This window comes from Oncorhynchus kisutch, linkage group LG17, assembly GCF_002021735.2.
Source record: "Oncorhynchus kisutch isolate 150728-3 linkage group LG17, Okis_V2, whole genome shotgun sequence".
Classification (NCBI taxonomy): Eukaryota; Metazoa; Chordata; class Actinopteri; order Salmoniformes; family Salmonidae; genus Oncorhynchus; species Oncorhynchus kisutch.
Genome location: NC_034190.2, coordinates 38,240,257 through 38,312,345, shown reverse-complemented (window position 1 = coordinate 38,312,345; position 72,089 = coordinate 38,240,257). Strand labels below are relative to the sequence as shown.

Genomic DNA, 72,089 nt, shown 5'->3' with positions numbered 1-72,089 from the left:
TTCAGAATGGATTAAATGTCTTATTTCTCACTACCCCATAATGACAAAGTGAAAACACGTTTTTAGAAATTGACAAAATTCTTGAAAATTAAATATCTGATTTACATAAATATTCAGACCCCTTTGTAAGAAGAACCATTGGCTGTGATTACAGCTTTGAGCTGTCTTGGGTATGTCTCTCAGCTTTGCACATCTGGATTTGGTGATTCTTCTCCCATTTCTTCCTGGCAGATTTTCTAGAGCTCTGTTAAGTTAGATGCGGAGTGGCAGTGAACAGCAATCTTCATGTCTTCCCACAGATTTTCAATAGGATTCATGTCTGGACTTTGGCTGGGCCATTCAAGGACTTTCACATTTTTGTTCTCAAGCCATTCCAGCATTGCTTTGGCTGTATGTTTGGGGTCGTTGTCCTGTTGGAATGTAAATCTTTGCCCCAGTCGAATGTTTGAACACTGAAGCAGGTTCTCATCAATGATTTGCTTGTATTTGGCTCTGTTCATTGTTCCCGCTATCCTTACAAGTCTCCCTGCCCCTGAAAAGCATCCCCATAGCCTGATGATACTGCCACCACCATGGTGTTAGACGGGTGATGAGCTGTGCCTGGGTTTCTCCAGACATGGCGCTTTGCATTCAGGCCAAATAGTTAAATGTTTGTCTCATCGGACCACAGAATATTTTGCCTTCTGTTTTTCATGTGCCTTTTCACAAACTTCAGTTGTACTGTAATGTGCCTTTTTTTCTCAGGAGTGGCTTCCGTCTGGCGTCTCCAATAAAGTCCAGATTGATTGAAGTGCTGTCGAGACTGTTGTCCTTCTGGCATATTCTCCCATCTCAGCTAAGGAACTCTGTAGCTATGTCAGTGGGCTTTGGGTTCTTGGTCACCTCCCTGACCAAGGTCCTTCTTGCCCGGTGGCTCAGTTTGGTTGCACGGTCAGCTCTAGGCAGAATCTGGATAGTTCCATATTTTTTCAAATTTCCCAATGATGGAGGCCACTGTGCTCTTGGAAACTTTCAATACTCTAAATACCCTTCCCTATATGTATATGCCTGATCACAATTCTATCTTGGAGATCTAGGGACAGTTTCTTGGACTTCATGCTATAGTTTCTGCTCTGACATGCACTGTCAACTGTGAGACCTTATAGAGACAGGTGTGTTTCTTTCTAAATCATGTCCAAACAATTGAATTGGTCACAGGTGGACTCCAATCTAGTGGCATCTCGGGGATGATCAAAGGAAATTGAATGCACCGGAGCTCAATTTGGAGCGTCATAGCAAAGGGGTGTTAATACTTATGTCGATTTGATTTCTGTAATTTCATTTTCAATAAATGTGCAAAATTTATATATTTCATCCATTTTTAAATAACAGAACAAAATGTGGAATAAGTCTAGGGTTATGAATATTTTCTGAAAGCACTGTTATCTAATTTTCTGTTTTTCTCCCCAATACTCCAGGCTCCATAGATAGTAATTGGGTGGTGGGGGCCACACTAGAGAAGAAGCTACTTCCTCTGCCTCTTTCTTTGGTCCTGGGGTCCTTCCTCAACCACAAGAAGAACAAGTTCCAATGTGGTTTTGGCATCACCATCGGTTAGACTTACCAGAGTGGGGGAAAGCCTATAGGCAATCTTCACAGAAAGGACAGACCAAGCCTGGACTCACCACTGAGTCTCACATCACTTCAATTTGTCCCCATCTGACTACTAAGAAGTTCATTGTTGTTGGTTCCAAAGGTTAATTTTTCCTAAATAATGTGTTAAAATATACACTATATATACAGAAGTATGTGGACACCCCTTGAAATTAGTGGATTTGGTTATTTCAGCCATACCCGTTGCTGACAGGTGTATAAAATCGAGCACACCGCCATGTAATCTCCATAGACAAACATTGGCAGTAGAATGGCCTTACTGAAGAGCCCAGTAACTTTTTCAATGTGGCACTGTCATAAGATACTACATTTACAACAAGTCAGTTTGTCACCTTTCTATCCTGCTAGAGCTGTTATTGTAAAGTGGAAACGTCTAATAGCAACAATGGCTCAGCCATGAAGTGGTAGACCACACAAGCTCACAGAACAGAACTGCCGAGTGCTGAAGCGTGTATAAATCGTCTGTCCTCGATCGCAACACTCTGGAAGCAAAGTCAGCACAATAACTGTTTGTCGGGAGCTTCATGAATCCCATTGAACACTTTTGGGATGAATTGGAATGCCGACTGCGAGCCAGGCCTAATTGCCCAACCTCACCTAATGCTGTTGTGGCTGAATGCTGTGGGGACTTGCTTCCAATGTTCCAACATCTAGTGGAAAGCCTTCCCAGAACAGTGGAGGCTGTTATAGCGCCACGGGGGGACCAACTCCATATCAATGCCCATGATTTTGGAATGAGATGTTCAACGAGCAGGTGTCCACATAGTTTTGTCCATGTAGTATATAATCATTGAAAGGTTAAACAAAGATATGTAAATAAGGTGCATCTTTAGGACTAAAATAATCGAATTATCAAAATTGGGGTTAAAATGCATGGGTCAGAGATTGAAGACAATGTGGTGATGAGATTGGACAATGGCCATATACTTCAGAGACTAACGTATTGAGACCAACATAGCAGACAGCAGTAAAAGAGGACTCCGTAAAACACTTGCTGTTAGGAAACTATCAAATTATAGTACTTTTGTTTTTAGGTCTGTGCCGGTCCAGTTTTGTTTTGGTCGGTTTGTTTTTATTTATTTTGTGTTGTATGGTCTATCTGCTTCTTTTCACTTTTTGTTTGTTTTTTTAGGTTGGGGAGGCAGAGGGCAGGAAAATCTTTTTCATAATCGTATATATTACCTGTATATATCTATTGGGAAAAGGATAAATGCCATTTCTTACAAAATACAGAGAGAATTGGTTTTGTTTCTTATTGCTTCAAATTCTCTGCTCATAGTTGACAGCCTCAATTGTTGAGAATAAGCTGAATGCTGTTCATGAGTTTAATTGATTTAAATCACACATAATACTGACAAATATGCTGATATGTAGGAAAGTTTGCTTGAAGAAATTGAGACCCTTTTCAATAGGGCAACAGTAGATGTGATTATTCTATTGATGATAGAATCCTGCACAGCTTCTGTAATATAGTCCTGAGTCACATGTAGATATTGGTCGAGGTGGAGAGTCCGATAACTGATCATGTGAAACAACAATAGTGGTACATACATTTACACTGAACAAAAATATAGGTGCAACATGGAAAGTGTTGGTCCCATATTTCATGAGCTGAAATAAAAGATCCCAGAAATGTTCCATACGCACAAAAAACGTATTTCTCTCAATTTGTGCACAAATTTGTTTATATCCCTGTTGGTGAGCATTTCTTCTTTACCAAAATAATCCATCCACCTGACAGTTGTGGTATATCAAGAAGCTGGTTAAACAACATGATCATTACACAGGCACACCTTGTGCTGGGGACACTAAAAGGCCACTCTAAAATGTGCAGTTTTGTCACAACATAATGCCACAGATGTCTCAAGTTTTGAGTAGGCATGCTGACGGCAGGAATGTCAACTAGAGCATTTCCTGTTAATATCACTACCATAGGCTGCCTCAATGTCATTACAGATAATTTTTCTGTACGTCCAACCGCCTTCACAACTGCAGACCACATGTATGTGGTTGAGCGGTTTGCTGATGTCAATATTATGAGCAGAGTGCCCTGGGATGGCGGTGGGGCAGGCATAAGCTACGGACAACGGACATAATAGCATTTTATCGCTGGCAATTTGAATGCACAGAGATACCGTGACGAGATCCTGAGGCCCATTGTCGGGCCATTCATCTTCCGCCAACACCATGTTTCAGCGTGATTATGCATGGTCTCAAGGATCTGTACACATTTCCTGGAAGCTGAAAATGTCCCAGTTCTTCCATGGCCTGCATACCCACCAGACATATCACCCGTTGAGCATGTTTGGGATGCTCTGGATCAAGTTGTACGACAGTGTGTTACAGTTCCTGCCAATATCCAGCAAATTCGCAAAGTGATTAAAAAGAAGTGGGACTTCATTCCACAGGCAAATGGTCACATCAGATACTGACTGGATTTCTGACCCACGCCCCTACTTTTTTATTTAAGGGATCTGTGACTAACAGATTCATGTGTTCCCAGTCATGGGAAATCTATAGATTACAGCCTCATGAATTTATTTCAATTGACTGATTTCCTTATATGAACTTTAACTCAATAAAATCTTAAATTGTTGTGTTCATTTTTTTTGTTCAGGGTTAAATTTGATACAACATATGATACTATTTTTAAGTTGATTGTTATTGCATTAGGCTTAGTATTTAACTGTTGAAACAGAGATGTGTGTTTGTTTATGTATGAGACAAACAATACTCTGTCAGTATACTGTACATATTGCCCCTTTTGGACTTTGATGGAAAATTATTGATCAGTACGCAGTTCTAGTAGAACAAGTCAAATCAGTCTGATTACTGGCACTTCTTGGTGACAGGTGGGTCGTCAGATCCTCTCCATATGGGGCTAGATTCTGCTGGAGCTCCTGTGTTCTCTGAGTCAGGGAAATCATGATATTCTGGAACTCCTCCAGGTTCTGGTCACTTCTGCTTCAGCTAGGGGCTCGGCTTGCACCTTCTACATACTCTTCTCCAGGCTTCCCTTCAGCTCCTCACTCTTCAGTGGAAGAGTGGCCTTCAGCCAGTGCTCAGTTCCTTCTCCAGGCTTCCCTTCAGCTCCTCACTCTTCAGGAGAAGAGTGGCCATCAGCTAGTGCTCAGTTCCTTCTCCAGGTGAGCCTTCAGTTGTTTGGCCTCCTGGGAAAGCTTTGCCAGCAGGTCCTGAGTCAGAGGAGTCACCTGGCCACAGTGTACTGGTTCACAGCATAGGCACTCCCAGGGACCGAGAGAAAGGTCAGTATAGAGGCCAAGTCACAAGGTTAACAAACAAGTAGATTGTTACTCAACAGTTATCAAACTCCAATATATTGTGTTATTTTCTACATATTGAGACTAACTTGACTGTGTGGCACCACTGTCGGATCTACTTAGGCTGGTCCTGCCACAGAACATAAGTTTTGCACCCTGTAGGAGAGACCGAAGATTATAAAATGTTCAGTCTAGACTTGAGGGTATTTGAGATTATACATTTACTCCTTTCATTGATATTACCTTACTGTTACATTTAGTATTATCAATTTGCTTCATTTTAAAAATACAAACACTAGTCACATGTTGAAGAATGAAAACATATTTTTCACTCACCAGTGAAAACAGCAAGCGCAAGCAGCACTAGGACCTTCATGACTGGCTGTTAATGGAGAAAAAGAAAAATTGGTGAAGAAAACATCCAACTATGTTTCTCATCCCAGATATTGTAGCCAGTGTGATAAAAAAAAGATAACTGGAAGCAGCTAGTGTCTTCCCAGCTAACAGTTCGAGGGAGAGAACGTTTGTGCAATGTTCCCCTAATGTTTTGAGTGTCCAGTTAATTAGGGGAACATTCTATGTAACAAAAACCTTATGAGAACCTTTTGTGTTAGTTAGAACATTAGAACATGCCCTTAATGTCAAGCAGATGGTCTCCTGAGGGATCTCCTCCCAGACCTGGACTAAAGCATCCGCCAACCCCTGGACAGTCTGTGGTGCAACATGGCGTTGGTGGATGGAGCGAGACATGATGTCCCAGATGTGCTCAATTGGATTCAGGTCTGGGGAACGGGCAGGCCAGTCCATAGCATCAATGCCTTCCTCTTACAGGAACTGCTGACACACTCCAGCTACATGAGGTCTAGCATTGTCTTGCATTAGGAGGAACCCAGGGCCAACCGCACCAACATATGGTCTCACAAGGGGTCTGAGGATCTCATCTCGGTACCTAATGGCAGTCAAGCTACCTCTGGCGAGCACATGGAGGGCTGTGCGGCCCCCCAAAGAAATGCCACCCCACACCAAGACTGACCCACCGCCAAACGGTCATGCTGGAGGATGTTGCAGGCAGCAGAACGTTCTCCACGGTGTCTCCAGACTCTGTCACGTCTGTCGCGTGCTCAGTGTGAACCTGCTTTCATCTGTGAAGAGCACAGGGCACCAGTGGCGAATTTGCCAATCTTTGTGTTCTCTGGCAAATGCCAAACGTCCTGCACGGTGTTGGGCTGTAAGCACAACCACCACCTGTGGATGTCGGGCCCTCATACCATTTGAGCAGACACATGTACATTTGTGGCCTGCTGGAGGTCATTTCGCAGGGCTCTGGCAGTGCTCCGCCTGCTCCTCCTTGCACAAAGGCGGAGGTAGCGGTCCTGCTGCTGGGTTGTTGCCCTCCTACGGCCTCCTCCACGTCTCCTGGTGTACTGGTCTGTCTCCTGGTAGCGCCTCCATGCTCTGGACACTAAGCTGACAGACACAGCAAACCTTCTTGCCACAGCTCGCATTGATGTGTCATCCTGGATGAGCTGCACTACCTGAGGCACTTTTGTGAGTTGTAGACTCCGTCTCATGCTACCACTAGAGTGAAAGCACCGCCAGCATTCAAAAGTGACCAAAACATCAGCCAGGAAGCATAGGAACTGAGAAGTGGTCTGTGGTCACCACCTGCAGAACCACTCCTTTATTGGGGGTGTCTTGCTACAGTGCCTTGCGAAAGTATTCGGCCCCCTTGAACTTTGCGACCTTTTGCCACATTTCAGGCTTCAAACAAAGATATAAAACTTGTGGGACACAATCATGAAGTGGAACGACATTTATTGGATATTTCAAACTTTAACAAATCAAAAACTGAAGAATTGGGCGTGCAAAATTATTCAGCCCCTTTACTTTCAGTGCAGCAAACTCTCTCCAGAAGTTCCGTGAGGATCTCTGAATGATCCAATGTTGACCTAAATGACTAATGATGATAAATACAATCCACCTGTGTGTAATCAAGTCTCCGTATAAATGCACCTGCACTGTGACAGTCTCAGAGGTCCGCAGAGAGCATCATGAAGAACAAGGAACACACCAGGCAGGTCCGAGATACTGTTGTGAAGAAGTTTAAAGCCGGATTTGGATACAAAAAGATTTTCCAAGCTTTAAACATCCCAAGGAGCACTGTGCAAGCGATAATATTGAAATGGAAGGAGTATCAGACCACTGCAAATCTGGCCTTTATGGAAGAGTGGCAAGAAGAAAGCCATTTCTTAAAGATATCCATAAAAAGTGTCGTTTAAAGTTTGCCACAAGCCACCTGGGAGACACACCAAACATGTGGAAGAAGGTGCTCTGGTCAGATGAAACCAAAATTGAACTTTTTGGCAACAATGCAAAATGTTATGTTTGGCGTAAAAGCAACACAGCTCATCACCCTAAACACACCATTCCCACTGTCAAACATGGTGGTGGCAGCATCATGGTTTGGGCCTGCTTTTCTTCAGCAGGGACAGGGAAGATGGTTAAAATTGATGGGAAGATGGATGGAGCTAAATACAGGACCATTCTGGAAGAAAACCTGATGGAGTCTGCAAAAGACCTGAGACTGGGACGGAGATTTGTCTTCCAACAAGACAATGATCCAAAACATAAAGCAAAATCTACAATGGAATGGTTCAAAAATAAACATATCCAGGTGTTAGAATGGCCAAGTCAAAGTCCAGACCTGAATCCAATCGAGAATCTGTAGAAAGAACTGAAAACTGCTGTTCACAAATGCTCTCCATCCAACCTGACTGAGCTCGAGCTGTTTTGCAAGGAGGAATGGGAAAAGTCAGTCTCTCGATGTGCAAAACTGATAGAGACATACCCCAAGCGACTTACAGCTGTAATCGCAGCAAAAGGTGGCGCTACAAAGTAGTATTAACTTAAGGGGGCTGAATAATTTTACACGCCCAATTTTTCAGTTTTTGATTTGTTAAAAAAGTTTGAAATATCCAATAAATGTCGTTCCACTTCATGATTGTGTCCCACTTGTTGTTGATTCTTCACAAAAAAAATACAGTTTTATATCTTTATGTTTGAAGCCTGAAATGTGGCAAAAGGTCGCAAAGTTCAAGGGGGCCGAATACTTTCGCAAGGCACTGTAATTGCCTATCATTTCCACCTGTTGTCTATTCCATTTGCACAACAGCATGTGAAATGTATTGTCAATCAGTGTTGCTTCCTAAGTGGACAGTTTGATTTCACAGAATTGTGATTGACTTGGAGTTACATTGTGTTGTTTAAGTGTTCCCTTTTATTTTTTTGAGCAGTGTATATGCAGTTTACATATACTTAGGTTGGAGTCAACCACTCCACACATTTCTTGTTAACAAACTATAGTTTTGGCAAGTCGGTTAGGACATCTACTTTGTGCACGACACAAGTCATTTTTAAAAACAATTGTTCACAGACAGATTATTTCACTTATAATTCACTGTATCACAATTCCAGTGGGTCAGATGTTTACATACACTAAGTTGACTGTGCCTTTAAACAGCTTGGCTTTAGAAGCTTCTGATAGGCTAACTGACATAATTTGAGTCAGTTGGAGGTGTACCTGTGGATGTATTTCAAGGCCTACCTTCAAACTCAGTGCCTCTTTGCTTGACATCATGGGTAAATCAAATAGAAATCAAAGACCTCAGAAAAAAATTTTTTGACCTCCACAAGTCTGGTTCATACATGGGAGCAATTTCCAAACTCCTGAAGGTACCATGTTCATCTGTACAAACAATAGTACGCAAGTATAAACACCATGGGACCACGCAGCCGTCATATCGCTCAGGAAGGAGACGCATTCTCTCTCCTGGAGATGAACGTACTTTGGTGTGAAAAGTGCAAATCAATCCCAGAACAACAGCAAAGGACCTTGTGAAGATGCTGGAGGAAACAGTAACAAAAGTATCTATATCCACAGTAGAACGAGTCCTATATCGACATAACCTGAAAGGCAGCTCAGCAAGGAAGAAGCCACTGCTCCAAAACTGCCATAAAAAAAGACAGACTACGGTTTGCACATGGGGACAAACATTGTACTTTTTGGAGAAATGTCCTCTGGTCTGATGAAACAAAAATAGAACTGTTTGGCCATAATGACCATTGTTATGTTTGGAGGAAAAAGGGGGAGGCTTGCAAGCAGAAGAACACCATCCCAACCGTGAAGCACGGGGGTGGCAGCATCATGTTGTGGGGGTGTTTGCTGCAGGAGGGACTAGTGCATTTCACAAAATAGATGGAATCATGAAGCTGGAAAACTATGTGGATATATTGAAGCAACATCTCAAGACATCAGTTAAAGTTAAAGCTTGGTCGCAAATGGGTCTTCCAAATGGATAATGACCCCAAGCATACTTCCAAAGTTGTGGCAAAATGGCTTAAGGACATCAAAGTCAAGGTATTGGAGTGGCCATCACAAAGCCCTGACCTCAAGCCTATAGAAAATTTGTGGGCAGAACTGAAAAGCGTGTACGAGCAAGGAGGCCTACAAACCTGACTCAGTTACACCAGCTCTGTAAGGAGGAATGTGCCAAAATTCACCCAATTTATTGTGGGAAGCTTGTGGAAGGCTACCTGAAACACTTGACCCAAGTTAAACAATTTAAAGGCAATGCTACCAAATACCCACTGAGAATGTGACTAAATAAATAAAAGCTGAAATAAATCACTCTCTACTATTATTTCAAATTCTTAAAATAAAGTGGGGATCCTAACTGACCTAAAACAGGGAATTTTTACTGGGATCAAATGTCAGGAATTGTGAAAAACTGAGTTTCAATGTATTTGGCTAAGGTGTATGTAAACTTCTGACTTCAACTGTATATATTAGTTCTCAGAACATCGTAATCACATTCTGGGTAAGTTGTATTTGACATTAAGAGAAGGTTCTGTTGGAAAAACTTTAGTTAATGACCTAATGAGACTCTTAAGGGAATGTTCTCTAAAATTGTGTGAATATTTGTTGTTAACTGCATTACCTGTTTGAGAGCGCTTGTGTCTTGTCCTTGTATCTGGTATTACTGTGTACGGTGCCTTCAGAAAGTATTCTGAAAAATTTGCTTTATAAGTTGCATGGACTCATTCTCAAATTTGGACTCATCAGAACAATGGATAGATTTACACCGGTCTAATGTCCATTGCTCATGTTTCTTGGCCCAGGTTTGGTCTTTTCTTATTATTGGTGTCCTTTAGTAATGGTTTCTTTGCAACAATTCGACCATAAAGGCCTGATTCACACAGTCTCTTCTGAACAGTTGATGTTGAGATGTGTCGAACTCTGTGAAGCGTTTATTTGAGCTGCAATTTCTGAGGCTGGTAACTCTAATGAACTTATCCTCTGCAGCAGAGGTAATCTGGGTCTTCCTTTTCTGTGGCGGTCCTCATGAGAGCCAGTTTCAGTTTCGCTTGATGGTTTTTGTGACTGCTCTTTAATTAAGAAACTTTCAAAGTTATTGAAATGTTTCATATTGACTGACCTTCATGTCTTAAAGTAATGATGGACTGTTGTTTATCTTTGCTTATTTGAGCTGTTCTTGTTATAATATGGACTTGGTCTTTTACCAAATAGAGCTATCTTCTGTATACCAGCCCTACCTTGTCACAACACAACTGATTGGCTCAAATGCATTAAGAAGGAAAGAAATTCCACAAATTAACTTTTAACAAGGCACACCTGTTAATTGAAATGCATTTTAGGTGACTACCTCATGAAGCTGGTTGAGATTATGCCATGGGTGGCTACTTTGAAGAATCTCAAATATAAAATATATTTTGAGTTATTTAACACTTTTTTAGTTACTACATCAAATCAAATGTATTTATATAGCCCTTCGTACATCAGCTGATATCTCAAAGTGCTGTACAGAAACCCAGCCTAAAACCCCAAACAGCAAGCAATGCAGGTGTAGAAGCACAGTGGCTAGGAAAAACTCCCTAGAAAGGCCAAAACCTAGGAAGAAACCTAGAGAGGAACCAGGCTATGTGGGGTGGCCAGTCCTCTTCTGGCTGTGCCGGGTGGAGATTATAACAGAACATGGCCAAGATGTTCAAATGTTCATAAATGACCAGCATGGTCCAATAATAATGAGGCAGAACAGTTGAAACTGGAGCAACAGCACGGCCAGGTGGACTGGGGACAGCAAGGGGTCATCATGTCAGGTAGTCCTGAGGCATGGTCCTAGGGCTCAGGTCCTCCGAGAGAGAGAGAGAGAGAGAAAGAAAAAGAGAAAGAGAGAATTAGAGAGAGCACACTTAAATTCACACAGGACACCGAATAGGACAGGAGAAGTACTCCAGATATAACAAACTGACCCTAGCCCCCGACACATAAACTACTGCAGCATAAATACTGGAGGCTGAGACAGGAGGGGTCAGGAGACACTGTGGCCCCATCCGAGGACACCCCCGGACAGGGCCAAACAGGAAGGATATAACCCCACCCACTTTGCCAAGTGAACCACTTTGATCACTACATGATCCCATATGTGTCATTTCATAGTTTTATAGAAAATAGTAAAAATAAAGAAAAGCCCTTGAATGAGTAGGAATGTCCAAACCTTTGACTGGTACTGTATACAGTTGAAAATTGAATTTAATCAGAAGCCACTGCCAGATTTCTGGATTGGGCTGCGCTCAGAGTATCCTGCCTTGGCAAATCGCGCTGTTGAGACACTGATGCCCTTTGCAACCATGTACCTATGTGAGAGTGGATTCTTGGCCCTCACTAGCATGAAAACTAAATACAGGCACAGACTGTGTGTGTAAAATGATTTAAGACTCTCTCCAATACAACCCAACAATGCAGAGTTATGTGCATCCTTTCAAGCACACCCTTCTCATTAACCTGTGGTGAGTTATTCACAATTTTCGATGAACAATGTTAGAATTGCGTAAATTCGAATCTGGTATCAGGATAAATATAACAATGAGTCACCGATTATATACTATGTATTTTTTATTAGCTAAGTAATAAATGGCAAATGCAACTTTCGTATATACGGGCTCACTGTAATCCCACGCAGGGCAGAACAGGGAACTGACAAGATGTATGTAAACAGTGTTCTTATACTGTGATAGACATTGTTCCAACCCGTCTGTTGGCCTATCACAGTAGAGGCTGGGTGTGGTTTAAACTTGCTCAGCTTATTGCAGGCGCTCAGGCGGGTCCCCGCCTCTTGGCGCTTCTTGGAGTCCTCCCTCAGTCGATGTATAGATTCTTACTGTTCTGGTATCACCCCCTAGTTATAACAATTGCTCAGTTCATGTGTTTAAAGTATTTTTCCATCTCAGTTAAACCTCGTGATGACCACCCCTCCCTATCACAACTTTGTAAGATACAGCAAGTCACACCATGTGCTCAATATTGTTACATACAAAGGACAAAGCATCTGCTGGGCTGTTATCTACAGTTTTGCAACATGCAGGTCACACCATGTTACTCAGTTCTTGTTACACACAAACAGGCAAGTAGCAAGCAGTTGTTTAATCTCATAATGATGCTCCAGTGCACAAATGCAGACACCTCACTCACACAAACCAACATCAGATAATATTTAATCATATATATATGGTAAGGACTATAATGTAAAACACAGGATCCCACAACAAATAATGTTTTATATGTAAGATGGCTAAATAAAGAGCAAAATTATTGATTATTATTATTTGTCCAATAAGAGCTCTCTGTCACTTCCCACGAGCCGGGTTGTGACAAAAACTCACACTCATTCTTATGTTTAATAAATGGATCGTATAGTGTGTTTGCGGCAGGCTTACAATGATGGCAAAAAAAAAACATTTGAGTGCGCTGACCCTGGTGCTAGAGGGGGTACGCAGCTGGAGGTTGAATGATTGAAGGGGTACAGGACTATACAAGTTTGGGAACCAATGGTCTAGGAGAACGAGGACAGGGGCATAGCCTTGGTCGGACGCCATTAAAAGGTAAATTACAACCTTCACGAGTGCAGTCTTAGTGCTATGATGGGGTCTAAAACCAGACTGAAGCATTTTGTATACATTATTTGGCTTCAGGGAGGCAGTGAGTTTCTGCGCCACAGCTTTTTCTAACATTTTTGTGAGGAATGGGAGATTCGATATAGGCCGATAGTTTTTATTTTAGCAACAAGATTATGTACTATATGTACAAATTAAAATATACTAATAGCACAAACTCCATCAATGCCACGCCCCTTCTGAATCCCTCGATGTTCTTGGAGTTTGTGCTATTAGTACAAATAAACATAGCTAGCTATTTTACAGTGAACGAGAGGTAAGTTATCGGATAAGAAATGACCAATCTAATGTTTTCTGTATTTCAGCCGCATAATTCTAGACTTTTATTTGATTCAGTTATGTGTATTGCGTTATCATCTTGTATACTGGAAGTGATCTTTATTCGCCCTGGCCAACATTGTTGGTGGTTCCCGGAAGCATGTTTTAGCTAGCTGTTAAAAAATCTACTCGCTGTTGTTACATTTATGTAAAAAGATAATCAAGAATATCAATCGTGTAAGCACATGGACATACTTTTTAGCTAATTGTTTATTTATTTAATTATTTAAGTGGTGGGCTATGAGTGACAGACTAACTCAATCGGCCATGATTCCGTGAACTGATACCGGAACTGACCGTGTTGTCATTTGTAATATAATGAATCAACTTAATTATGTTGAATTCTGCAATAAACTTAAGAAAAAACTATTTACAGTGAACTATTGTTCTGCATATAATGTATAATAATAGAAGAAACAATTGTATTTAGCATTTTAATTAGACCTGTGATAGTGTAGCTAGTTAATTTATTGGCATGTCCAACAGAAAAATTACTGGTCTGCACAACCATTCGAATGATCAGAGAGAAAAATGTGAAAATATTTTGAGCCTTAGTAGTTGCCAGTGAAACATTGTCGACAGTATGTTGAGATGTTATTCACACTGCTTTGGGGCACCATTATGTGCTTCTAGGTTAACCCTCTAAAAAAAGTTCCAGATTGAAACATTTAAGACCTGATTACAACTCTCTCTTTCTGAGAGTGGCTATATTCAACATAGTTTACTATCTTACTTGACGATCAGGTAAAACACAGAATGACTGTTGTAGCCTAAGTTTGTGCACTGGGACAGCATCAGTGGCCTAGACTGGGAAGCCTTACTGTCCCAAGTCTACAGGGGCAATAGGGATGTGACCCGACAATAGCGCAACCAATAACACTCTATGAGGCAGTAATTACACATTTTGTAAAACATCTTTGATCTGCTGTAATGGTTTCCTGACACAAGAACAAGCCAATTGATTAGAATATATAATGGATTATCAAAAATTGCTCTCTGCTAGACTGAAAAATGATTTGATGTTTGATGATTTTGAACACACACAAAAATTGCGTAGTTCCTGCGTTTTGCCTTTGTAGGGCAGAAGTGGGAGCTTAATAATAATATATTACTATCAATATATCAAAACTATATAATAAAATATAGGCCTACAACCCCTCAAGTATGCTCATAAAAAAACAAATGCATTAGGTATGCCTTAGGAACTAATGCATTAGGTCCTGACCCCTCCTGTCGAAGCCTCCAGTAGTTTATGTGTCGGGGGGCTAGGGTTAGTCTGTTATATCTGGAGTATTTTTCCTGTCTTGTCCTGTGTGTATTTAAGTATGCTCTCTCTAATTCTTTCTTTCTCTCTCTCTCTCTAAGGACCATGCCTCAGGACTACCTGGCATGATGACTCCTTGCTGTCTCCAGTCCACCTGGCCGTGCTGCTGCTCCAGTTTCAACTGTTCTGCCTGCGGCTATGGAACCCTGACCTGTTCACCTGACATGCTACCTGTCCCAGACCTGCTGTTTTAGACTCTCTAGGGATAGCAGGAGCGGTAGAGATCCTCTCAATGATCGGCTATGAAAAGTCAACTGACATTTACTCCTGAGGTGCTGACCTGTTGCACCCTCGACAACCACTGTGATTATTCTTATTTGACCATGCTGGTCATTTATGAACATTTGAATATCTTGGCCATGTTCTGTTATAATCTCCACCCGGCCACCCCTCATAGCCTGGTTCCTCTCTAGGTTTCCTCCTAGGTTTTGGCCTTTCTAGGGAGTTTTTCCTAGCCACCGTGCTTCTACACCTGCATTGTTTGGGGTTTTAGGCTGAGTTGCTGTACTGCACTGAGATATCAGCTGATGTAAGAAGGGCTATATAAATTAGATTTTTGGTAAAACGAACATCCTAAGTCTTTCTGTTGAGCACTTTGGCATTCCAAGACAATTGCTAAAAGTACTTCTACAGTCATTAGATGTACTGTACAGATTTCCAGTTTCTGTCTGTTTCTCTGCTCTGTCATGACCTCCAGAGTCAGGCCAATAACTAACTCCAATAACTGAATCAGCATTCTTTATCAGTTTATTGATCTTGTTCCTTGGGTAGACAATTTAATATTCAAAATAACCCTCTGCTTCCTAACCTCATTCTGGAATGATGATTCACATAATATGACATGATGGTATGTGTATGATATTAAACAATTAGCCTTTTGTGTTCATATTGACAGATTATGAAGATGTACATTGTCCTCATTTCAGAAATGCTGGGATCAACAAAACAAACATGTCCAAGCTGCTACCCAAACCCTTGAGGTGAGATCTAAAAAATTAGACCTCTTTGGGGTCCCACAGCCCTACAAAGAAAGAAAATAATGAAGGCTTAGAAAAATAGGTGAAAAAAAACGATAACAAGGGGTTCCAGGACTGACGCTGAATTCGTCCGACTGTGGATATTGCATACCTCCATGTGAGTGAAAATATTTTCATCACAAGCATATCTGTTAATATTTTGTTGAGGCAGAATGTAGAAACTTTTTACACTCATGAGCAAGGAGACTTTCCTATGAAATTGTACAGAAATAATGACTATTAATGACTTGTCTAGTTTCTAGCTTCTTAGTCTAGTTTCTGGGGAAAAAGAAGAATACAGGGAGGGGAGGGTTAAAGCCCAGGTCCTCACCCCCTCTAGGGGAGGAGACAATGGCTCACACTGCCCTTAGATCTGCCTCCTGGGGGAATTCAGGCATGAAGGCTATCTGTGTCCTGCATACTTGATTGATATAAACTGAGTATATAAATAAACACCTGCTTTTTCCAAGACATAGTTCTTGCCAAGGTAGCAGCTTCCTGGGGTCCATAAAAAAGTAAACATTAAAATACATTTTACAATACATTAAGTGTGTGCCCTCAGGTAACTACTCTACTAGAACACAATCCAGGTGTACGTGTATATAGCGTGCAGTGGCGATATTAGCATGTAAATCTTGGTGGGGCAAAAAAAAGTGAGATACATGCCAGAAAAGCCACTACACAACACTAAACATTACATGAATTGCACTATAACGGTGACAAACGGTGCCCACAAACTGTTAGGGCCTACATAAAGCTGTCCCCACAGCAGAATCCCAACAGCAGCCCCAACACCTTACCACTGCTACACCTGCCTATCAGCGGAGCCTTGTCTGGTAGAGAAACAGTTAATTCAGCCTCATTTACTGCCTTTAAAAAAACATAGCTGATATGGCTGACTTGCTTAAACAAATGTGGTTTCTAATGACAATTGAGATGTTCAAACTATTGCATAAGGGAACGGATAAGAGACAATCCGTCATTTCGATTTAGACATTAATGAGCGAGCTAGGATGGACGTAGTCAATATAACTATTTGTTCAGCACGTTTTAAATGTGCAGCGACAGAATTCAGAACATGGGCCGTTCTTACAGTGTTCTCTCTATACACCAAGTCAGAACCGTAGGATAAATAAAGTGGGCGTATAAGCAGACAATGGAAGCACTTACAATATTCAAAGATGACGTTTCTCAAAAACAGGTTATAGGCTAATATGCATGTCAATCTCTCCTGGCTGAAAGTGGAAGAGAGATTGACTTCAACACTACTTTTATTTATGAGAGGTATTGACATGTTGAATGCACCGAGCTGTCTGTCTAAACTACTGGCACACAGCTCGGACACCCATGCATACCCCACAAGACATGCCACAAGAGGTCTTTTCACAGTCCCCAAGTCCAGAACAGACTATGGGAGACACAAAGTACTACATGGAACTCTAATCCACATCAAGTAACTGATGAAAGCAGTAAAAATTTGGTTTTAAAAAACAGATAAAAAAACCCACCTTAAAACAGCTAAGACTGTGAAGCAACACAAACATTGGCACAGACACGTGCATACACACACACACGCAGGTGTGGCAGCAGCTAATGGAGAACCATAATAAATACAACTACAAATACATTTTTGGACTCACCTTGTTGTGCTGAGCTCAATTGAACAGGAAGGCACGGCAGTTCGTTGTGGACAAATCTTGACATCAAAGTCTGGCATTCTCTGGATTTATGGTGCTTTCAAGACAGCTGGGGGGAGGTTGAATCATGACGACAGTGATCTTCAGGTTGTAGCTCTAGAAAGAGGCCCGAGTTCCCGATTTACAATTCAGAGTTGGATGAATGTTCAAATGTATTTTCCCAGTCATAGCTCGTTTTTCCTTAGTTCCCAGTTGTCTTGAACTCACAAAAGTCCAATTTTGCAGTTCCAAGTTAACAGTTGTTTTGAGTGCGGCACAAATCATGCTTCATTGACAGCATAGCCAATGTTGAAAGTTTATCATTTTAAACTAGGAAAAGAGACCCCTTAATCTTAGACTTAGGACCACACAGCCACTCCACTGAATAACAGGCTAGTGATTGCTTTGCAATGCTTGCAGTTAGCCACTGACTCCTTCCAAACCGCTCACTGTTTGCTATTTCCAATGGCCGATTTCCAATGGCTGTTTATGTCCAATGGCCGATGAGCACCAATATATTTTATCTATTATTTCTCTTCTACATTGGAGCCTGTTTATGGTAGAGAAATTACCATTCAATTATCTGGCAACAGCTCTGGTGGACATTCCTGTAGTCAGCGCTGAGGCCAATAAAAGGCCACTCTAAAATATGTAGTTTTGTCACACAACACAATGTGTAATTGATTGGTGTTTAATCAGTTTTTTGATCTGCCACACCTGTCAGATGGATGGATTATGTTGGCAAAGGAGAAATGCTAATTAACAGGGATGTAAATAAAAATGTGTGCACAAAATTTGAGAGAAACCAGATTTTTGTGCTTATGTCAGCTCATGAAACATGGGAACACTTTACATGTTGCGTTTATATTTTTGTTCAGTGTATTTCATGATCATGGATATATGGCATGATGGTCATCATAAGCATTCCATCCAATTGGCAACAGATTTTCATGATAATATTCTCAAATCTGCATTAAAAAAAAAACATGCACATTTTCCCACCAAAGGCATTTCCATCACAGAGATAGAGGACTTGGGACCCAAAGCCCATTTTAGCATGGGCAGTGATATTGAGGACTTTTGAAGTTGACAACTGGGTGGGACTTCCTACAGGGTAAGGAAGGATCACATAATTCCATCCAAGTAAATCATCAAACCTTGGCTTTATGCCTGTTCAAACAACATATTATAGGTGGCAGTATGCAACCTTTGTTTGTTTACCAATTCATAGCAGAATAACTATATTTATGGTACTGATGGTTTTGTCACAAAAACAAATATATATATATATTGTAAGAGCCATTTTGGCCTGTTTATGAGTTGTGTTGTCTGTCAAGGGTTATTTTTGGCTTATGTACACTAGAGGACATATGTCGGGGTCATGTGCATATAGGTAGCACGAAGGGTTAGCACAGGTGAGAGGAGAGCACATACAGTTGTTACCGTATCACTTTTATAGCTTATAGAATGCATCTCTCTGCACCTTTTGTATAGTGTGTTTTGGAGCGATTTATATACGCAATGGGAACTTCACCCCAAAAGAGTAATGTTTGGAAAGCTGATTTTAGTGGATGTGTTATGGACAGCTCTCTCCTGTGCCAGTGGCAGTTCATAGGGAATCACCACTACAACAGTAAGAACTTAACTCTCGTTGGAAATTGGACTGATGGATTATTGCATGCAGCATGTCGGATTATTGGAATCATTAGTTTGCCTATAACAACGAACAAGGACTGAATCCATAGAATCCGATTTCCAATCTCTGCTGCCTAATTCATTGAAGTGTGAAGATTAATGATATAGTGACACTGTTGAAGGAGCACAGCGCATTGGAGTGATTTATATTCATGGTTGCATATCAAAATATATATTATTGTGATAGCCTATTAAGGGAATATGGCTGAAAATAATTGTACCACTGCGGATAGCGTTGAGTATGGAGGCAACATGGCGCTAGTGAAGGAGCAGTTATCAAAAAAGTTTACTATAATAACTTTGGTAGGTAATATGATAAGATATACATAACAGCAACATTTCCTTTGATAATTGGCAGCCAAGCATCGATCGTCAGGTTACCACTATTTTAAATAAACTGGTAATATATATTTGACATTTGCATCAAGCACATCACCGTCCATCACTTAACCACCATGAAGTTCATCAATGATTTAATCTGCCTAAAAACAATGCTTTTCCACGTCATAAGAGTAGTACAACATAGTTTATCATTGCAAAAAAAAAAAAAAGGTCCCACCATGTAAAACGACCAAACGTCTGGTGTCCACCAGACCTGTCGTGATTATTTTTTATTGCATGACTTCCCTTGCATAAATGGAAACGTGCTTGGAGACGTGCTAGGAAACGTGCTTACTGTGGAGAAACTCGGCACAAAAGTCAGTCAAGATACTCCTGATGTAATGTCAACTTTTATTGTCAGACTACTGTAAATCAAAGTAAAGTAAAAAGCGAAACACATTTTGCATTGATAAATGAGACAGTGACATCTAAAGAATGAAAGCTTACCAGAACAGAATCAATAACTAATATTTTTCATCACATCTTTGTGTTTACAATTACATTTCAAACATTTGCATACTCATGTTGTACGTGCACACAGTGCCTAAATATTCAATGAGTAATGCTTACTGAATGTCCAATGAAATCTTTGACATTTAAAAATGACCGACTTTCTATAACGTGCCAAACCACCTTCCAGAAATCAAAGATGTTTAAGTAATCACCATTCCCAAACTATTGACTGTTTGGAAAGCAGATCTAACCGTTTCCCCAAAGGATGCAATTAGTGTGCGTTATCAAATGTGCAATATATCCCATGTTAAACATAATAAAAAGAGAGACACTCATGGTGTCTGTGTACATAAAGGTCTTACAAAAATAGAACAAAGAAAACTTTGCCAACAGCAGCAGGACAGATTTGAACAGTGGTGTAAAGTACTTAAGTAGTACTTTAAAGTATTTTTATGTGATCTGTACTTTACGATTTATATTTTTGACAACTTTTACTTACTTTTACCCTGACACCCCAAAGTACTAAATCACATTTTGAATGCTTAGCAGGACAGGAAAATGGTCCAATTCACACACTTATCAAGAGAACACGTGGTCATCCTTCTGCCTCTGATCTGGCAAGCTAACTAACACAAATGTATCATTTGTAAATAATGTCAGTGTTGGAGAGTGCCCCTGGCTCTCCTACATTTTTAAAACAAGAAAATGGTACAGTCTGCTTTGCTTAATATAAGGAATTTGAAATTATGTACACTTTTACTTTTGATACTTAAGTATATTTAGAACCAAATACTTTTACTCAAGTAGTATTTTCCTGGGTGACTTTCACTTGAGTAACTTTCTATTAAAAGGTATCTATCATTTTACACAAGTATGACAATTGGGTACTTTTTCCACCACTGGATATGAATAACTGTTTAAAGTATGACAAGTTTGTAATCTATTCAAAAGGCACATTCTTGCAGTAGTGTACAAAACATTAAGAACACCTGCTCTTTCCATGACAGACTGAGCAGTTGAAAGCTATGATCCCTTATTGATGTCACTTGTTAAAACCATTTCAGTCAGTGTAGATGAAGGGGAAGAGACAGGTTAAAGAAGAAATGTTAAGCCTTGATACAATTGAGACATGGATTGTGTATGTGTGCCATTCAGACGGTGAATGGGCAAGACAAAAGATTGAAGTGCCTTTGAACAGGTTATTGAACAGGGTATGGTAGTAGGTGCTAGGAGCTGCTGGGTGTTTTTCACAGGTAGGAGGGGGTGGGGGGGCAATTCAATATTAGGAAGGTGTTCTTTATGTTTTGGACAATCAGTGTAAATATGAATATATAAAAAATTTAAATAAACAAAGTTTAATATCAACGTTAAATGGATAATCCACTCCAGGAGTGACACTCCTGTCAATTTGGTAATGGTTTGTTAATCCCTATTTCCAAAAAGACTATCATATTTCAGAACGCCTTTAAAAAATATCCAATATGCAGAAATTGCTTTGCCATTTCCTGGTAGAAATTTGTTTTAGATTTCGCATAATTGAAGTTTGTGACAAAACAAGCAAGTGTAGAAAATTATTGTACCATCCAAACCGCTTTTTAGTAACAAAAAGGTATTGTATTTTCAGCTGTTTGAAGTTGGTGTAAAAGAAAACTAAAGTAAAAGACCAAAAACAAAAATTAAGAACGTGAAGTATAGAAATTCCGCACATAGAACATATCTTTATTTATTTTTTACTTTATTTAACTAGTCATGTCAGTTAAGAACAAATTCTTATTTACAATGACGGCCTACCGGGGAACAGTGGGTTAACTGCCTTGTTCAGGGGCAGAACAACATATTTATCTTGTCAGCTCAGGGATTTGATCCAGCAACCTTTCAGTTACTGGCCCAACGCTCTAACTATTAGGCTACCTGCCGCCACAGGTAAACACTAGGATATCTACCACTTCTTAGACTTGCGTTCAAGTACACAGTGCACCGTCAGATCAATATCCTTTCCTCCAACTACGTACCAATGGACTTTAGCAGCACAGGTCCATTGTGTTGCATTCACAACCTCACTGTTTTGAGCAAGACAAAATCTCTACCAGGTTGAACATGGTGAGAATGTAACTCTAAAATTGATAGTGCAGTGTTTGAGATTTTACAGCTAAATAGCTACTTCACATGCTGATATTGACTTTAGTAATATTGTGTATAGCTATGTTTTCTAGCAAGCTAGCCAGCCAGCCCTCCTGTCTGGAGAGAAGTGTTGTTGACTTAAGCTCCAAAAAATTTCAGCAACAATTTTCAAGTTGCTTCCTACCTTAACATAATGACGAAAATACATATTGCCGTTATTTAACAATGAAAATCATGGGAATTAGTGGTTTGGAGTGAATTATTAATTTAACCATTGCTATAGTTGGTGGTTAACTCTGAAACTTATTTAGTACTCATCAAAAACAATGATATACAGTCCATTCGACAAGTATTCAGTCCTTGACTTTTTCCACATTTATTTTAAAATGGATTAAACAAAACATTTCTCAATGTACACACAATACCCCATAATGACAAAGCGAAACAGGTTTTTAGAAATGTAATAAAAAAAAGCTATATTTTCATAAGTATTCAGACCCTTTGCTATGAGACTCAAAATTGAGCTCAGGTGCATTCTGTTTCAATTGCTCATCTTTGAGATCTTTCTACAACTTGGAGTCCACCTGTAGTAAATTCAATTGATTGGACATGATTTGGAAAGGCACACACCTGTCTATATTAGGTCCCACAGTTGACAATGCGTGTCCGAGGGAAAACCAAGCCACGAGGTCAAAGAAATTGTCCATAGAGCTCCGAGACAGGATTGTGTCGAGGCACAGATCTGGGAAAGGACACCAAAAAATGTCTGCAGCATTGAAAGTCCCGAAGAACACAGTGGCCTCCATCATTCTTAAATGGAAGAAGTTTGGAACCACCAAGACTTTTCCTAGAGCTGGCCACCCGGCCAAACTGAGCAATCGGGGGAGAAGGGCCTTGGTCAGGGAGGTGACCAAGAACCCGATGGTCACTCTGACAGAGCTCATGAGTTCCTCTGTGGAGATGGGAGAACCTTCCAGAAGAACAAACATCTCTGCAGCACTCCACCAATCAGGCCTTTATGGTTGAGTGGCCAGACGGAAGCCACTCCTCAGTAAAAGGCACATGACAGCCCATTTGGAGTTTGCCAAAAGGCACCTCAAGCTTCTCTTGTCTGATGAAACCATGATTGAACTCTTTGGCCTGAATGACAAGAATCACATCTGGAGGAAATCTGGCACCATCCATATGGTGAAGCATGGCAGTGGCAGCGTCATGCTGTGGGGATGTTTTTCAGTGGAAGGGACTGGGAGACTAGTCAGGATCAAGGGAAAGATGATCAGAGCAAAGTACAGAGAGATCCTTGATGAAAACCTGATCCAGAACGCTCAGGACCTTATATTTGGAAGAACCTTCACCCCAACAGGACGACCCTAAGCACACAGCCAAGACAACACAGGAGTGGCTTTGGGACAAGTCTCTGAATATCCTTGAGTGACCCAGCCAGAGCCCAGACTTGAACCCGATAGAACATCTCTGGAGAGACCTAAAAATAGCTGTGCAGCGATGCTCCCCACCCAACCTGACAGAGTATGAGAGGATCTGCAAAGAAAAATGGGAGAAACTCCCCAAATACAGGTGTGCCAAGCTTGTAGCGTCATACCCAAGAAGACTCAAGGCTGTAATCACTGCCAAAGGTGCTTCAACAAAGTACTGAGTAAAAGGTCTGAATACTTGTAAAATGTGATATTTCATATATTTTTTTAAACATTTGCAAAAATACATTTTAGAATAAGGCTGTAACGTAACAAAATTTGGAAAAAGTAAAATCGGTCTGAATACTTTCTGATGCAAATGTCCATTAGTGGAAAAAAATATATTGATTTTCACTTCACCCCCCTGGCATGATGTAAGTAATGCTCATGTAGCTCTGAGACGTCACTAAATCTTACCCAACAATCAGCACACTCAAAGCCAATCCGCTGTTTTTTGGCCCTTGATATCACAAATGTTGTTGAGGCTCTAAAGAAAGCATCATCATTACCCTTAGACTTTTTCCATCTTTGAGGTGGTACATTCTGATGACCTTTATCCAAGGGACATGGTGGTTCATGAGTCGGCATGTGTGGGGTGTTTGTTTTTGGCATACATTGAGTAGGTTCATAAATAAGGACACATGAGGGGCATGAGCACTGAGGTAGATCCGAGTTGTTTGCCTCACAATTATTGCTAGGGCTGGTTTGCCCTTCATGTTCAAGGGACACAGTGTTACAGGGCGAGGATAAGCTAAAGTTTAGAATCTCTTGGGGCTCTTCTTCTGTGTCCGAAACAATGACCGGTGGCTGTGAGGATATTTTAGGGACGACATAGAGACGATCAGGGTGAGGATACCTATACATGTTCCTTTTCTTTGACAGAAGAAGACTAGGTACTGTCGTAGGGGATAGAGGGGTGATTCTCGCTCTTGGTTTGTTTGAGAGCTTGGAGGTCAGGGAAGCAGAAACTACATTTGTTGAACTGCTATATGTTTTCTTCCCCCCTATAAGATGGCAAACCTGATGGGCTTGGAGCAAGTCTGTGGTTGTAAATCTGGCATTACATTTTCTACAGTGATAGGGAAATCGAAGTGGTTCCAATGGCCCTTCAGGGAGAGGGATAACAGGGCGGGCTTTATGAGCCTTCAAGTGATTCTTTAAGGCTAGGTAACTAGGAAATGGGAGCTTGCAAGGGAGACAATAGTGCGAGCTAGCAGCTCTGTGTAACAGACGATGTCTCTCCAAATTTCTGAAACTGGTGAAACCCTTTTCACACGTGTCACATTTCAGGCTTTCACATGGCTGGTGATTTTCGCACAGATGGGTATTTAAGTCTTCTTCCGTGATATAGGTTTTGGGACATAACGGACAAACATAGGGTCTCTGCGCTGCATGTTCCTGCATGTGCTCCCTATAGGAGCCTAAGAAGCGAAACTCTAAATTGCACTGAGTGCATGAGAAGCTACAGCGTTTTTCTCTGTGTCGTCCCTGATGCAACCAGAGCTTATTCCACCGGTTAAAGGATTTTCCACATTGTCCACGGGGATATCTGTCACAAGGAGCATGGGTCTGAAAACGAGAGTGAAAACCTGAAGGCTGTTGAACCACACGTACTGAATTACAGCTCATTACAGAGGGGGACAATATGGCAGAACTTGCACACATGGAGTTTGAGGGAGAAGGTCGATTTATCTCTAACCCATTACCTGGGATCTGGCAAGCAGGTTTGGGGTTTTGTGGAAGCACATCTGAGGAATACTCCTCCATAGTTTCCAGAGGTGGCAGGGGCTCAGACTCCTTGCATTTAGGATGTTGGTCATCAGTAGATAACATTTCCTGATTAGCATTGTACAGAAAATCAGTCACATGCATTGGATTTTGCAGAGATTGGGGTTCATGCCAGACCTCTGACAAGGACGAATTGCATGCCCTCTCCTCTCCACTTGATTTGCAGCACACTTTACAATGAACACATAATTCAGGAACCTCATACCGTTGTCCACAGATCTCACAAAGGTTTGGCTTGTTATTAGTGTGCGTTTGCAGATGAAGAATGTACTGACACCAGCGACGATTAAGTTGTTTGCAAATCTGACATTTAAAGTACATTGGGGTATTAATCTGCCCATCAGCCCTTTGCTCCACCAGGAACCCCTCAATGTCAACCTTGCTTCCATCCCCTTCATCTCTAGCCTCAAAACACACTTTGGAGACTTGATGTGTGCGCAAGGATGAGAAGTCGCTAAAGGCCTGACCACAGTGGTTACAGAAGAAAGGCATCTCTCCTGAGTGCATATGAGAGTGGGTTTTGAGCTCCCTAAGCAGAACAAAGCCTTTTCCACACACAGAGCAAGCATACGGTTTAACAGGCCAGTGTGTTTTTTCATGTGCATTGAAACTTGAGAATGTGATAAACATCTTGCCACAGACTTTGCAGGTGAAACGCCTCACTCCACTGTGTGTTTGTAGGTGCAGCTTCAATGTGGCCTTACTGAAAAAATATTTTAAACAAGTGGAGCATCTAAGGAATTTCCTGCCGTTAAGAGTTACTGGGGACTCTATGTAATCAGTGTAAGGATGAATCTGGATTTCTTTGTCTCTTCTTGTTTTATTAATCAAACTGAACCTCTTGGTACCCTTCATGTGGATCTTGAAATGATCAATCAAGTCATCTTTATTTGGAGACTGAGTGATGCAACATGGGCATTGAATGGGCCCATGTTGTTTGTGGATGTTTGAGTGTGATTTGAGTTTGGAGAGATGAGCAAAGCTCTTGCCGCACTTCTGGCAACTGTAAGGCTTCACACCTGTGTGAATGCGCTTGTGAATTGTGTATGCGGTTATGTGACGGAATGAGCGACTGCAGAAATGGCATGACATAGGTTTCCTTGTCTTAAGATTGTGTAGGAGTACACTTGAATGCTGCAATTTAGCACGAGCTGTTAGGGGTTGATCGCCACAGTTGATCTCCTTCTCCACACAAACTCGATTGTAGTTCGTTACTGCTTTCACATGTGCTCTACATTCTCTCTCTTGTTCAACACTTTCCAATGTGTCATTTTCTGTTAACGAATTACAGAGGCTAGAGTTGAATGAGAGTCCAGTGTTGTCAATGGAAGACTGAACAAACACCTCAAGCGTACCCCCGCAGTTCACTTTGGAGAGAGGTCGTTTGGATTTCACTTTTGTAGCCCATCCAGTTTTATTTCTCCTGCGTCTCTTCTTCACGCCAGTCACTTTATGAGGTAATTTTGTGAGAGGGGTTGTTAATGGGGTAGACTCAACTTGCTGGATTCCTTGTGTCGCCCCTGCATCAACAGAGAAAATAGTTTCCGAAGTTTCGATTTCTTGCACTGAAATACTGCGGGAATTAGTCACAATTGGGAAGAAAATGTTGCTGGACACATTGGTGATCTCCCATATGTCGTCTTGCTGTTGTTTAAGAACAAGGTCTTCATTCTTCATTGCCACGGATGCTCTAGTGTGCCTTCTTGAAGTTGTTGACATTGGGTTGAATTTGTGCATTTTCCCTCCCGTAGAAATTCCTATTGATTTGCAGCTCTGTGTCTTGTTCACGGAAGGTTTTCTGCTAGTGTTTGACTTCTGCTGTTCACATGACCGCTGTTTTGCCATTCTCATCAAGGTACTTTTCTTGAATGGCCGACCTCGTTTCTTTTTCAGTGCTGCTATGGTGGTCTGTAAATCTAGCCACACCATCTCTTTTACCACTGATGTGGCCACGGTCTGTTCTTCTGTAATTGTCTTGGATTTGATCTTACCCTTGTTCTTCACCCTCTGAGTCCCTAGTAAGGATGAGTCCAGTATTTCAGATCTATCACTAAGATCATCTTTAAGATTTAGAACGTTTATATCTGCATTAACAAAATCAGCACTGCTGCTGTCAACTTTTCGTTTTCTGTGTTTTTCTGATATATTGCTGAGACACAGAGACATTTCTTCTGTGGACATATTCATGCATTGCTGGTCACTGGGGATGTTGGGGGTGGAAGCAATTTTTTGCACTCTTTTACCCTTGGCAATACGACCACCTTTTTTATGTTTGGGAATTACAGCACTGATTGGGTCTATTGCAATAGATATAGAGTCCCCTGCATCATCTATAGGGACTTGTAAAACTAATTTGTCATCTGCTAATGCGTTGCCATCTTTCACCTTCACATTGTCTGTTTGGAGAATTTTGCCTTTCTTCCCTTTGCCGTTCTTTTCTTTTCCCCTATTTTCTAGACTTTTCTCTTCCTCAATTAGTTCCTCTTTTACAAATGCTGATAAGAATTGAACACACACTTTGTCGTCATCTGTGATATTCTTATCAATACCCGTTCTTTTTGGTCTCTGAGACTTTTTCTTCTTCGGAGGCCTCCCTATTTTATGCGGCCTTTTATCTGTACAAAGAGAACTCACTAATTCAGTAATCTGTCCTTGTGCTGCAGTTGAGGACACGGTTGTTGATACAGGACTGGTAGGTTGATTAGTGAGATGTGATGCAACTGATAAAATTGCTTGATCTTGTATCAAGTCAGTTGTGATATGTGAATTCGATTTGGAGGGCCTTCTGGAATGTCTGACATTGGATATTGGATGGTTTGATCCAGTATTTCCATTACTCGCTTTGGAGCCTTTAGGAGTATCAAGAATATTCTGAACCTGGTCCACATGTGTGAAAGGGGTAGCCATTTCAGAATATCTATATTCCACTCCAAGAGATGGTTTTGAACTTAGTGGGGTTGGAGTTTCAGTGATCTTTGAGCTTTGTTTGGACAGTATTTTCCTTTTCCTGCATGTTTTTGGCTTATTTGTCATTTCCATTTCTGGCATGATATGCTCTATTCCTGATTCTGTCTTTGCCGCCGACACTAGCAAAGAAACTTGTTGTGAATCATTGTGGTCATGCTGTCTTAGCTGGCTATCTGAAGTAGTAGATTCTACTTGTTCTGGTTTGGAAACACTGCTGTCCTCTTCTTTTAGCTTCTTTCTTGGCCCCTTACGTTGATGTGGTTTGTGGGCCGCTGTTTCCAAATGATCACCGGTCACTGATATCACTGCTTCCTTTTCATGCTTTCCAACACATTTATTGGTTTTTACATCTCCCTTTCCTCCTCTCTCTGCTTGGGTAAAGTGGGAAGGCATTTCAAGACATCCATTTTCTGCTCCAATAGAAGGATCTGAAGTTATTACAGCAGCTTTCTTAGCATGTTTAAATAGTTTCCCTTTACTGCATGCTTTTGACTTCATTTTTGTTGACATTTTGGGTTTGGCATGTTTCAAGCCTGATTTTGTCAGCAAATAATATTGAGGTAACGTACAATGGTTCTGCTGTTCCAACAGGTTATCCGAGGTGAGAAATGCTGTTTGTTCCAATGCAGAAATATTACTGGTCTCTTCTTTAAACTTTTTTTGTTGTCCATTAGGTTTGAGTGGTTTGTGGAGATCCTCAATCAGGGAGTCTATCACTGCTTCCACTTGTCTTATTCGATCAGGACATCCATGTTCCACTACAAGAGATGGATCCACAGTTGATGTAGAAACATTGCTGGCCTCTTCTTGTAACTTTTTTTGTTGATCCTTATGTTTAAGCAGTTTGTGGAGATTCTCATTCACTGAGTCAATCAATGCTTCCTCTTCTCTCCATTGATCCATTTCAGGACTTTTATGTTCCACTCCAAGGGAAGGATCCTGTGCTTTTTCAGCTTTTTGTGAAGATCTTTTTCTTTCTTGACAAATATTGGAATTCTTCTTAACTGTTGACACATGCATTGTGTCAGATGTAGGAACTGAAGTTTGCATAGCTGCTTTCTTAGAATTTTTTGAATAGCTTTTGCAGGTAAGTTTGTCATTCATTAATGTTTTTGACTTATTTTTTGTTGATGTTTTGGGTATTGCATGTTTCAAGCCTGATTTTGTCTCTCCACATGACATAAAAGAAGATTGAGGTAATGTACTATTGTTATGCTGTTCCAACAGGTTATCCGAGGCAGAAAAGGTGGTTGGTTTTAATGGAGCAACATTACTGGCGTCTTTTTTGTGGAGATCCTCCATCACGGACTCTATCACTGCTTCCATTTGTCTTATATGATCCACTTGTGGCACATCAGGAGTTCTGTGTTCCACTCCAAGTGAAGGATTCAGAGTTAATGCAAGAACATTGCTAGCCTTTTCTTTGAACGTTTTTCTATGACTCACATGTTTCAGTGGTTTGTGGAGATCCTCAATTACTGACTCTATCACTGCTTCCACTTGTCTCATTTGATCCACATGTGGCACATCATGACATCTATGTTCCACTCCAAGGGAAGGATCCAGAGATGGCACCTGTGCTTTCTCAACTTTCGGTGAAGTTTTTTTTATTTCCTTACACGTCTTTGGATTTTTCTTCCTAACCGTTCTAGGTGTCAGGTATAATGTGTCAGATTGTGTCTTAATCTTTGATGGCAGTAAAGGCGTTGCACTGTGACTTTGCACCTGGCAATCTGAAACAGGAAGGACAGTTTCATCAGATAATGGGACAGCTGCCTTTTCTGTACCTTTTTTATTTTTAACCTCACGCTTCCGTGTGTTCTGGGATTGTGGCACAGTTGGGGCTGAAGTCTTGGAATACACCTCATCCCTATTAGTTTGGGTATGTATATCTCCCTGAGGAATTCCATTTGTACACAGCAATTCTGATACACCACGAGTTCCAGGTACCCGTTTGTATTTTCTTTTGGATCCAATGTCTTTCTTTGCTTCTTTACCATTCCCTGTAGAGACAATCTCAGCAAGGGTCTTGGAAACTACTGCAAATATTGGAGGATGTGGGACTGCAGTGGTCATGTGTTTGTTAACTTTTGTGTTTTTCTTCGGGGGTTTTCCGCATCTGTGGCTTTCCTGTTGAGGGAAAATCTCTGCACTACATAAAAGAATTGGAGAGACCGTTGAGGACATAAGAGTTGTGTCCTCTGATTTGAGTTCAATGAGATTGGATGGAACTGATAAAACTGATTGGGCGAGCGTGTGTGTGAGGACTTGCATCTTTTGAACAGTTTTTGGGGTAGTTTTACATGTTCTGTTGGATCTTCTTGAGGGGCTTGTAGGTGAATTTGATGCCAAGGTTTGTGTGTCAGTCTTTTCCTTCTTTACTTTTGACTTTAGGGGGTGATATGCAGGGAATTTTGGAACACACTCTTTAGTCATGCCACTATTCTCTGGATCATTAGTTCTGCCTTCCTGTGCTATCGCTACCAGCTTATCCATTTTAAACAACCTATTTTTCTTGAATGGTCGACCAGCTTTCCGCTTCAATTTGAGCACATCCTCAATACTCTTTAGTCTTGAGAGCTCTTGAGTTCTTGGAGTCATTTCCCCCTGGTTTCCTACAGCTGATATGTTAGCAGTTACATTATCTTTGATTTCCCTCTTCATGTCACTTCGTGCCCCCTGATCTTTTTGAGTGATAGACAAGTCAAAGCATTTTGACATTATACCAGGACTTTTAATATTCCCTTCTGTAAAGTTTTTGGAGGGAGGTTCTCTTTTTTGGTGTTCCTTCACATTGTTCGTTACATCCAAGACAGAAGTGTCTGACAAGTATTTGGGCTCCATTTTTATATCTGATGACTGCAGTGGAGTCTCATCTTGAGAAAGTCCCGAATTATTTTTTTCTTGGGGTGTAGCATTGCTACTCTGTGACTGGGGGGTGAAGAGGCTGCTCGGATTCATTCTGTTTCTTTTGAATGCCTGAGTTCTTCTATTTCCTCCTTTGGATATCATAGTTTTATTTCTTCCAGTTCTCTTTTGTACTTTCAATGCATTCTCAGGTGGCACCAAGGTGTTGTGTGTCAGAGCTTGTTCTATAGGAGAATATTGACCCTTTGTGACAGTGGTCAATTTCAGCGCCGACACTTCTGTTATTTTGAATTCTTCTTTTTGTGTGGTCTTTGAAGTTTTCTGTATCCTGGAGGGTTGGTTCAATTCCATAGAAATACTTGGCCCAGCTATTTGAGATGCAGAAATGATGTCATCTGAATGTGCAATAGTAAGGTGGTTTGAAGAATCAGATGTTGAATTGCATCCAAACCATGTGTCACTTGAGGTAGTTGGGGGAAACATTTCATCCTTTTTCTTCTCTTTTGTTTGTTTGCGTGAGGGTGTTAGAGTATCCTTATGGTGAGTCACCCCGTGTATTTCTGTGGCATCGGAATACCGTTCTTGGCCAATTGCTAAAAGTTTAGCCATTTTCACTAGAGTTTTCTTCTTATATGGCCGACCAGCTTTTCGCTTTTGTTGCTTTTCCATCACAGGCAAAAGGGTATTAAAGGACATTTTCTCTTTTCCTTTCTTGGTATCTGCAAGTGGTAACGTTTGATGGGAAACATCAGCATAGGTCTTCTTATCCACTACCTCTCTTGAAAATCGTGCGTGGTCACTTAGAGAAGAGGCTGATAGCCCTTGAGTCACAGCAATCTTCTCTGTGGGTGAAAGTGTGACATTTCCCTTTATGTTTTTTGACAGACTGCTTGAAAAGGGGGGGGGAGAAACTATAGTGCCAACCTCCACTGCAGCAGAATCTCTCCCTCTGATCTTTTTTACATCAAATCCAGAAGACAAAATACATATTTCCTGAACATTTGTTAGGCCCACAGAGCATGATCTTTCTGAGAAAGAAGGACACTTATCGTGGGTGACCTCTGTTGCCCTCCTCTCTGCCGCCTTTCGTTGAAGATCTTGAGCCATGATCTTTGAATGACTGTGGATGTCCGAAAAAGGAGCAGAGCCTTCATCATTCTTCACCTTAAATGCTGTCATGCTCTTATATGTCTTGTCAGTCAGGATCTCTTCTCCCACTTCTGTTCCCTTTTGACAAAACATTTGAATGAATACAAATAAGTGATTGTTATGGAGGTTGGAATAAGGTCTCGAAAACATCAATTGGAATACATTTCTGTTTGTATGGCCCACCTTGTGTTCAGTGATTTGCTGACATGAACAGCTTGGTAAATGTCTAGCTGCATCTGTTTTGTAGTCTCCTGCTTCCTCTATGCTGTCCCAACTTTCCTCCATGTTGTCAAAGGCTTCCAGGAGAACTTGGTCAATAAGTTCATCTGCAACCTTCATATGACAAACAAATATAAAATACATTGCCCACTATTTTCCAAACAGAGAAACACATACACTTACAGGGCATTCGGAAAGTATTTAGACTTTTTCCACATTGTTACATTACAGAATTAATCTAAAATTTATTTCAAATATTTTTAAAAGTCCAAATCAATCTACACAAATACCCCATAATGACAAAGTGGAAACTTATTTACATAAGTATTCAGGCCCTTTGCTATGAACTCAAAATTGAGCTCAGGTGCATCCTGTTTCAATTGATCATCCTTGAGATCTTTCTACAACTTGATTGGAGTCCACCGGTGTTAAATTCAATTGATTGGACATGATTTGGAAGGGCAAACACCTGTCTATATATAGGTCCCACAGTTGACAGTGCGTGTCCGAACAAAAACCATGCCATGGGGTCAATGAAATTGTCCGTAGAGCTCCGAGACAGGATTGTGCCGAGGCACGGATCTGGGGAAGGGTACCAAATAATGTCTGCAGCATTGAAGGTCCCGAAGAACACAGTGGCCTCCCTCTTTCTTAAATGGAAGAAGTTTGGAACCACCAAGACTCTTCCTAGAGCTGGCCGCCCGTCCAAACTGAGCAATCGGGGGAGAAGGGCCTTGGTCCTTCTCTGATATAGCTCTAGAGTTCCTCTGTGGAGATGGGAGAACCTTCCAGAAGAACAAACATCTCTGCAGCACTCAACCAATCAGGCCTTTATGGTAGAGTGGCCAGAAGGAAGCCACTCCTCAGTAAAAGGCACATGACAGCCCGCTTAGAGTTTACCAAAAGGCACCTAAAGGACTTAGACCATGAGAAACAAGATTCTCTGGTCTGATGAAACCATGATTGAACTCTCTGGCCTGAATGCCAAGCGTCACATCTGGAGGAAACATGGCACCATCCCTATGGTGAAGCATGGTGGTGGCAGCGTCATGCTGTGGGGATGTTTTTCAGTGGCAGGGACTGGGAGACTAGTCAGCATCGAGGGAAGATGAAGGGAGCAAAGTACAGAGAGATCCTTGATGAAAGCCTGCTCCAGAGCGCTCAGGACCTCAGACTGGGGCGAAAGTTCAACTTCCAACATTCAGAGGTGGAAACCTTCCGTGGGAATTAACAGGAATACATGGGAATTAACGGAAATATATGCTAAATAATATTAAAACAATGTAGATTTTTTTTAATATATTGGATATATTTACCATATCATATGGAAACAGAAACAAAAACATTTTACCTTATCATAAGACATAATTGCAAATTAATAAATTCTTCCAATATATATTTTTTTAAAGTTTTAAAATTGAACTTTAATTAAATGAGTTGACTCTTCACATGGGATGATTTCACTGAACAACAAAAGAAAGGGAATATCAAATGATCCCCAAAGATCCATCGCATCTCCCAAAAATGTTTTCAACATACATCTCTGTAAAATTATAGTCTAGAAACTAAAGCTTTGGTTGTCATCCTCTCAGGCTTCCATGTCTTCTCCCTGGACATCCTCAATATCCACCTCTTAAACATCAGAGTCTGAGGCCTCATCTTCACTGTCACTTTCCACTGTCACTTTCCAACCACTTTCCAACCACTTTCCAACCAGAATCTGTCGTTCTGCCCCTGAACAGGCAGTTAACCCACTGTTCCCAGGCCGTCATTGAAAATAAGAATGTGTTCTTAACTGACTTGCCTGGTTAAATAAAGGTAAAATTAAAATTAAATTGTCAGGCTCAAACAGCCTCAAATTTTCCCAGATAGCCACCAATTTTTCACCCCTTGTATTGGTCAGCCTGTTGTGTGCTTTGGTGTGTGTGTTCCCAAACAAGGACCAGTTGCGCTCTGAGGCAGCTGATGTTGGTAGGATTTGGAGGATGATGAAGGCAATAGCAGAAAGAGCCTCAGATTGCCAAAGTCCCTTCCACCAGGTAGCTGATGAGATATGTTGGCACGACTGCCATATTGCTTCTCCACCCCAAAGCCCTTGCTTGGAAGTGAACTTCGCCAGACTTTCCCTCATCCAGAACAAGGTGGTGAGACACGGTAGTGATGACACCATAGGCCTTGTTGATCTCTGCCCCAGACAGGATGCTCTTGCCAACATACTTGGGGTCAAACATGTACTCTGCTGCGTGTATTGGCTTCAAGTCTTCACGCTGTTTGATGTATTTCAGAACTGCAGTTTCCTCTGCTTGGAGCAACAGTGAAGTGGGCAGGGCAGTACGGATTTCTTCTCTTACATCTGCAAGCAGAGTCTGAACATCAGACAGGATGGAATTGTCTCCCTCAATCCGTGGAATGGCTACTGCTATTGGTTTCAGGAGTTTCAGGCTACTTACCACTCTCTCCCAAAATACATCATCCAGGAGGATCCTCTTGATGGGGCTGTCCATATCGGCAGACTGGGATATGGCCATTTCTTGGAGAGACTCTTTCTCCTCCAGGAGACTGTCCAACGTGATAACACCACCCCAACGGGTGTTGCTGGGCAGCTTCAAAGTGGTGCTCTCATTCTTCTCACTCTGCTTGGTGAGGTAGACTGCTGCTATAACTTGATGACCCTTCACATACCTAGCCATTTCATTGGCTCACTTGTAGAGTGTATACATTTTTTTCAGTGCCATGATGTCCTTGAGGAGCAGATTCATTGCATGAGCAGCACAGCCAATTGGTGTTGTGAGGGTAGGACTCCTCCACTTTAGACCAAGCAGACTTCATGTTCGCAGCACTGTCTGCCACCAGTGCAAATACCTTCTGTGGTCCAAGGTCATTGATGACTGCCTTCAGCTCATCTGCAATGTAGAGACCGGTGTCTGTTGTCCCTTGTGTCTGTGCTCTTGTAGAATACTGGTTGAGGGGTGGAGATGTAGTTAATTATTCCTTGCCCTCGAACATTCAACCACCCATCAGAGATGATTGCAATACAGTCTTGCTTTCTCTATGATTTGCTTAACCTTCACTTGAACTCTGATGAACTCTGCATCCAGCAAATTAGTAGAAAAGGCATGTCTGATTGGAGGGATGTATGCTGGGAGAAGAACATTCAGAAATCTCTTCCAATTCACATTGCCTATGAGCATCTGAGATGAACCAGTTGCATACACAGCTCGAGCAAGACATTCATCAGCATCGCTGACTACGTTCCTCCATTGAGTCAAAAAAACTTCTGATTCCAGGAGGAACATGAGCTGTTGCCATCGATAAGGTGCCCGATTCATAATTTTCACCTCAAATAGAAGTAGAGGGACTTTTGTGAGAGGTTGCTTGTTGTGAGCGCTGAGGGAACTTTATGCACTTGGCCAGATGATTCTGCATCTTTATTGCATTCTTCACATATCATTTGGCACAATATTTGCAAATGTACACAGATTTTCCTTCTACATTAGCTGCAGTGAAATGCCTCTACACATCAGATTGTGCCCGTAGCATTTTCCTGTAAAGATTAGAAAACAAATAGTAAAAAACAAACAACTACAATTCCATGTACAGGTAAATGGTTAAGCAGTTAGATTAAACAATTCCTTTGTAAGATAAATGTTTTTAAATTAAACATGTATAGAAACAGGTGAATTAACACTCAGTTAGCAGGCTCAAGCAAGCTAAAAACCACATGGTAGCAAAAACTAGCTAGCAGAAATTGTTAACAAGTTAGAAATGATTTAAACACACGTTGCTGTAGGCTACTATTTACCAGTTAACAAAAAAGCATGTATGTCATATAAAATATATTCACCCCACCCAGTATTGTAATCAGAACTTACCAGAAAGCATGTAGTCCTTGGCTCAGACAGTGTAGTAGTGTGGGCTCAATAACATCTCCTTAGTGAGCAAGATCTTGAGAATCAGCTTTACATGTGATGGAAGAATGCACTGTGCATGCAGAGGGTTGCAATTCCATAGAATTGGGGATAGTTAAACCAAAATATGCCACAGGACCTAGAATTGCCTTATGTGTATCCCACTAAAAAGGTTCACTGTTATAAGCTAAATTGTTTGAGGAATTTAAGCAAAATTCCCTAAATTCCTGGGCTAAACTTTCCATGGAAGATTTCCCTGAAAGTTTCCCACCCTTTGCAACCCTACCCAGCCAGAGCCCGGACTTGAACCTGATCGAACATCTCTGGAGAGACCTGAAAATAGCTGTGCAGCGACATTCCCCATCCAACCTGACAGAGCATGAGAGGATCTGCAGAAAATAATGGGAGAAAGTCCCCAAATACAGGTGTGTCCAGCTTGTAGCGTCATACCCAAGAAGACTGGAGACTGTAATCGCTGCCAAAGGTGCTTCAACAAAGTACTGAGTAAATGTACAATCATTTTGAAAAACCTGTTTTTGCTTTGTCATAATGGGGTATTGTGTGTAGATTGATGAGGGAAAAAAATATTTAATCAAAAGTCTAGGGGTCTGAATACTTTCCGAATGCATTGTATAGGAGTAGCACTTATATCAGTGCTATTGTATGGGGGGGAAATGGAACATTGGCAATGGCATCATCATGATTAACATAGCCTTCTAGGCTACATCATTTATAAAAATATTAAATGTACTCACTGCAGATCATATCCAGACTCCTTCAGTTATCCTGGTTGCTCCTTGGTTGGCTATTGCTTAAATATAAGAATAAATACATTATATAACATTTGTAAATGCTTTAACTTTTGTTGTAGAATGTCTGATATAATATATCAAATGATGTGACGTTAGTACAGTAATAATGTAGCCCAAAAGCCGGCAGATGGCGTTATTGAGTAGTTTAATTTTACCGTGCAAAGGGAATTTATGCAACAGGCTATACACCCTTATCTCCATGAACCGGTTCGTACATAAAACATTCTCCATTCCGGCTGCAAAGGCGTCAATTTCCTCCTTAACTCAAATGAATAGCAAGAAGGCAGAAAAATGTATGAAACACCATTTTTACCCAGTGGCTAATGCTAGTCCCAGATGTTGCGTATCGAAAGTATGCATATTTTCCCCATTATTTTACACCTTCTCGCAATAAAAGGAGGAAATTGACACCTTTGCAGCCGGAATGGAGAATGTTTCATGTACGAACCAGTCCACAGGGCCACGTGTGTATAACCCGTTGCATAGATTCCCTTCGGACAGTAAGATGAAACAACTAAATAGCCCCATCTGCTGGCCTTTGGGCTAGGCTAAATATAATGCAGCAAAAAAAAGTGTGATTTACTATGAACCAAATTTACCCTTGCACATTCTTAAATGGTAAAGTCCATGAAACACATGCATGCTCCTGACAACAACAAACAGTCCATATTATTGTACATATTGATTTTGTGAGTGCACACTTCTCTGATTAAAAACCTCTTAATTAAAAGTAACTAAATGTAATTGAAAATGTAATTTACGTAATCCCCAAAAGTAATTATTTATCATGAGAGGGCTATAAACAATAACTAGTAATGCTGCATACACCAAGAAAGGTTAAAATCTCACATTTCTGGTAAAAAATAGTTATAAATTGCTGAGGTGTAGTCACTTTTGAGGACACAAGCTCAAGTACACAGTACAAATATTAAATAGTAAGGCTTGAAATTACGTATTTTTTCTAAATACAGTATAATCAATTTATAAAACCACTAACTTTAAGAATCCACCTTGCTTATAACTGTAAAATACATAGTTGCATATTTAGTGTCTGAGAATTAGCATATTTTCTGAAGGTCTCTTGATCAAAACGTCTGCCCCCATCGCTGTTAATGTCTCGCAGAGCTCCAGCCTGGCTACCTGAACTCATCATTAACACTTCGGGATTTTGGCAATGATTCCCTTTATATAGTTCCCCCGAGTCATATGAACTCGTGGATACCATTGTCATGTATCTGTGTCCAGTATGAAGGAAGTTAGCAGTAGTTTAACGTGCTAATGCTAACTAGCGATGACTGAAAGTCTACGGGAATCTAGACTTCCCGTCAACGCGCTAACGCAGGGATACCGTTACCATACAGCCCTCCCCCCGTTTCGTATGCATGGATGCACGTACCATTAGATAGACCAGTGAACTCCTGAAGTCTCTGATTTGCAAAATTACAGCAAAATCACGAAGTCGAGATAAATTGTGGCAACACTGTCAAAGACGTCCATTTCGACGGGCTTCTTCTTCTTTGGTATTATGGCGGTCCGCAAACAAATGTTAGATGCATGCCGCCACCTACTGTATTGGCTGTGTATCAGCCTACTATTCTGTATAATGAATTCATTACACTTTGCCCTACCAACTTACCCTACACCCATTAAAAACCTCACCACTACTTTGGCCCTATCTGATCCTACACCAGCCTGGGAGGACGGGACACGTATCGTTCAAAACACCTTAAATCTTATGGAGTAAAATCTCATATACCCAAGTACTTCTCTGCAACTGCCACCACAACATGTATCCTAAGTGAATCCTCAGTAATTCCTGCACCCATTCCTGCAGTACAGATGACAACCATGGCCATGAATGCCAAAAAAATATTTCTGTCACTATCTATTGGCCTCAGCCTACTCAGAGCAGAGATCTTCTTAGGATCCCCCATCTTTCTCTACTACTCTCTTCACTGTCTGAGCAAACAACACTTATCGATATCATATCAAATTATACAATTTCGTGTCCACCACTATATGAAATAAATAACATATTTATATTTTAATTATTGAGCGTAAAGCTTCATTTTATCAGTCTGCTCTATCATTTAAGTTCAAAATCTTAACGTCTTTCAACTAAGTAATTTCCTCTCTGTTAACTCATGTAAAACATAGTCTGCATGCCATTGTGAAAAAGTGTATTCACATTGCCCTCTTAGAGAACAAGCACACATAAACACCACAACTGCTACTGTTTGTTTTTTTAAAAAGCAGAGGCTGCAGATCCCAGTTTTCTGGACCCCGCTTCTCGGAATGCAAATGAGAACTTTTAAAAATACCTACCACTTCTCTCTGAATGGACCCTCTCCCATTCGTCACGGGTCAATGGGTGTTTTCTCAGTATGCATGTGCATCTCCAAGGACGTTCTCTTGAGTACGTTCTTGTGAGGACGAGAGTGTGGAGAGTGCACAAAACATTACATTTGAGAAGCACTCACACTCCCCCTACTGTATTACCTCACGCTGCACCTCCAGATTCACGGAATCTTCTTCCAGCCAGGCCAATGGCAACAGTACAGTGTACAGTCGGCAGCAAGCAGTTTAGCAGTTACACCGGCAGGCCCCAGTGGCAATAAATTAATAAAACCAAAAGCTTACCTTGACTTGTAAACTAACATAGCATCCCTCTCTGTTTTAGCCGGGTGTTTGAGTATGCTAAACTAGCTAGATGCATATGCTAGCTGTGTGAAAGGGAAAGTTTTTATTTAAATACAACCAAATATAGCTAGCTCTCTCTTGCTTATCTTTAATTTTGGAAGAAATTAATTTGTTCAAAACTGTTCAACTATTGTCTTTCTCTCTCTTTGAGTCAACTACTCACCACATTTTATACACTGCAGTGCTAGCTAGCTGTAGCTCATTCTTTCAGTACTAGATTCATTCTCTGATCCTTTGATTGGGTAGACAACATGTCAGTTTATGCTGCATGAGTTCTGATAGGCTGGAGGATGTCCTCCAGAAGTTGTCATCATTACTGTGTAAGTCTATGGAAGGTGGTAGGAACCACAAGCCTTTTTGGTTTTGTAGTGAAGTCAATGTACCACTGTACTCAGAGGGGGATGGAAACCAGCTGTCCTCCGGTTGCACCATGGTGCTACCCTACAGAGTGCTGCTGAGGCCATTGTAGAGCTTCATTGCAAAACAGTGTGTTTAATTCATTATCTGGTGACATTTGAATATATTTAGTATAGTTTTATCTAAAAAGGTAAACTTTTTTAACGTTTCACAATTTTTATTTTTATGAAATTTACTGAGGAGGATGGTCCTCCCCTTCCTCCTCGGAGGAGCCTCCAGTGAGCTATATGTGAATCGTAATAATGTAGCTAACCAAATGGGCAAAAATGACCTAAAACTAATGTTATGCAAGGTAGATGTCAATCATTCGTGGTTGTCTGGCTTGTTAAAAGTAGTAGCTAGCCAACAGTAGTTGCTAGCCAGTTAGCCCTATTGACTTATTATGGGCTTGAGATCTATGCACAGTACAGTGGGTATTGTAGGCAGGTAAACATGCCAACATTATTAAGACAGCATGTATTTATTAACTTATCAAAATTAAATATTTTAGTCAGGCACTGTGAATAGGCAACATTTCATTCTGAAGTCGGAGTGTATTCTTCTTCTATGATATATTGGCGGTACACAAACAAATGTTTAAGGTGCATTCCGCCACCTACTGTGCTGGAGTGTGTGGTCAATCACGGTTTACAATATTAGCTCCACATTTCTAAATCCTCCTACCTAACTTAGTACGTCTGAGAAAAACAAAGAGCCCTACTAACTTCTAAATGACCCTCCCCCATCCCCAAAATCCCTTCTACCCCGCCCGCCCACCCACCCCATCCAACCTAAAGTGATTGGTAAGCTGCTCTGACAGCTGAGGCTTAAAGTTAGAGAGGGATATATTTATTTTACCTTTATTTAACTAGGCAAGTCAGTTAGCAATAAGGCTTCTGGCATTCCACTAAAGGATGACAAAAACCACTCTGCTGCTGCTTCCACAATGATCTTCAATTTAGCAGTTTTTCTTTCCACAAACGCAGTCAGGTTGTTAACCTTTCCAATGAAAGCTATGAAGTCAATCTGATGAACTATCAAGGTGTCCTTTGACACAACCCATTTGTGAGAGCAAGATTTCTCGTAACCACTGTGTTCCCCCCAGAATTATAATAGCTAGCCTTGACATTGTTCCCACATTCACCATAATCATGTTCCCCTCCACACTTGGCACATCTTTCCTTTCCTTTGCACAGAGCCGCTACATGTCCCATTCTTTGGCATTAAAAAGACCTTAATGGAGGTGGGCCAAACTCTAACAGTGAAAGCCATGAAGCACTTCTATTTGAGAAGGTGTCTCAGGCAGAACCTTTAAGAGTACTGACTTTCACTTTGCTGCTCTTTCTTACTGAATAGACTTTGGGCTTCAACCACTATGCCCCCCTCTACATTTTATTTTAAATAATTGATGGACATAGAAAGTGGAACCCTAGAAATTATCCCCCTCATCTTAGCCGAAGCTTTCTTCCCATTGAGAGTTTTCATTTTGAGAATCTTCCCTTGCTGAACATGGTCAGCACAAAATATTAACAAGTGTGCCATTACCAATCGACCAGGCTAATGTGACTTCACCTACCTCTTTCTTAATGGCATTGGTTAATCCAGTGGTTCCCAAACTTTTTATAGTCCCGTATCCCCTTCAAACATTCAACCTCCAGCTGCGTACCCCTTCTAGCACCAGGGTCAGCGCATTCAATAACCAGGGCACAAATAATAATAATATAATAATCAATCATTTTGCTCTTTATTTAACCATCTTATATGAAACCTAATTTGTTCATCAAAAATTGTGAATAACTCACCACAGGTTAATGAGATGGGTGTGCTTGAAAGGATGCACATAACTCTGCAATGTTGGGTTGTATTGGAGAGAGTCTCAGTCTTAAATCATTATCCACACACAGTCTGTGCCTGTATCTAGTTTTCAAGGTAGTGAGGGCCAAGAATCCACTCTCACGTGGTTGCAAAGGGCATCAGTGTCTTAACAGCGCGATTTGCCAAGGCAGGATACTCTGAGGGCAGCCCAATCCAGAAATCTGGCAGTGGCTTCTGATTCAATTCAATTTTCACAGAACCGTTGCAATTTCGATGAGGCTCTCTTGTTCAGATATCAGTAAGTGGACTGGAGGCAGGGCATGAAAGGGATAATGAATCCAGTTGTTTGTGTAGTCCGTTTCGGGAAAGTACCTGCGTAATTGTGCACCCAACTCACTCAGGTGCATCACTATATCACATTTGACATTGTCCGTAAGCTTGAGTTCATTTGCACACAAAAAATCATTCAATGATGGAAAGACCTGTGTGTTGTCCTTGTTAATGCAGATAGAGAAGAGCTCCAACTTCTTAATCATAGCCTCAATTTTGTCCCGCACATTGAATATAGTTGCGAAGAGTCCCTGTAATCCTAGATTCAGATCATTCAGGCGAGACAAAACATCACCCAGGTAGGCCAGTCGTGTGAGAAACTCATCATCATGGAAGCGGTCAGACAAGTGAAAATTAAGGTCAGTAAAGAAAACTTTAAGCTCGTCTATCAATTTCAAAAAAATGTATCAATACTTTGCCCCTTGATAACCAGCCCACTTCTGTATGTTGTAAAAGCGTTACATGGTTGCTGCCCATATCTTTGCATAGTGTCGAAAATACACAAGAGTTAAGGGGCCTTGCTTTAGCAAAGTTAACCATTTTCACTGTAGTGTCCAAATGTCTTTCAAGCTGTCAGGCGTTCCCTTGGCAGCAAGAGCCTCTCAGTGGATGCTGCAGTGTACCCAAGTGGCGTCGGGAGCAACTGCTTGCATATGCGTTACCACTCCACTGTCGCTGTCATGGCTTTTGTGCCATCAGTACAGATACCAACATGAGCAGCAGCTACGTTTGGCTGCATACGGACCGTTAGTGGAATTCCCGCGAGAGAGTAACAGTTCATGTGATTGGATGTTAATTATTTGACTATGCTACCTGTATTTGACATTGTGTTGTTATTTCGCTGAACACTAGATGGTTAAATTTTATTTTTGGCAGTGAAACGAGACTACTCAGGTGAGAAAAAAAATCTACCAAATGTATAACCCCGTTGGAAAATATGAACGGACTGTTTGAAAATCAGAATAATTTTTATTTGGCGTACCCTCAACGTTATTGCGCGTACCCCCAGTTTGGGAATACCTGGGTTAATCGAACAGGGTGTCAAACACCATCCTTACTTTTGTCATTCACTACTGTACCTTCGCCCTCTCAACACTGGATGATAGTCCTGATGGTATGGGTGGGGATGACAAAAGTCAAGGACCTGGATGCAATGTTCCCTCTAATATTTTGGGGGCACCGAGCAAATTTGAGGTCTTGTGAGAGAAAACGTGAAACTTGTGAGAATTTTGTGCAACTTCACAGTGAACACTAAGGCTGTACTCTTAGTTTTAGAAAGTAGCCAATATTGTGGCTATTTGAGTATAACGTAAGCCACCAACAAAACCAATGGAGAAAATCCCATAACATTTTCACATGGAAATAGCTTTTGATGTCTATGATATGACCTACAGTAGCCTATATGTGGTAGTTATTGCATGCAACTTTTAATTAAATTTTTACATTATGAAGGGCTTGACTTTAGTTCATGATTTTTTACTTGGTCTGTAACACCATGGGCCAAATAGGTGATTGCATTGTGTTGTATTTCTGTATGGTAATAATAATAACTTTTATTTTGTAAAGTGGCCTCTTGCATCATTAGACAATACAATTTAGTCACCTATTCGGCCCATGGTGTTACAGACCAAGTAAAAAAAAGTATTAATTAAAGTCCTTCACAATGTAAAAACGTTATTAAAAGTCACATGCAATGTAGGCCTGCATTGAACACCGGCTATATCATATAAAACTGTATAATCAAAAACTATTTCCATGTGAGAATGTTATGGGATTTGCTCCATTGGTTTTGTTGGTAGGACTACATTATGCTCAAATAGCCTATTGGTTACTGTCCAAAACTGTAAGCGTACAGCCTCAGTGTCCACTGTAAACGCGCACAGGAAGTTGCAGAAGAATACTCACAAGGTTCAAGTTTCCACTCATAAGACCTAAAAATGTGTCCCAAAACATTTGAGGGAACATTGCCAGCAACACTCCGTATTATTCAGAGCCCCATGAAATGACACCACAAATAGATTCTACAGACCCTACTGAGTATGCCCGACACCACATATAATCTTTTTTTCTCTCTAAGCCAATTTATAGGACTACAGTGTTTTGTATTGGGACCAATGGAATGGGCGGAGTAAAAAGGGCTGCTGGGTATTTAGACCACAGTCATTCAAGAAATAACACCATGTAAAGCATTCAGACCCATTGACTTTTTCAACATTTTATGTTACAGCCTTATTCTAAAATGTATTAAAAATATATATCTAATCAACACATAATAACCAAAACAAAAATAATTTTTTAGAAAAGTACAAAAAATAATAATAATAATAAAGTAACTGAAATTTCAAATTTACATAAATATTCAGACCCTTTGGCAGAAAATACAGCCTTGAGTCTTCTTGGGCATGACACTACAAGCTTGGTACACCTGTATTTGGGGAGTTTCTCCCATTCTTCTCTGCAGATGCTCTCAAGGTCTTTCAGGTTGGATGTGGAGCGTCACTGCACAGCCATTTTCAGGCCTCTCCAGAGATGTTCAATCAGGTTCAGGCTGGGCCACTCAAGGACATTCAGAGACTTGTCCTGGTCGTTGTCCTGTTGGAAGGTGAACATTCGCCCCCGCTCTGGATCAGGTTTTCATCAAGGATCTCTCTGTACTTTGCTCTTTTCATCTTTCCCTCGATCCTGACTAGTCTCCTAGTCCCTGCCGCTGAAAAACACCCCCACAGCATGATGCTGCCACCACCATGCTTCACACTAGGGATGGTGCCAGGTTTCCTCCAGACGTAACACTTGGCATTCAGTCCAAAGAGTCCAATCTTGTTTTCATCAGACCAGAGAATCTTGTTTCTCATGGTCTGAAAGTCCTTTAGGTGCCTTTCGGCAAACTCCAAGCGGACTGTCATGTGTCTTTTACTGAGGAGTGGCTTCCATCTGGCCACTCTACCATGAAGGCCTGATTGGTGGAGTGCTGCAGAGATATTTGTCCTTCTGGAAGGTTCTCCCATTCCCACAGAGGAACTCTGTCAGAGTGATCATCGGGTTCTTGGTCACCTCCCTGACCAAGTCCCTTCTACCCCGATTTGCTCAGTTTGGCCAGGTAGCCAGCTCTAGGAAGAGTCTTGGTGGTTCCAAACTACTTCCATTTAAGAATGATTTGAGGCTACTGTGTTCTTGGTGACCTTTAATGCTCCAAAAATATTTTGGTACCCTTCCTCAGATGTTTCTCGACACAATCCTGTCTCGGACCTCTATGGACAATTCCTCAACCTCATGGCTTGGTTTTTGCTGACATGCACTGTCAACTGTGGGACCTTATATAGACAGATGTGTGCCTTTCCGAATCATGTCCAATCAATTGAATTTACCACAGGTGGACTCCAATCAAGTTGTAGAAACATCTCAAGGATGATCAGTGTAAACAGGATACACCTGAACCTCCATTTCTAGTCTCATAGCCAAGAGTCTGAATACTTATCTAAGGTAAGGTAAGTAAGGTATTTATGTTCTCCACCTTATTTTATTTATATAAAGTAGTAATTCTCTTTGGTTTAGATTTTTTTTTTTTTTACATTTTAAGAAGTCTTAATGTTGCTGCCATGATGCTAATGAGATAAGCACCAAGTGGGTCCAATAAATGGTGTGAACATTCCACCACCGACTTTTTGATCCTGACCAGCCAGGAAGAAATGTTTCTATCAAATCTTCCATTTATTCACCACATTCTGCTTTTCAAACAATTAAGCTTTACAATAATACCAAATAAAGATAAAAGTAGTCATATTTTAGGTTTTATTGCGATTAAAGAACATCAACAAAAACAAAGTTTGACATTTCACTTTATTACATGAAACTTTCTAAATATTTGCTCTCTCTAAAAAAACTGAAATTCACATTACCCTCAAATGAACATTGGGGAGGTTTCACAGACCTGTTTCTGATCACAGAGATAAATACATAGGTAAAAATTACAGTATGTATCTCTATAGTTCTAACTGCATCTTGAAGAACATTGTATTAATCCAAGCAACAGACCAAGTTGAGAACAGACCAAGTTGAAAACATGAAACTAACAAGCTTTGGTCACAGGAACATGAATTCATACAAATGATAGATTCTGTTGTGTACCTCAATTACAATTTTTATATTACATAATTTACGAAGTTGTAATGCAGTATGAACTGTTGATATCATGGTCCAGCACATAATTAAATAAACAAATACCAGGCTAGATGAAGACATGTTTAACATACAATCTGAACATTTACACACAACATCACCCAGAGTCTGTGAAAGCAAGCCATCCACTTCAGATGAAAGCAAAGTGATAAAAAAACAAGTAAAAAGAGCTGACATAAAAAGTCTTTAAAAGAACTCTGAGGAGTGATGTTGAGTGAATTACAAGGATGATACTGGCAAACAAAACCATCACAATAGTCAATAACCATACATCTTCTAAGAGAAATCTTAAGGATGATGGATTGGAAGTTTACAGTTACCGTCTTGACTCCACAAGGTGAAGTATGCAATGAACCAAGTGAAGGAAAACAACTACGATTATGGTACCGTCCCAAACGGCACCATATTCCCCTTATAGTGCATTACTTTTGACCAGGGTCCATGGGGCTTTGGTCAAAAGTAGTGCACTTTATAGGTAAAAGGGTGCCATGATAGGGATACTAACAACATCTGTATCGAAACAAAGATAGCTGGGAAGGGGAAGTTGTTACATTCAAAGCTTTGGCAATTAAGACAAATAAAATTTGAAGACATTAGCAATTCGAAAACTACAGAGCTTAAGGAGAGATAAAAAATGAAAAACAAAATACTTACCTAATTCAATTGATTTAAAACCATTTGAGTTTATTTGGACAAATCTGCACAGACCAATACAAGATTAACAAACCTCAATGAGAATATCATCAACTATAGGATGTGTATAGAATTAGAAACTGTATCAATGACAGTACCAGTGAAAAACTCTAAATGGGATAAGTCTGAACAGACCAATAAAAGATTAACAACGGTCAATGAAATTGTCTTCACATCATTCAAGCTATGGATGACCAAGGAAGTACAAAAAGTACTTGTTTTTCCCACATGGTTTCCACGAAGGCATCAAACCATAAAAAATAACAGCAAGAGCAAACAGACACATAGGTTAGTTGAGAAAACAAGAGTTGGGTAAGAGATAATAAAATGTTAAAAAAACATCTTACAAGATGCTATTGATACTCGTTCAGTCTGCTCCGCCCAGGTTCCTTTTACTTTACAACCTTTTTGATTGAGCCAGGCTTTCTGCCCCCCCTCTTAGGAACAACCACTTCTTTTTTCTTAATAGCTGCCGCTACCTTACCAGGGTTACTAGCCTTGCCATGACCATCGCGTGGTTTAATTTCCTCTTCTTCGTCATCTTCTACTAGAGAAAAGACTTCATCCTCATTTCTCTGTGTATCTTCATTTTCCTCCTCTGAATCATAAGCTGTATAATCAACGTTCACAGTCTTTCTCCTGCCTTTTTGCCTCTGGGCTTGGAAGGCAGCTTCATCGAACACATTTGCTTTACCGTTGGAGCAGCGGTAAAGCCTTACTATTGGAGAAACAGTGCAACCCTGTTTGGCTGAGGGTGAACTGTTGGACCTATCCGTCTCTGCTGCTCTCTTGGCTTTGAAGGAGCCTAAGGGGCGGCCACTCTTTCGCGGGGAATCATCTTTAGCGGGGGGCTTTGAAACTTTAGAAGTTGGAGGTGGATTCTTCCGTAAGTGGGCACCTCTACCTGTTGATGCCTTGAGTGGACGGCCTCTTCTCCGTGGCTCGGCAGAGGTGGGTGTGGCGGGGGGATCCCCGCGGGGATGGATGCGCGGCCTTCCGAGCGGCTTCCACACTCTAGGTCCCTTAGGTTGGCTTTTCAGTATCTCTCTCTCCTCTTCCTCCTCGGGTGACAGCAGGTACTTCCTCGGCCTACCCATTTTCTTTTTTTGCTGAACTTTTTTGGGCCGGCCACGCTTCAAAGGTGCAGTTTTCTCTGCTGAAACAGCATTAGGATCAACCACTTTACGTGGCCTGCCCCGTGGCTGCTTGTCTAGTCCCCTCAGTATCTTAGGTTTCTTGGAGCCTGATCCTTTGGGCCTACCCCTTCCCCTATTAGGTGGTATGGGGCTGCCATTAGACAAGGCTTCATCGGACTCCTCTTCGCTACCAGTGGCATCCATTGCCCCTTCTTCCGACTCCATTGCCCCTTCTTCCGACGCTATTGCCCCTTCTTCCGACGCAATTGCCCCTTCTTCTGAAACCATTGCCCCTTCTTCTGAAGCTGTTGCCCCTTCCCCTTCTTCCGAAGCCCCTTCCCCTTCTTCCGACATTGTTGCCCCTTCTTTCATCTGTTTTCTTGCAACCTGGCTCCTTCTTTCTTTCCTTCCAGCTCACTTCCTAGGAGGTCTTGTGAACTACTTAGGGCTTCCCACTGTAAAGGTCATATCGAGAAGGTTACAATACAAAACAAAATGTTCTTTGTGCACGCACCCCTTCATAAAACTGGCCTACGTGGGCACGAGAAAGTGTAGCTAGCATGTCTAGCCTGGACAATAGAATGAGTCAAAATTCCCCCACAGATTAAACATGGCAAAAGAACGTTAGCTAAGCTGGAACACTAGCATATGAATGGAATTGAACATTCGCAGGGTCTCTTCTGACTGGAGTGACGCTTATAATTCCATTTATGTATCCCTTTTTATTTTACCACTACAATCGGTTCTTAGGATAACTTGTGTAGAAAGTAAACATCCGCACCTCGATGGTGCCAAGTGTGAGTATGTCTGCATAACAAGGAAGTAGTTCCATGAGTAATGTGTTGTGGTGTACATTTTAACTACCAACGTGGGCATTGAAAACAGCGAAGCAGGCGGCGTGACTTAGAACAATGTGAGTAGAACGGTCTGAAGGCGAGTTGGTGCCACGGTGCTCAATATAACTATTAGGAGCCGGGAAAATGCCCCAAAATAAGGACTGTTTTTTCGTGATTACTTCAAACTACGGCAGACAGCTGGGACATATTTGTAATATTATGAAACTGGGCTCCATGGCGGATGCAATTAACTAGTTTTTATCAGAAAAAGTATTGTTAAAAATGTCATGTGTCCAGCCTAACGTGTCTTGTAATATGCACATTGTAAACATAGTTTACTAATTGCAGTTTCTTCATTTTGTGATAGGTGACGTTGCAATTATGTATATGGAAAGGTGCACAATAAACAAAATCTGATATGACAGTCTTCTCCTCCATAAGTAAACTAAAGTTGATGCATTGACGCGACACTGAAATCTAGCTAACTAGTATCCTGATTCAGTGACTGTTTTGGTTACTAGTAGCTAGTTAGCCAACTTTACCAGATGTTCGAAGCAACATCACATTCGGGGTGAACTAGCTACCTAAGTAAATTTACTTTAAAGTAAGCTAGCAAACTACGTAGCATATCCAGCTAGGTAGCTAGCATTAGCTCGATCGCTTACGACAGCCCCGGATCTCAAGCAGGCTGAACTAGTTTAAATGAAAATAGCACACGCCTCACCTTGGTACAATCCTTGCGTAGCTGGTGCTGTCTACACTTCTATTAGATATCGTTTGTCATGAAAGTCGCCAGATGTTTAATCGGCCTTTGTTGTAATTTTTTAGCTAGCTAGCGATTTGAATTTCAACCGGACGTTGTGGCGGGTGAAAGCTGATTTCCTATTGACTAAAGGGGAAGTGGAACAACGTTTTTCATTTCCGCTCCCTGAAATAAATAAGATGTTGTCTATGACCCCTGTTCTTTCCTTGAGCAATTATTATAAAATAAAAAAGAAGCATAATAGCATCATATCTCAGATTAATTTCCTTTGAAAGCCTGGGAAAACGCTTTGGCTTCTTCTGGATGATCTGGACATGCTACAACCCCAAAAAATGTATTACCGCCACCAACTGGACGACGTTGAAAAAAACAAGGTAAAAATAAAACCCATACATGATAGGGAAAACAAACTTAAATCCACCCAAAATAAAACAATAAAAACCACATTGACAAAACCAAAAACCCCAAACACCATCCTTCAAATCCCCATATCGCCCTTCTTCAGACTAGCCTAGTTAAATAAAGGTTAAATAATGTATTGATGTTTAATTCTCAGGCTCTATTAGCTGAGAGGCTTGTGACAATACTCCAGGCAATTATTACTCCATGCAACTCCTCTGCCAAGAAGTCTTTCAGTCCCAGGAAACATTCCGCCGCATCCACAACGATGTCTATTTTCCAGGACTTCCTCTCCACCTTGGCAGTGCCATTAATCACCATAGCTATAAAGGCCACAAAGTCCACCTTCTGTACCTTTAACATATCTGGGTTCTGCCATTGAACGGCAACCCCTGCAGCCTTCAGTGAATGCCTATCCACCACCATGGACTATTCAGGAGCAGCATTTGAACCCTCAACCCTTTTAAATGCCCTAACATCGGTCACCTCATTCTCTTTCACCCTTGTTGGGCATTCCAAATAGACGGCGTATTGGTTACCACCCCAATTGCAACATGTCATATTTTCATCACTTTTAATTTTTTTATTTTACCTTTATTTAACTAGGCAAGTCAGTTAAGAACAAATTCTTATTTTCAATGACGGCCTAGGAACAGTTCTGTTCAGGGGCAGAACGACAGATCTGTACCTTGTCAGCTCGGGGGTTTGAACTTGCAACCTTCCGGTTACTAGTCCAACGCTCTAACCACTAGGCTACCCTGCCGCCGCCGCCACTTTTAAAACACATGACTTCCAGTGAAACGCCAGATATTACCCCCGTGAGGGGTGCCCTGTTCCGAAGAGACACACAGGACACATCAAACTCGGGTGAGACACATTCCTTCTAAAACTCAGAAGAACAAAGAATCCAAACAAGCTCACCTCTAGTGATCTTCACAGCCTTCACTTTACCCAGCACTCTCTCCACCAGTTTTGACATCTCAAATGGATTCTTCAAAATTGGCAATCCAATCAGCTGCTCCTAATTAAACAAAACGTACTCCTACAAGATAAGAAGGGACATTCTCATCACTGTCTGCTTCTTTGCTCCGTTTTATATTCTATTGGACAACATTCCAATTCTCCTTGATTCCCCCACCATTATATTCACGCTCCACATCAGCGTCCACTTCCGCCGAGTTCTCTCCTCTCTTACTGATGATCTGTCCATGATGGAGAGTGAATGTTTTGTACAGTGCCAACAGCAGCCAACCCTGCTAGATCTATTGGTCTTTGGATCATGAAAATGTATATCTCATCAATTAATTAGTTATTAATTGCTAGATGCACCTGTGTTCTTGAAACTGTTAGCTTGAAACTGCAAACTTTTAGATAATAACATTAATTAAAAGATCAGTGAAAGTAGCAAACGGAGGGACAGAGACATAAACCTGTGGTGCTGGCGTGAAAAGAAAACCCCTATATGCATTGCACCAATAGGGTTAACCCACTTAGGAATTGTTAGCGAGGATCGCTACACTACCCCCTCGGAATGGGAAGGCTTGTCCCGTGCTTTGACCACCTCAATGCCCTCACATGTCCAGCCGTGCGTTTCGATGGCCTCATGTCCACCATCCCATTTCTGACACCAGTGTAGCGAATGGAGGGAGTGGGTCGTGAACGGGTGTCACTGGCGTGAAAAGCAAGCCCCCTACGCATCACACCAATAGGGTTAACCCACTTGGTGGGAATTGTAAGGTGGCTCATTAGGGAGGAGGATCACTACAGTATAGCTGAGAACTTTTACAGCTTCTGTATAAAATAATATGGCATAGATCTATAACTGTAGAAATAATGAAAATATACAGCACTACTACTATATCAAGCACTACTTTTGTTATTTTCGCACAACTTGATTTGCTACCCCTTTCTTTTCCCTACTTCTATATTTTGTTCTCATGTCTCCATAGACAGGAAAAAGATTGATGTATGGAGATTAAGGGAGATAAGAGGTATGTGGTAACATATGAGTGATGGAAGCAGCCTGAATAAGAAAAATATATACAAATTGTATGTGTGTGTGCGCGCATGACCCTGTACGTGCCTCTGTGTGGGATTTGGAGAGAAACAGGGAGAGAGCTTGAGAGACAATCCCAGAGAGACTGTGTGTTGAACCCGCTGCCCCCTAATACCCCTACCTGCTCCCTGCATGCTTTGCCATGGTTACGAGACAGGGCTCCCAATGCAGGCAGTTAATGTGTTTTTCAGCAGGGGTGAGCTGGGTACTAATGTGTCTCGGTCTGTCTCCTCAGTAAATGGCACAATCAATATCAACTGTCCCAGGATGCACCACCACTAGCAGAGGGCCAGGAAAACCACCAAGCTGCCTGCAAGGCTGAATAATGTAAGGTGACTGAAATATTCTGCTTTTATAAAATGTTATGCTTTTTTTAAATGAAACAAAATACCTTGCTCTCCTTAAAGATTTTAGAATTAGTTTGTGAGTTAGAGAAAATAAGAGTAATTAGAGACTAATTTTAATTTATTCAATTCATTTGTGTACAATATATTAGCACAATTTATGGCACAAGAGATTTCTTTTTATGTAATTTATTTTTGTTTTCAGTAAATTATTTTGATATGTACCGTCAGGTCCAAAATGATTGGCACACTTGATAAAGATGAGCAAAAAAAGACTATAAAATAAATAATAAAAATACTGAGCTATTGTATGCTCAAAAACATTAGAAAATTATGTTGTCTTATTGTTCAGAGAAATACATTTTGTTGAACAAGTAATATATATATTTTTAAAGATAGGGGTCAAAATTATTGTCATCCCTGTTTTCAATACCTCACCTTGCGAGGATAATGACACTGAGCCTTTTTCTAAAATGTTTTATGAGATTGGAGAACACATCGGGAGGGATCTTAGACCATTCCTCCATTCAGAATCTTTCCAGATCCTTGATATCCTGTCTGTGTTTATGGACTGCCCTCTTCAAATCAAACCACAGGTTTTCAATGGTGTTCAAGTCAAGAGACTGAGATGGCCATTGCAAAATATTGGTTTTGTGGTCAATTAATCATTTATTTGTAGATTGTGTTCTTGGGGTTAGTGTCTTGCTGGAAGAGCCACTTGCAAACAAGTTTCAGCCTCCTGGCAGAGGCAACCAGAGCTGCGTGCGAATACCCATACTAACATACGTATACTGCACACTTAATGAGTATATACTACATAGTTAATTTTAGTATACTGTAAACGAACAGTATGCTTTCAGTTGAGCGTACTCTCTCTTCACGTGTCTACCGGTAGTTGATGCTGTTGCTATGCAACCTCTTGCTAGATAGTTAGCATAACAAATGACTAGCTAAACATTTTACAATTTTGGGTGTGTTCTTAAATTAAATCTGGAGTGCCAGAGTGCCCTTGTAAATTCAGAGCGTACTCAGATGGTCTGTTTGTAAATTCAGAGCTTTCGCTCTCGGAGCGCACACTGGACACTCCAGCCTTTGGCTTTGTGATCTTCTGGCAGTCAAGCACCCAAGCTAGCTTGCTAGCTACTTCCAGACACAAATGAGACCACTCTGACCATTTTACTCGCCCTAGCAGAGCTGGTTAGGCAGTTTTCCAGAGCGTTGGTGACTAACTGTGACTGTAAATGACGCTCTTTTGCTGAAGTTTACTGACACCAGCCATATTCAATGGGGGTTGAGCGCTCATAAATTCATTACACTCAGAGGAGAGTGCTCTGAAATCAGAGTACTGTAGATAGCCAGAGCGAATTTACGAAAAGACCCGAATGTCCATTGAGAATGCACAACGACTATACCATTTAGCTAAGAATAACGGGAATAATCTTGTCAATAAACGTTGGGTAGAGTCGGGGAACTCGGCTGAGAGTCAGACTCTGCAGACGTCAGTATTACTTATGGATTGAGCTCGGTCCAATAAACGGTGTGAACATTCCACCACTGACTTTTTGATCCTGACCAGCCAGGAATAAATGTTTCTATCAAATCTTCCATTTATTCACCACATTATGCTTTTCAAACAATTAAGTTTTACAATAATACCAAATAAAGACAAATTAAGTCATATTTTAGGTTTTATTGAGATTAAAAAACATCAACAAAAACAAAGTTTGACATTTCACTTTATTACATGAAACTTTCTAAATATTTGCTCTCTAAAAAAACTGAAATTCACATTACCCTCAAATGAACGTTGGGGAGGTTTCACAGACCTGTTTCTGATCACAGAGATAAATACATAGGTAAAAATTACAGTATGTATCTCTATAGTTCTAACTGCATCTTGAAGAACATTGTATTAATCCAAGCAACAGACCAAGTTGAGAACAGACCAAGTTGAAAACATGAAACTAACAAGCTTTGGTCACAGGAACATGAATTCATACAAATGATAGATTCTGTTGTGTACCTCAATTACTATTTTTATATTACATAATTTACGAAGTTGTAATGCAGTATGAACTGTTGATATCATGGTCCAGCACATAATTAAATAAATAAACAAATACCAGGCTAGATGAAGACATGTTTAACATACAATCTGAACATTTACACACAACATCACCCAGAGTCTGTGAAACCAAGCCATCCACTTCAGATGAAAGCCAAGTGATAAAAAATAAGTAAAAAGAGCTGACATAAAAAGTCTTTAAAAGAACTGTGAGGAGTGATGTTGAGTGAATTACAAGGATGATACTGGCAAACAAAACCATCACAATAGTCAATAACCATACATCTTCTAAGAGAAATCTTAAGGATGATGGATTGGAAGTTTACAGTTACCGTCTTGACTCCACAAGGTGAAGTATGCAATGAACCAAGTGAAAGAAAACAACTACGATTATGGTACCGTCCCAAACGGCACCATATTCCCCCTATAGTGCATTACTTTTGGCTTTGGTCAAAAGTAGTGCACTTTATAGGTAAAAGGGTGCCATGATAGTGAAACTAACAACATCTATATCGAAACAAAGATAGCTGGGAAGGGGAAGTTGTTACATTCAAAGCTTTGGCAATTAAGGCAAATAAAATTAGAAGACATTAGCAATTCGAAAACTACAGAGCTTAAGGAGAGATAAAAAACGAAAAACAAAATACTTACCTAATTCAATTGATTTAAAACCATTTGAGTTTATTTGGACAAATCTGCACAGACCAATACAAGATTAACAAACTTCAATGAGAATATCATCAACTATAGGATGTGTATGGAATTAGAAACTGTATCAATGACAGTACCAGTGAAAAAATCTAAATGGGATAAGTCTGAACAGAACAATAAAAGATGAACAACGGTCAATGAAATTGTCTTCACATCATTCAAGCTATGGATGACCAAGGAAGTACAAAAAGTACTTGTTTTTCCCACATGGTTTCCACGAAGGCATCAAACCATAAAAAATAACAGCAAGAGCAAACAGACACATAGGTTAGTTGAGAAAACAAGAGTTGGGTAAGAGATAATAAAATGTTAAAAAAACATCTTACAAGATGCTATTGATACTCGTTCAGTCTGCTCCGCCCAGGTTCCTTTTACTTTACAACCTTTTTGATTGAGCCAGGCTTCCTGCCCCCCCTCTTAGGAACAACCACTTCTTTTTTCTTAATAGCTGCCGCTACCTTACCAGGGTTACTAGCCTTGCCATGACCATCGCGTGGTTTAATTTCCTCTTCTTCGTCATCTTCTACTAGAGAAAAGACTTCATCCTCATTTCTCTGTGTATCTTCATTTTCCTCCTCTGAATCATAAGCTGTATAATCAACGTTCACAGTCTTTCTCCTGCCTTTTTGCCTCTGGGCTTGGAAGGCAGCTTCATCGAACACATTTGCTTTACCGTTGGAGCAGCGGTAAAGCCTTACTATTGGAGAAACAGTGCAACCCTGTTTGGCTGAGGGTGAACTGTTGGACCTATCCGTCTCTGCTGCTCTCTTGGCTTTGAAGGAGCCTAAGGGGCGGCCACTCTTTCGCGGGGAATCATCTTTAGCGGGGGGCTTTGAAACTTTAGAAGTTGGAGGTGGGTTCTTCCGTAAGTGGGCACCTCTACCTGTTGATGCCTTGAGTGGACGGCCTCTTCTCCGTGGCTCGGCAGAGGTGGGTGTGGCGGGGGGATCCCCGCGGGGATGGATGCGCGGCCTTCCGAGCGGCTTCCACACTCTAGGTCCCTTAGGTTGGCTTTTCAGTATCTTTCTCTCCTCTTCCTCCTCGGGTGACAGCAGGTACTTCCTCGGCCTACCCATTTTTTTTTTTTGCTCAACTTTTTTGGGCCGGCCACGCTTCAAAGGTGCAGTTGTCTCTGCTGAAACAGCATTAGGGTCAACCACTTTACGTGGCCTGCCCCGTGGCTGCTTGTCTAGTACCCTCAGTATCTTAGGTTTCTTGGAGCCTGATCCTTTGGGCCTACCCCTTCCCCTATTAGGTGGTATGGGGCTGCCATTAGACAAGGCTTCATCGGACTCCTCTTCACTACCAGTGGCATCCATTGCCCCTTCTTCCGAAGCCATTGCCCCTTCTTCCGAAGCCGTTGCCCCTTCCCCTTCTTCCGATGCCGTTGCCCCTTCCCCTTCTTCCGACGCCGTTGCCCCTTCATCCAACATTGTTGCCCCCTCTTCTGACATTGTTGCCCCTTCTTCCGACATTGTTGCTTCTTCTTTCATCTGTTTTCTTGCAACCTGGCTCCTTCTTTCTTTCCTTCCAGCTCACTTCCTAGGAGGTCTTGTGAACTACTTAGGGCTTCCCACTGTAAAGGTCATATGGAGAAGGTTACAATAAAAAACAAAATGTTCTGTGTGCACGCACCCCTTCATAAAACTGGCCTACGTGGGCACGAGAAAGTGTAGCTAGCATGTCTAGGCTGGACAATAGAATGAGTCAAAATTCCCCCACGGATGAAACATGGCAAAAGAACGTTAGCTAAACTGGAACACTAGCATATGAATGGAATTGAACATTCGCAGGGTCTCTTCTGACTGGAGTGACGCTAATAATTCCATTTATGTATCCTTTTTATTTTACCACTACAAACTGTTCTTAGGATAACTTGTGTAGAAAGTAAACATCCGCACCTCGATGGTGCCAAGTGTGAGTATGTCTGTATAACAAGGAAGTAGTTCCATGAGTAATGTGTTGTGGTGTACATTTTAACTACAAACGTGGGCATTGCCAACAACAGCGAAGCAGGCGGCGTGACTTAGAACAATGTGAGTAGAACGGTCGGAAGGCGAGTTGGTGCTCAATATAACTATTAGGACCCGGGAAAATGCCCCAAAATAAGGCCTGTTTTTTCGTGATTACTTCAAACTACGGCAGACAGCTGGGACATATTTGTAATATTATGAAACTGGGCTCCATGGCGGATGCAATGAACTAGTTTTATCAGAAAAAGTATTGTTAAAAATGTAATGTGTCCAGCCTAAAATGTCTTGTAATATGCACATTGTAAACATAGATGGTTTACTAATTGCAGTTTCTTCATTTTGTGATAGGTCACGTTGCAATTATGTGTATGGAAAGGTGCACAATAAACAAAATCTGATATGACGGTCTTCTCCTCCATAAGTAAACTAAAGTTGATGCATTGACGCGACACTGAAATCTATCTAGCTAGTATCCTGATTCAGTGACTGTTTTGGTTACTAGTAGCTAGTTAGCCAACTTTACCAGATGTTCGAAGCAACATCACATTCATCTTCTACGACCGGGGTGAACTAGCTACCTAAGTAAATTTACTTTAAAATAAGCTAGCAAACTACGTAGCATATCCAGCTAGGTAGCTAGCATTAGCTCGATCGCTTACGACAGCCCCGGATCTCAAGCAGGCTAAACTAGTTTAATGAAAATAGCACACGCCTCACCTTGGTACAATCCTCGCGTAGCTGGTGCTGTCTACACTTCTATCAGATATCGTTTGTCATGAAAGTCGCCAGATGTTTAATCGGCCTTTGTTGTAATTTTTTAGCTAGCTAGCGATTTGAATTTCAACCGGACGTTGTAGCGAGTGAAAGCTGATTTCCTATCGCCTAAAGGGGAAGTGGAACAACGTTTTTCATTTCCGCTCCCTGAAATAAATAAGATGTTGTCTATGACCCCTGTTCTTTCCTTGAGCAATTATTATAAAATAAAAAAGAAGCATAATAACATATCTCAGATTAATTTCCTTTGAAAGCCTGGGAAAACGCTTGGGCTTCTTCTGGATGATCTGGACATGCTACAACTCCAAAATATGTATTACCGCCACCAACTGGACGACGTTGAAAAAAACAAGGTAAAAATAAAACCCATACATGATAGGGAAAACAAACTTAAATCCACCCAAAATAAAACAATAAAAACCACATTGACAAAACCAAAAACCCCAAACACCCACTTCTTCTATCCTTCAAATCCCCATATCGCCCTTCTGACTAGCCTAGTTAAATAAAGGTTAAATAATGTATTCATGTTTAATTCTCACCTGAGAGGCTTGTGACAATACTCCATGCAAGTCCTCTGCCAAGAAGTCTTTCAGGCCCAGGAAACATTCCGCCGCATCCACAACGAAGTCTATTTTCCAGGACTTCCTCTCCACCTTGGCAGTGCCATTAATCGCCATAGCTATAAAGGCCACAAAGTCCACCTTCTGTACCTTTAACATATCTGGGTTCTGCCGTTGAACGCAACCCCTGCAGCCTTCAGTGAATGCCTATCCACCACCATGGACTATTCAGGAGCAGCATTTGAACCCTCAACCCTTTTAAATGCCCTAACATCGGTCACCTCATTCTCTTTCACCCTTGTTGGGCATTCCAAATAGGCGGCGTATTGGTTACCACCACAATTGCAACATGTTATATTTTCATCACTTTTTATTTTTTTATTTTACCTTTATTTAACTAGGCAAGTCAGTTAAGAACAAATTCTTATTTTCAAACAAAATGTACTCCTGCAAGATAAGAAGGGACATTCTCATCACTGTCTGCTTCTTTGCTCCGTTTTATATTCTATTGGACAACATTCCAATTCTCCTTGATTCCCCCACCATTATATTCACGCTCCACATCAGCGTCCACTTCCGCCGAGTTCTCTCCTCTCTTACTGATGATCTGTCCATGATGGAGAGTGAATGTTTTGTACAGTGCCAACAGCAGCCAACTCTGCTAGATCTATTGGTCTTTGGATCATGAAAATGTATATCTCATCAATTAATTAGTTATTAATTGCTAGATGTACCTGTGTTCTTGAATCTGTTAGCTTGAAACGGCAAACTTTTAGATAATAACATTAATTAAAAGATCAATGAGAGTAGCAAACTGAGGGACAGAGACATAAACCTGTGGTGCTGGCGTGAAAAGAAAACACCCTATATGCATTGCACCAATAGGGTTAACCCACTTAGGAATTGTTAGCGAGGATCGCTACACTACCCCCTCGGACTGGGAAGGCTTGTCCCGTGCTTTGACCACCTCAGTCCCCTCACACGTCCGGCCGTGCGTTTCGATGGCCTCATGTCCACCATCCCACTTCTGACACCAATGTAGCGAATGGAGGGAGTGGGTCGTGAACAGGTGTCACTGGCGTGAAAAGCAAGCCCCCTACGCATCACACCAATAGGGTTAACCCACTTGGTGGGAATTGCTAGGTGGCTCATTAGGGAGGAGGATCACTACAGTATAGCTGAGAACTTTTACAGCTTCTGTATAAAATAATATGGCATAGATCTATAACTGTAGAAATAATGAAAATATACAGTATATCAAGCACTACTTTTGTTATTTTCGCACAACTTGATTTGCTACCCCTTTATTTTCCCTACCTCTATATTTTGTTCTCATGTCTCCATAGACAGGAAAAAGATTGATGGATGGAGATTAAGGGAGATACGAGGTATGTGGTAACATATGAGTAATGGAAGCACCCTGAATAAGAAAAATATATACAAATTGTATGTGTGTGTGTGCACATGCGCATGACCCTGTACATGCCTCTGTGTGGGATTTGGAGAGAAACAGGGAGAGAGCTTGAGAGACAATCCCAGAGAGACTGTGTGTTGAACCCACTGCCCCCTAATACCCCTACCTGCTCCCTGTATGCTTTGCCATGGTTACGAGACAGTGCTCCCAATGCAGGCAGTTAATGTGTTTTTCAGCAGGGGTGAGCTGGGTACTAATGTGTCTCAGTCTGTCTCCTCAGCAAATGGCACAATCAATATCAACTGTCCCAGGATGCACCACCACTAGCAGAGGGCCAGGAAAACCACCAAGCTGCCTGCAAGGCTGAATAATGTAAGGTGACTGAAATATTCTGCTTTTATAAAATTTTATGCTTTTTTGAAATGAAACAAAATACCTTGCTCTCCTTAAAGATTTTAGAATTAGTTTGTGAGTTAGAGAAAATAAGAGTAATTAGAGACTAATTTTAATTTATTCAATTCATTTGTGTACAATATATTAGCACAATTTATGGCACAAGAGATTTCTTTTTATGTAATTTATTTTTGTTTTCAGTAAAAAAAAAAGATATGTATCCTGCAGGTCCAAAATTATTGGCACACTTGATAAAGATGAGCAAAAAAAAGACTATAAAATAAATAATATTTTTATTTATTTTATTTGACCTTTATTTAACCAGGTAGGCTAGTTGAGAACAAGTTCTCATTTGCAACTGCGACCTGGCCAAGATAAAGCATAGCAGTGTGAACAGACAACACAGAGATACACATGGAGTAAACAATTAACAAGTCAGTAACACAGAAAAAAAAGTCTATATACATTGTGTGCAAAAGGCATGAGGAGGTAGGCAAATAATTAAAATTTTGCAGATTAATACTGGAGTGATAAATGATCAGATGGTCATGTACATTGTAGACATATTGGTGTGCAAAAGAGCAGAAAAGTAAATAAATGTAAACAGTATGGGGATGAGGTAGGTAAAATTGGGTGGGCTATTTACCGATAGACTATGTACAGCTGCAGCGATATACTGCTAGCTCGAAATACTGAGCTATTGAATGCTCAAAAACATTTGAAAATGATGTTGTTTTATTATTCAGAGAAATACATTTAGTTTAACAAGTAATATATATATTTTTTAAAGATAGGGGTCAAAATTATTGTCATCCCTGTTTTCAATACCTCACCTTGCGAGGATAATGACACTGAGCCTTTTTCTAAAATGTTTTATGAGATTGGAGAACACATCGGGAGGGATCTTAGACCATTCCTCCATTCAGAATCTTTCCAGATCCTTGATATCCTTTGTCTGTGTTTATGGACTGCCCTCTTCAATTCAAACCACAGGTTTTCAATGGGGTTCAAGTCAAGAGACTGAGATTGGCCATTGCAAAATATTGGTTTTGTGGTCAATTAATCATTTATTTGTAGATTATGATGTGTTCTTGGGGTTAGTGTCTTGCTGGAAGAGCCACTTGCAGCCAAGTTTCAGCCTCCTGGCAGAGTTAACCAGAGCTGCATGCGAATACCCATACTAACATACGTACACTGCACACTTAATGAGTATATACTACATAGTTAATTTTACTATACTGTAAACAAACAGTATGCTTTCAGTTGAGCATACTGTCTCTTCACTTGTCTACCGGAAGTTGATGCTGTTGCTATGCAACCTCTTGCTCGCTAGTTAGCATAACAAATGACTAGCTAAACATTTTACAACTTTGGGTGTGTTCTTAAATTCAATCTGGAGTGCCAGAGTGCACTTGTAAATTCAGAGCGTAGTCAGATTGTCTGTTTGTAAATTCAGAACTTTCGCTCTCGGAGCGCACACTGGACACTCCAGCTTTTGGCTTTCTGATCTTATGGCAGTCAAGCACCCAAGCTAACGTTGGCTAGCTTGCTAGCTACTTCCAGACACAAATGAGACCACTCTGACCATTTTACTCGCCCTAGCAGAGCTGGTTAGGCAGTTTTCCAGAGCGTTGGTGACTGTAACTGTGACTGTAAATGACGCTCTTTTGCTGAAGTTTACTGACACCAGCCATATTCAATGGGGGTTGAGTGCTCATAAATTCATTACACTCAGAGGAGAGTGCTCTGAAATCAGAGTACTGTAGATAGTCAGAGTGAATTTACGAAAGGACCCGAATGTCCATTGAGAATGCACAACGACTATACCATTTAGCTAAACTAAGAATGACGGGAATAATCTTGTCAATAAACGTTGGGTAGAGACGGGGAACTCGGCTGAGAGTCAGACTCGGCAGACGTCAGTATTACTTATGGCTAGGATGCGGGGATTGAGCTCGGTCCGATTCCGGTGTGAGTTATCTGGCCCAAATGTATTATTTGGGGCTCGGGCTGATTCCGGTGAGAGTTTACTGGCCCAAATGTATTTCTTGGGGCTCGGCGGATTGGGACCACTCTCTGGCAGATGAGGGCTGCTTTAAATAATTAACATTTCATTATTTATTTTTCCATGTTTTCTAATTGTTTCTGTGATCAAGAAATACAATTAACATTTAAATTAAATTCTTTAAGAGTCCTGTGTAGTATTTTAGAATGTTTATACTTTGTGCAAGGCAATTGATAAGCATTAAAAACTTTGTGGATGGAGCCTCCCTGTAACATCTGCTTCCAACTCACTCTCAAATATGTAGATCCCCTGGACACAGCTCACTTTCCAGTCCACTTTCCAGCTCACACTCTCAAGCACATAGATCCCCTGAACGCAGCTCACCCTCCAGATCCCAATCACCTGAATTTTGATTACCTGTTCACACACTTGTATGTCATTATCACACATTATATAGTTCAGTTCTTTGCATCCCCGTCATTGTGAGGTATTGTTTGTTTTGTGACACACTTCTATTCGGAGCTCTGTTTTTCCCGTGATTTACTCCTGTGTATGATAGTTTCTGCCTGCCTCACTAACAATGCCTTTTGCCTATTGGGGGCCTGTACTTTAGCCTATCAGATTTCCTGTTATCAACCTATTGCCTGATCTCCCGGATGACGTTACAAGCCTTTTCCATGCCTGTACTATTGCCTTTTTGGACCCCCTGTGTATGACCTTCTGCCTGCCCCTGGACCCAGCTACCTGCCTCCTCATGTGGTCCTTTACCAATAAACACCTGCTGCGCCCTGCGCTTGAACCCAGCTCTCTGTCTCCTTTTGTGTTCATTACACTCCCGAGTAGCGCAGCAGTCTAAGACACTGCATCGCAGTACAAACTGCGTTGCTACAGATGCTGTCTCGAGTCCCGTGCTTGCCACAACCAGGAGACCCATGAGGCGATGCACAATTGACACAGCATCGTCCGAGTTAGGGGAGGTCCTGTGGGCCAGGCGCATGCCCGCTGACACGGTCACCAGGTGTATGGTGTTTTCTCAGTTTTTTTGTGGATGGGTATACTTTGTATGTATAATAGTAGTATTTAAAATGACTAAATTGGGTAATTTTGTATACATTTATTTAAATTTGCATCGGACCGCTTCTGGGGAGATTCTGGTAAGATGTTAGCTGAATTTGGGTAGAGGAAACGGCCCGATGTACTTGGGCTGATTCTGGGCAGTCATTCATTTTGATTCCGGGCAGAGTCCGACACCCGATTCTGGGCAAATTCAATTAGTTCCGGCCTCCCAGAAGAGGGCCGCTTCTGGGCCGATTCCTCATTGCTAGCTGGGATTCTGCTGTAACGATATGCTATGTGGTTCGTAATGACAGCGTAGCTAACAAATTGTCAGCCAACATAACTCGAAATTGACTCAACATAACTCGAAATTGAGTCCAGATGCATACTGTTTCCATTGATCATCCTTGAGATGTTTTTACAGGGTGACAGGCTCATGGGGATGGGCGATCGTACACCTTGCACCTCCGTGCAGAAAAGACAGAGAGGGCTGTCTTGCTTCTAGTCCTTGGGAAACTTTGCAGTATTTAGTCTTTTCTTACATTGTTAGCCCAGAAAATCTTAAGTGTTATTACATAGAGCTGGGAAGAACTATGGTAAAAATTATGTAGGTAAAACAAAGCGCAAATTAAAAGTACGTATCTCAGAGCATCGTAGCACCATTAGGTGTAAAAACTTTACTTACCCAGTTGCGGCCCACTTCTTGGAGGCAGACCACTCTATTTCGTCTCTGCATTATATTGGCATCGAACATGTCACCCTCCCTAGGAGAGGGCGTGACCTTGATAATTTATTGTTAAAACGAGAGGCTGCCTGGATCTTTAACTTAAAGACCCTTGCGCCCTTCGGTCTCAACGTAGACTTTGATCTGAAGCCATTCTTGTGATTATTGTGACTTTGCCATTGTAATTGTTTGTAAGCTTGTGTAGTCAAATTAATCTATGATCGTATGCTATCCATTTGTTGTTTGTATGCTGTTCTTTGTATGACATTTTAATATTTGATTATTAACCAATGATATTAGGCCACTCTTGGCCATGATTACAGACACCTGTGTCTTTTGACACTATATAAACGAGTCATCCCGCAGTGTTTGTGATTATACCCTGATGAAGACAGCTTGGCTGTCGAAACGTTGGAAATAAACATTTTGCATCTGAGCTCCTAGAGTGTGCGGCTCTCTTTTATTTTCAAGTTTTCTACCTCTTCTTAATAGGTGTGCGTTTCTTTTTCTTCAAGAACTATAGGATATCAGAGTGACGTCAACTTACCAGCACAACGACCAGGAATACAACTTTCCTGAAGCGGATCCTTTGTCCGCACCACCCAGGGCATTTTAACTAATTCCAGAGGCCAACCCAAAACAATGCCGCCAGACAAGAGGAAGACGGAGCGGTCCTCTGGTCAGACTTCAGAGGCGTGCACACAACCCACTGCTCCCGAATATATTACTCGCTAATGTCCAGTCCCTAGATAACAAGGTCGACGAAATCAGGGCAAGGTTTGCTTTCCAGAGAGACATAAGATATTGTAACATACTCCGTTTCACGGAAACATGGCTCTCTTGGGATATGCTGTCGGAGTCGATACAGCCACCTGGCTTCTCAGTGCGTCACTCCTACAGGAATAAATATCTCTCCGGGAAGAAGAAGGGGCGGGGGTGTATGTTTCATGATTAACGACTCATGGTGTAATTGTAACAACATACAGGAACTCAAGTACTTTTGTTCACCTGACCTTGAATACCTCACAATCAATTTTGATCACGTGGACCGGGATTTGTTCCGGGTAGGCTCTGAGAATAATACCGCCATATACGCCGATTTGGTGAGTGAGTTTATAAGGAAGTGTATAGGAGATGTTTTACCTACTGTGACAATTAAAACTTACCCTAACCGGAAACCGTGGATAGATGGCAGCATTCCATCTAAACTGAAAGCGCGAACCACTGCATTTAACCATGGAAAGGTGACTGGGAATATTGCAGAATATGAACAGTGTAGTTTTTCCCTCCGCAAGGCAATCAAACAAGAAAAATGTTGGTATAGAGACAAAGTGGAGTCGCAATTCAACGGCTCAGACACGAGATGTATGTGGCAGATAATCACGGACTACAAATGAAAAACCAGCCACGTCACGAACACGGACGTCTTGCCTCCAGACAAACTTAATACCTTCTTTGCCCGCTTTGAGGATAATACAGTGCCACCGACGCGGCCCGCTGCCAAGGACTGTGGGCACTCATTCTCCATGGTCGGCGTGAGTAAGACATTTGAACGTGTTAACCCTGGCAAAGCTGCTGGCCCAGACGGCATGCCTAGACGCATCCTCAGAGCATGGACAGACCAGCTGGCTGGTGTGGTTACTGACATATTCCAGTCTGCTGTCCCCACATGCAAGATGGCCACCATTGTTCCTGTTCCCAAGAAAGCAAAGGTAACTGAACTAAATGACTATCTCCCCGTAGCACTCACTTCTGTCATCATGAAGTGCTTTGAGAGACTAGTCAAGGACCATATGACCTCCACCTTACCAGTCACCCTAGACCCACTTCAATTTGCTTACCGCTCCAATAGGTCCACAGACGATGCAATCGCCATCACACTGCACACTGCCCTGTCCCATCTGGACAAGAGGAACACCTATGTAAGAATGCTGTTCATTGACTATAGCATTCAACACCATAGTACCCTCCAAGCTCATCATTAAGTTTGAAGCCCTGGGTCTCAACCCCACCCTGTGCAATTGGTTCCTGGACTTCCTGACGGGCCGCCCCCAGGTGGTGAAGGTAGGAAACAACATCTCCCCTTTGCCGATGCTCAACACTGTGCTCATCCCCCTCATGTACTCCCTGTTCGACCATGACTGCGCGGCCATACACGCCTCCAACTCAATCATCAAGTTTGCAAGCGACACAACAGTAGTAGGCTTGATTACCAAGAATGACGAGACAGCCTACAGGGAGGAGGTGAGGGCTCTCGGAGTGTGGTGTCAGGAAAATATCAAATTAAATCAAAGTTTATTGGTCACGTGAGCCGAATACAACAGGTTACAGTGAAATGCTTACTTACAGGCTCTAACCAATGGTGTGGGGAAAAAAGTGTGTGTGTGTGTGTGTGTGTGTGTGTAGGTAAGTAAAGAAATAAAACAACAGCAAAAATACATTTTAAAAAAGAGTAGCAAGGCTATATACAGACACCTGTTAGTCAGGCTTATTGAGGTAGTATGTACATGTAGGTATCGTTAAAGTGACTATGCATATATGATGAACAGAGAGTAGCAGAAGTGTAAAAAGAGGGGTTGGCGGGTGGTGGGACACTATGCAGATAGCCCGGTTAACCATTTGGTTAGATGTTCAGGAGTCTTATGTCTTGGGGGTAAAAACTGTTGAGAAGCCTTTTTGTCCTAGACTTGGGTCTTGGGTGAACAGGGAGTACAGGAGGGGACTGAGCACGTACCCCTGGGGAGCTCCAGTGTTGAGGATCTGCATGGCAGATGTGTTGCTACCTACCCTCACCACCTGGGGGCAGCCTGTCAGGAAGTCCACGATCCAGTTGCAGAGGGAGGTGTTTAGTCCCAGGATCCTTAGCTTGGTGATGAGCTTTGAGGGTACTATGGTGCTAAACGCTGAGCTGTAGTCAATGAACAGCATTCTCACATAGGTGTTCATTTTGTCCAGGTGGGAAAGGGCAGTGTGGAGTGCAATAGAGATTGCATCATCTGTGGATCTATTTGGGCGGTATGCAAATTGGAGTGGGTCTAGGGTTTCTGGGATAATGGTGTTGATGTGAGCCATTACCAGCCTTTCAAAGCACTTCATGGCTACGGACGTGAGTGCTACGGGTCTGTAGTCATTTAGGCAGGTTCCCTTCGTGTTCTTGGGCACAGGGACTATGGTGGTCTGCTTGAAGCATGTTGGTATTACAGACTCAATCAGGGACATGTTGAAAATGTCAGTGAAGTCACCTGCCAGTTGGTCAACACATGCCCTGAGCACACATCCTGGTAATCCGTCTGGTCCCGCAGCCTTGTGTATGTTGACCTGTTTAAAGGTCTTACTCACGTCAGCTACGGAGAGCGTGATCACACAGTCATCCGGGGAACAGTTGATGCTCTCATGCATGCCTCAGTGTTGCTTGCCTCGAAGTGAGCATAGAAGTGATTTAGCTCGTCTGGTAGGCTCGTGTCACTGGGCAGCTCTTGGCTGTGCTTCCCTTTGTAGTCTGTAATAGTTTGCAAGCCCTGCCACATCCGACGAGCATCGGAGCCGGTGTAGTATGATTCAATCTTAGCCCTGTATTGACGCTTTGCCTGTTTGATGGTTTGTCGCAGAGCATAGCGGGATTTCTTGTAAGTTTCCGGATTAGAGTCCCGCACCTTGAAAGCGTCAGCTCTACCCTTTAGCTCAGTGTGAATGTTGCCTGTAATCGATGGCTTCTGGTTGGGGTATTAACCTACAGTCACTGTGGGGACGACGTCCTCAATGCATTTATTGATAAACCCAGTGACTGATGTGGTGTATTCCTCAATGTCATTGGAAAAATCCCGGAACATGTTCCAGTCTGTGATAGCAAAGCAGTCCTGTAGTTTAGCATCTGCTTCATCTGACCATTTTTTTATAGACCGAGATACTGGTGCTTCCTGCTTTAATTTTTGCTTGTAAGCAGGAATCAGGAGGATAGAGTTGTGGTCGGATTTACCAAATGGAGGGCGAGGGAGAGCTTTGTACGCGTCTCTGTGTGTGGAGTGCAGGTGATCTATATTTTTTTTCCCTCTGGTTGCACATTTAACATGTTGATAGAGATTTGGTAGAACTGATTTTAGTTTCCGTGCATTAAAGTCTCCAGCCACTAGGAGCGCCGCCTCTGGGTGAGTGGTTTCCTGTTTGCTTATTTCCTTATACAGCTGACTGAGTGGGGTCTTAGTGCCAGCATCTGTCTGTGGTGGTAAATAAACAGCCACGTAAAGTATAGCTGAGAACTCTCTAGGCAAGTAGTGTGGCCTGCAGTTTATCACAATATATAGAGACTTCCTTAGATTTCGTGCACCAGCTGTTGTTCACAAATGTCTTGATATCCAGAATCTCTTTTCTTCCGTAATATACGGTTGCAGAAACACTATGTACAAAAGAATGTACAAATATTGCAAAACCCCCCACATAATAGCACAATTGGTTAGGAGACCGTAAAACGGCGGCCATCTCCTCTGGCGCAATCACCTAAAAACTCCCACTCAACGTCAACAAAACAAAGGAGAAGATCGTGGCCTTCAGGAAACAGCAGAGGGAGCACCCCCCTATCCACATCTATGGGACAGTAGTGGAGAAGGTGGAAAGTTAAGTTCCTCGGCATACACATTACTGACAAACTGAAATTGTCTACCCACACAGACAGTGTGGTGAAGAAGGCGCAACAGTGTCTCTTTAACCTCAGGAGGCTGATGAAATTTGTCTTGTCACCTAAAAACATACTCTTTTACAGATGTACAATTGAGAGCATCCTGTTGGGCTGTATCACCGCCTGGTACTGCAACTGCGCCGCCCACAAACGCTGGGTTCTCCAGATGTCTCTGAATGTCCTTGAGTGGCCCAGCCTGAGCCCGGACTTGCTCGCCATTGAACATCTCTGGAGAGACCTGAATATAGCTGTGCAGCGATGCTCCCCATTGAACCTGACAGAGCTTGACAGGATCTGCAGAGAAGAATGGAAGAAACTCCCCAAATACAGGTGTGCCAAGCTTGTAGCATCATACCCAAGAAGACTCAAGGCTGTAATCGCTGCTTAAGGTGCTTCAACAAAGTACTGAATAAAGGGTCTGAATACTTATGTGAATGTGATATTTCAGTTTTGTATTTTTTATACATTTGCAAAAAATCAAACAACCTGTTTTTGCTTTGTCATTATGGGGTATTGTGTGTAGATTGATGAGGTAAAAAAAAACTATTAAATCCATTTTAGAAAAATGCTGTAACCTAACAAAATGTGGGAAAAGTGAAGGTGTCTGAGTACTATCCGAATGCACTGTATGTCAACATATAGCTCTGCATTTGTATTATTTATTTTATAGTATTGTTTTCTTATCTTTATCAAGGGTTCCAATCATTTTGGACCTGACTGTATATCTTTTCAGTTATTGTAGTTATTGTAAAATATATGCATAATGTACATTGATGATTTACATAATTAAGTGACACTGAATATTACAGTTTCCTTTACCAGTAAAATAATTGGAACAACCAAATGAATAACATTTTATAGATGTAACTTTATTGAAATGAAACATGTTCATAACAATCCATCCCACTGTTTTGTTTTTATTGATTTGCAACACACAATGAACACTAACTAACACAAGATGACTATCAAAGCTCTCTCTGTATCTAAAAATACTTATTTTATCCTGCAAGTCTTCATCAGCTGGGCAGTTAACTTGAAAGTCCCAGGTGAAACATATGAAACATACATAACTTCTTCTCATTGGACCATATTAGTGGTCATGGCACAAAGCCGGCCAATAGGGACTGTCCCTCCAGGGGTCTCAATGGTCATTGGTTGCTCATGGCAATGATGCAAAGATACAAGTCTGACACTATGGTTCATGTATAATTTATCCACGACAATTATTTAAAAAAAAAAAGTTTTTTAAGGAGGTAGATCAGCTATGAAATTAGCAGATAGAATCAATGTCTCTCAAATAACATGACTTACATAATTTCTAATCTCCCTTTATACAGTGAATTCAGAAAGTATTCAGACCTTTTCCACATTTTATTACATTACGGCCTTGAATAAATCGTCCCCCTCCCCCCTCATAAATCTACACACAATACACCATAATGACAAAGCATTAACAGGTTTTTGCAATTTAAAAAAATAATTTATATATAAAAAAAATGTATGTAAGTATTCAGACCCTTTACTAAGTACTTTCCCCTTGGGTTGTGCCGTGGCGGAGATCTTTGTGGGCTATACTCAGCCTTGTCTCAGGATGGTAAGTTGGTGGTTGAAGATATCCCTCTAGTGGTGTGGGGGCTGTGCTTTGGCAAAGTGGGTGGGGTTATATCCTTCCTGTTTGGCCCTGTCCTGGGGTGTCCTCGGATGGGGCCACAGTGTCTCCTGACCCCTCTTGTCTCAGCATCCAGTATTTATGCTGCAGTAGTTTGTGTCGGGAGGCTAGGGTCAGTTTGTTATATCTGGAGTACTTCTCCTGTCCTATTCGGTGTCTTGTGTGAATTTAAGTGTGCTCTCTCTAATTCTCTCTTTCTCTCTTTCTTTCTCTCTCTCGGAGGACCTGAGCCCTAGGACCATGCCTCAGGACAACATGAAAGGATGACTCCTTGCTGTCCCCAGTCCACCTGGCCGTGCTGCTGCTCCAGTTTCAACTGTTCTGCCTTATTATTATTTGACCATGCTGGTCATTTATGAACATTTGAACATCTTGGCCATGTTCTGTTATAATCTCCACCCGGCACAGACAGAAGAGGACTGGCCACCCCACATAGCCTGGTTCCTCTCTAGGTTTCTTCCTAGGATTTGGCCTTTCTAGGGAGTTTTTCCTAGCCACCGTGCTTCTACACCTGCATTGCTTGCTGTTTGGGGTTTTAGGCTGGGTTTCTGTGCAGCACTTTGAGATATCAGCTGATGTACGAAGGGCTATATGAATAAATTTGATTTGATTTGATTTGATTCTGGAAGCACCTTTGGTAGTGATTAAAGCATCAAGTCTTGGGTATGACGCTACAAGCTTGTATTTGGGGAGGTCCATCCATTCTTCTCTGCAGATCCTCTCAAGCTCTGTCAGGATGGATGGGGAGCTTTGCTACACAGCTATTTTCAGGTCTCTCCAGAGATGTTCGATCGGGTTCAAGTCTGGGCTCTGGCTGGGCCACTCAAGGAAATTCAGAAACTTGTCCCAAAGCCACTCCTGAGTTGTCTTGGCTATGTGTTTAGGGTCGTTGTCCTGTTGGAAGGTGAACCTTCGCCCCAATATGAGGTCCAGAGCACTCTGCAGCAGGTTTTCATCAAGAATCTCTCAGTACATTGCTCCGTTCATCTTTTCCTCGATCCTGATTGGTCTTCCAGTCCCTGCCGCTGAAAAACATCCCCACAGCAGGATGCTGCCACCACCATGCTTCACCGTAGGGATGGTGACAGGTTTCCTCCAGACGTGACGCTTGGCATTCAGGCACAAGAGTTCAATCTTGGTTTCATCAGACCAGAGAATCTTGTTTCTCATTGTCTGAGAGTCTTTTGGCAAACTCCAAGCGGGCTGTCATGTGCCTTTTACGGAGGAGTGGCTTCCGTTTGGCCACTCTACCATAAAGGCCTAATTGGGGGAGTGCTGCAGAGATGGTTGTCCT

The 72,089-nt window shown here is 41.5% G+C and overlaps 4 protein-coding genes and 2 long non-coding RNA genes across 9 annotated transcripts in view; 3 read left to right on the top strand and 3 right to left on the bottom strand.

Annotated features, from left to right (window-relative positions):
• The window catches only part of tomm40l (translocase of outer mitochondrial membrane 40 homolog, like), a 14,104-nt gene extending 11,217 nt beyond the window's left edge, over positions 1-2,887 (top strand). For all 3 annotated transcript variants that reach the window (XM_020505712.2, XM_020505710.2, XM_020505711.2), the window contains exon 10: positions 1,458-2,887. In XM_020505712.2, the coding sequence (XP_020361301.1) occupies positions 1,458-1,597 (140 nt within the window). In that variant the 3' untranslated portion in view covers positions 1,598-2,887. The remainder of the gene's footprint in view (positions 1-1,457) is intronic.
• Positions 2,888-12,903: 10,016 nt separating this feature from the next.
• LOC116354404 (uncharacterized) lies at positions 12,904-15,506 on the top strand. The gene is made up of 2 exons (XR_004203623.1): positions 12,904-13,221; positions 14,649-15,506. It is a non-coding gene; the product is annotated as an uncharacterized LOC116354404 (long non-coding RNA).
• A 4,206-nt stretch (positions 15,507-19,712) lies between these two features.
• On the bottom strand, positions 19,713-38,669 carry si:ch73-347e22.4 (uncharacterized). Its single transcript, XM_020505708.2, has 4 exons — positions 38,529-38,669; positions 37,076-37,131; positions 32,377-32,526; positions 19,713-32,271 (listed from the first exon to the last, which is right to left on the bottom strand). The coding sequence occupies exons 3-4, from the start codon at positions 32,476-32,478 to the stop codon at positions 23,773-23,775; spliced, it is 8,601 nt and encodes a 2,866-aa protein (XP_020361297.1). The 5' UTR covers positions 32,479-32,526; positions 37,076-37,131; positions 38,529-38,669; the 3' UTR covers positions 19,713-23,772.
• A 7,476-nt stretch (positions 38,670-46,145) lies between these two features.
• On the bottom strand, positions 46,146-50,277 carry LOC116354403 (chromosomal protein D1-like). The gene is made up of 2 exons (XM_031793777.1): positions 49,939-50,277; positions 46,146-48,833 (listed from the first exon to the last, which is right to left on the bottom strand). The coding sequence occupies exon 2, from the start codon at positions 48,748-48,750 to the stop codon at positions 47,635-47,637; it is 1,116 nt and encodes a 371-aa protein (XP_031649637.1). The 5' UTR covers positions 48,751-48,833; positions 49,939-50,277; the 3' UTR covers positions 46,146-47,634.
• Positions 50,278-52,672: 2,395 nt separating this feature from the next.
• LOC109907624 (uncharacterized) lies at positions 52,673-64,555 on the top strand. Of its 2 annotated transcripts, none has more exons than XR_004203622.1 (4): positions 52,673-52,759; positions 60,209-60,250; positions 60,557-60,648; positions 63,288-64,555. It is a non-coding gene; the product is annotated as an uncharacterized LOC109907624 (long non-coding RNA). The 2 variants fall into 2 exon arrangements; XR_004203621.1 differs by having other exon boundaries at positions 60,557-60,653.
• On the bottom strand, positions 54,452-58,471 carry LOC109907623 (chromosomal protein D1-like). The gene is made up of 2 exons (XM_031793776.1): positions 58,243-58,471; positions 54,452-57,128 (listed from the first exon to the last, which is right to left on the bottom strand). Exon 2 carries the CDS (start codon positions 57,043-57,045, stop codon positions 55,924-55,926), a length of 1,122 nt encoding a protein of 373 aa, XP_031649636.1. The 5' UTR covers positions 57,046-57,128; positions 58,243-58,471; the 3' UTR covers positions 54,452-55,923.
• Positions 64,556-72,089: the final 7,534 nt, after the last annotated feature.

Excerpts from the sequence above, each read along its gene's own strand:
- LOC116354403 (XM_031793777.1), bottom strand. The coding sequence starts at position 48,750 with ATGAAAGAAGGGGCAACAATGTCGGAAGAAGGGGAAGGGGCTTCGGAA.
- si:ch73-347e22.4 (XM_020505708.2), bottom strand. The coding sequence starts at position 32,478 with ATGGAGGAAAGTTGGGACAGCATAGAGGAAGCAGGAGACTACAAAACA. Across the intron at positions 32,272-32,376 it reads AGCAAATCACTGAACACAAG|GGAACAGAAGTGGGAGAAGA; the intron begins GTGGGCCATACA and ends TTTTGTCAAAAG.
- LOC109907623 (XM_031793776.1), bottom strand. The coding sequence starts at position 57,045 with ATGAAAGAAGAAGCAACAATGTCGGAAGAAGGGGCAACAATGTCAGAA.